The sequence below is a fragment of the Bicyclus anynana genome, chromosome 7 (assembly GCF_947172395.1).
Source record: "Bicyclus anynana chromosome 7, ilBicAnyn1.1, whole genome shotgun sequence".
Lineage (NCBI taxonomy): Eukaryota > Metazoa > Arthropoda > Insecta > Lepidoptera > Nymphalidae > Bicyclus > Bicyclus anynana.
In genome coordinates this window covers 8,854,848-8,926,936 of record NC_069089.1, presented here as the reverse complement: position 1 = coordinate 8,926,936, position 72,089 = coordinate 8,854,848, and the positions used below count along the sequence as shown (strand labels likewise).

The following is a 72,089-nucleotide window of genomic DNA, read 5'->3' as shown; positions in this document are numbered from 1 at the left end:
ATCCTGTAGCTCCCAGCAAACCGCTTGATGTCTACGGTCCATCCGGCAGTGGCGTGCACAAGGATTTTTACTAGAGTAGGCACTATGCGTAATAGTTGTACTAAATTGAAAATTTCTCCTCTAATATTAGTTAGTAACGTCGTAAGGGTAAGCGTAAGCGTAAGGTGCATACCACTGTCACCTGTTGAGGGGTCGACCAACACAGCGCTTTCCGGTGCAGGATTGCCATTCCACTTTATAAAAAAAACATAGACTCGAATTGAGAACCTCCTCCTTTTTTTAAAGTCGGTTAAAAACAGCTTAAACTCACACTATATTTTGCTTTAAATGTTAAGTAAGTACCTACATTTACTTCTATACAAGATAAGGGTTCATTTACACGAGCTGCAACTGCTACCGACGACTGCCGTCGACTGCAGTCAACTGCAGTCGTCGGTAGCAGTAGCCAGCTGCCGTTGTCAACGTGCTACTCGTGTAAATGAACCCTAAGAACCATCACCGAATTTTGGATAAACAACGACTCCTAAATACACAATTGCTAAAATCTCTGTAATTTGGGAGCTAGATAAGTTGACCTTAGCATGTTAAAAGAAATTCTCTAAGCAAACATTACATAATGTTTATACATTTATCTAACATAGTCTAACATAGTGAGTCGTAATAGGAGATGCTTAAATAAAGGTTGCGACATGAGTCATCCGACTGGTTGACTTTTATGCTGGCGTCATACACAACAGTGTTTTTTTGATAGTCTTAATTGACAAAATAAGCTAGTGGCCCAGTTGTTGGGTAATTTGAATATCTCGGTGTCGAACTACGATCCAAAACCTGTGCCATTACATAGGGTGGTGTTCATTTTTTTCGTTATTGCGATCATCTAATTTACTTATTTCAATTAAATTAAGTTATCGTAACGATGCTGTAACATCATTTCTTTAAAATGACTGTTTTTTTAAAACGATGTTTAAATTAGGGTTGCTACACAGGTTGCTTGTTGTTGGTCTCATACACGACAGTGTTTTTTGGTTGCCCTAATTGACAAAACAAGCCGATGGCCCAGTTGCAGGGTAATTTGAACTCGGTGTACATACTACGATTCAAAACATGTGCCACTACATAGAGCTGCAGTAATTTTTTTTCGTTATTGCGTTGATCTAATTTTTTTATTTCAATTAAATTAAGTTATCGTAACGGTGCTGTAACGTCATTTCTTTAAAATAATTATTTTTTAAACAATGTTGCGACATGAGTCATCCGACTAGTTGACTATTATGCTGGCGTCATACACAACAGTGTTTTTTGATAGTCCTGATTGACAAAACAAGCTGGATGCCTAGTTGTTGGGTAATTTGTATAACTCGGTGTACGATTCAAAACATGTGCCACAACGTCAAGTGTCAGTGATTTTTTTTTTGTTTTTGAGGTCATGAAATATTGTTATTTAAACAATATGACGTTACGATAAAAATTCTTTATTTCAATAACCGTCGCGATTTACCCTGTTGGTGTTATTATTGGAAAATCCGAATTAGAAACGACCTTCACCCATCTGTTTAATGGATGAAAAGTGTTTTATATCAAATTAAGTACGTTAAAAAAAATGCGAGTGGGTTGCGTAAAAACTCCTGGCCAAACTATTATTAACCATTATTAACTATCATTAATAATAGTTTGTACTCGCTGTACTTACATATTTTTAACGTTCTTAATTTGTTAGATATTAAACACTTTTATCCATTAAATTTTTTAATTTTGTCTAAGATCTGCATTAGAAACGACCTTCACCAATGGGTGAAGGTTGTTTAAAATGTATAATAAAGCAACATTTCGCAGGGCATACGTTGTGCTGACCTAAGCCCATTAACCAAAAGCATAGTTGTTAAGCCTCATGTGTCTCTAATTACATCCGCTACTTTTCACGAATTTATCTAAGATCCAATTTTCTTTTATCCGCTTCACAGCCACTTCTACAAGTGGGCACGGAAATAGTGCAATGGGCAGGAATTTAACCCTACTCTTTGGTTTAAATCCGGCCAAATAACCAGTGCGTGTTCTATTTTATCCGATTCTGCGAAAATAGGACAACGGTTCTCGATCGGGTTTGCGAGCCGAAACCGTTGTAGGTTAAATTCTGTATAGGTAGCGTTAAGCTCTGTACGGCGAGCGTGTGAAGGCAGCATTATATTCTTGCTTCTTGTTATATGAGTGAGATCCGACAATAGAATAGGTTTGGCCTCGTCCGCTCCCAGATACAGTAGGTAGTAGGTACCCTATCATTAATTCTGACGCAACGGTTCGTTGGCCTTGACGCATCATTTTTTATTAGGATTTGAACATTCTTAGAGCAATTAGCTACATCATAAAATTATCACGTCTAATATGAGTTGTGTGTGTATATCGTAAATTTTTACGTATAGTCATAATACATGACGTGTAATGACAATTACAAAATTGTAATGTACTACTATGGTAATGAAATGAAATGAAAATAAAGAAAGATGTATGTTAGCCTGTAATATAAATAAACAAAACGCTTTTACTTATAATATAAATGGTTGATATAAATCAACCAACCATTCAATTCAAAATTATTGTTCAGCCACTGACGTTCAAGTAAGCTCACATGCCTGCAGCACTAACGGCTTGACGTCCGATAAAACTGATCGTGTGTTGGTCGCAATAGACATGACGTCAAGCACATCGCCACCAACACACAATCAGTTTTATCAGCTGTCAACACACAATCAGTTTTATCGGCTGACATTATTTGGCAGCGGTTGACACAGAAAATACAATAGACTGATATTGATGATGATTTATATAGAAAACTAGCGGACGCCTGCGATTTCGTCGGCCCTTAGGAATCCTTAATCCGGCTTTATCGCAAATCCGTTCTAACCGGAAACTACCTCCCTACCAAATTTCAACTTTGTAAGTCAAGCAGTTTTCGAGATTTCGTGATGAGTGATCTTTCGCGTTTATACATACATTAAGATTAAATACTTACTTTGTCAGGTTGTGGCCAATTAAGGGTAGTAAAAATTAACCTTCATCTTTACAGAGAGAAAACAAGAAGGGCCAGCTCGAGGTGACATTACTGTATACGGCAAGCGAAGACGGGCTCAACGATGTGGTGCAGCTGACGGTCAGCCGACTGAGGTGTTCCGTACAAACTATGCAAGAACAGGAACAGTTTAAAGGTACACTTGAAAAATTTCTCACTTCTCTTACTCTTAAGATATGTCTTTTTTTAATGCAATATAGGCTAGCGCTTGACTACAATTAAGCCTGATGTTTTTTTTTTTATTCTTTACAACTTATCCCTTGATTACAATCTCACCTGATGGTAAGTGACGATGCAATCTAAGAGGGAAGCGGGCTAACTTGTTAGGAGTAAGATGAAATCCATACTCCTATCGCTTTCTACACGCTAAATCGCTTGGCGGTACGTCTTTGTCGGTAGCCAGACCAGCCAGACCGGTTACCCCGCTTCCATCTTAACCTGCATCATCACTTACCACCAGGTGAGTGAGTAGTCAAGGGCTAACTTGTAAAGAAAAAAAAAACAAAACATGATCCGCGGGGTCGGGTGGCTGGTAGCGATGACAGCAACACCCACGAATGATGCACCTCACTTCCAGCATCTGCCCCTCGCGCACGACTTCATACCCGCGCAGTCCTTCCCCCCGTCGCCCGCATGGTCTGAGTGTCATCAACGAACTTGCCAAGCTATAATGAATACACACATATCAATTAAACAGTTTTGAATACATTGAAGTACTTTGAAGTAGTTTGAGTACTTTGATAATATTGTGTAGATATCAATAGATTATGTCGTTGCGGTCAGATAGTAAATTAATACTCGTAACTTGAAACCAGATACGCTAGCCAAGTAGCACGTCGATTCTCTTTCTACGTTCGCTATCCTTCGAAAACTAGAAAAATGTATGGGAATGACAAATCTTAATCACGTGACCTGTAGCTCAATTGCGAAATTTTGACATGCGATATTCCAATCATATCGTCCAAACGGACCGTGAAATATGTCATGGACATTTTTCGTTTCGCGAAAACCAGTTGCAATGGACGTGAAATATATTATATTTTATTTTCGAGCAATTTGCTATAAATATTGATATTTTAGATGAAAATAGTTGGAAATTAACATTTTTCACATATAATTTGATAGGATGACTACGTTTTGTTGCTTAATTTCATTGTTGTAAAATAACCTAATGATCGATGGAGACCTCACTACACTATCGATAAATATTGAAGTATGATTGATACTAAAAATTGGTTTCGCGAAAGCATTTTGTAACTATGGGCCGCAACAAAATAAACTTCAAACTGACCTACGATTGTTACAACTAGAAAGGTGTTCTTTACGCTGTCGATATCAAATGTCATTCCCATAATCTTTGGCGTTGGCGATCGTAGAAAGTCAACGTGCCACTTGGCTAAGGGAGCAGATACGCTATGCTGTATGCATCTATACAATGCTATTTGAAGCACTATCGATGCAATCATCCATGAGCAAGACCTAATTAACTGCGTATTGTTTCATGAATTCCGATAATATTTTGATTTGCAACCCGTCGGTCAGTCAATCAATAACATAGATAATTTAGCATACATTTCCCTTTCAAATACATAGTGGCATAGTGGTTTACAAAAGGAGGGTCCCGGCTGGGTTTAGGTGTCCTAATCGGTCCAGGTCTAGCTGGTCGTGGCTAGTTATCACCCTACCGGCAAAGACGCACCGCCAAACTATTAGCGTTTCGGTACGATGTCGTGTAGAAACCGAAAGAGTGTGGTTTTCGCTCTCCTCCAAATATGTCTTCCATCTTAGATTGCATCATCACTTACCGTCAGGTGAGATTGTAGCCAAGGGCTAACTTGTAAAGAATAAAAAAAGGTGACTGGTTTAAGAACTGTCATCAGTGTCATCATTCTCAACTAATGGACGTCCACTGCTGGACATTAAGGACTTTAAACACCACAGTCTTGCATCCAGGTGATTCTAGCAATCCGTTTGATGTCATCGGTTCACTTAGTGGGGGGTCGATTAACACTGCTTTTTCCAGTACGAAGTCGCTATTCCAAAGGAATTTGGATGTTTTTCAATCTAGTAGAACGATAATGAGATTACAATATATAGATAAGATACAATATAGATGAACAATTTAAGACCCTTTAAAAAACAGTGTCAATTAGCTTATCATAATGGGACCATCGAAGAAGAATGTAGTAGAACTAGAATGTATTCAAGTCAGGAATGACATTATCTGAATTTAGTTTACTTTGAATATCAATACTATAAAATAATGAAGCTGAAGAGTTTGTTTGTTTAGTTGAACGCGCTAATCTCAGGAACTTTGAACTTTGGTCCGATTTGAAAAATTATTTCAGTGTTAGATAGACCATTTATCGAAAAAGGCTATAGGCTATATATTATCCCCGTATTACTACGGGAACGGAAACCACGCGGGTGAAACCGCGCGGCGTCAGCTAGTTTGAAATAAAACATTATGGTGCATGCATAATGCACTTGCATAATGTAGAATTCAGAGTCAGAATCAGAATCGTTTATTTGCAAGAAACATTAAATTTAGTTATACAAAGGAAGGTACTTATTTATTTTAGTATGATTCTCAAGTGGTCCGTGGTCGAAAAGATCATTAATACGTTGGAAACACTCTATGAATATTACTGACGTCATAGAAAGAAGAAGATACATTAAGTAAAGTTTATCACTAAAAGTAAAAAAGATGCTACATAAAGTAAAACTTATACTTTGGCGCTTACGTAATAATAATTTACGATTTATTTTACGAGGCTATTTAATGCGAAAAACGTTATTTAAGGATACAGAAAATATAAGGTCTGGACTGTTTTAACCACAGCACAGAATAAAAGGGTTTAAGCTAGCGCACAGAAAATAGATACAGAGCAATAAGCTAGCGTATTTTAAGCAATTTTCCATAAGAAACTTGCTTGTTAAGACCTCTTGCTCAGCTCTTTCAGTTCAGTTAATTTCTGCATTACAAAATACTCGAAGTAGTCTAATACAGGAAAATTACTTTTCTTGTTACTTTAAAAGGTGTTACAATATACCCAGAGAGCTACATCATAAACGCAATATATCGGTCCGGAGGGAACGTGCCTTATAATCATTACTATTCTATGAGATAGCTTCGCCCAGCTCTGGGACGTTACATTGTACATGTACTTAATTCGTACTATATAACTATTGCATGTTTATCATAATAATGTAAGGTATTAAATAACTTTAAATAGTTAAAGAAAACTAGAAAACACGCTTTTAGCACTTACTTAAAATTACAAATATTGGATTTAAGTCGCGTAACTATTTTTTTCGTATTCAAACTTTTTAATTTGATATCCATAACATCGGGGTGGATTTCAAACAGCCAGTCCGCCATGTTGGGGAGGCCGCCATATTGGATTTGTAATGACGTTTCTTAGCTAGTCATGCTAGTCAGGCTGAGTTCTGATGACAATGAACTCAGAGCGTGTGCAAAATTTCATCCTAATTGAAGACCGGGAAAGTGGGTCAAGTTAAGATTCCAAGATTTGATTTTCTTACAAGTGAAGCTAATATAAGCGTGTTAAAAACAGCGGCCATAGTTAAGTCCAGTGGTTAGTTTACGTCGCTTCAGAGTACGGAGTTATGGGTTCGAATCCTTGGCCAGGATGTAAAAAACTGAGCTCTTTTTTTCCAAAAAAAATTTAGTAAAAATTTTTGATGGTGACGTTAAGTCGGTCCCGGCCATTATCATTCATAATAGATAGTGGTTCTTAGTCAGCCTATATTTCTTAATTGTGGCCTAAGCCTATGCCAACCCGCATTGGAATAGCGTGGTGGGTAGTGGGTCTAAGTTCCATATCTTTATATATATGTAGATGTAGTAGTTCGTTCATAAAGGCTTATAATAATCATGTAATAAATTAATTGTGGTTCAAACTGATATTTTGTAAGCTGATATACGCAACGTCTCTTTTATATTCAGAGTCGGTGCGAACATTGCCATATTAGTCGTGTTATCGTGAATAATAATGTATTAGTACTCAGGAAAACGTGTGGGCTACATTAAAATGAATTTTTGTAGGTATACCTTTTTTTGTGCATGAGCAACTCAGTAGGATACCTTGCGGAGTAATTTTATAGGTTCCAGTGGCGTGCCTTGGAAGGACCCTGTATCAAATTTTTTGTTGGAGGCGTAGCGTACCGACTTTTAACATAGTTTTCGATAAATCTCTCTCGTGAACAAGGTCCGAGTATTTTTATACTATTTCCTTTTTAGATTATCGTCATATTTCCAGATTATCGTCATTTGCAACAGTAATAACAACAATTATTATTGCACGGCGCACTGACCGATCGACCGAATGATCGACTATATCGGGTCTATTGGCAACAATATACCTGTTACACAAATTAGTTTTTTTTCTCTCATTTATTTATTAGTTCTTTTTTTTATTTTTAACAATGTCAATATACATATAAAATACAAAACACTATTAAAAATTTATAAAAATAAAATGAACCCTCTCGCTGCGGGACATTTGAGTGCCCAAGCAACCGGTGGTCAGGGCTCCAGAGTGAGGAACCTCCTCATAATACGCGCCGTCTCAAGAATCACTGCCTTTTGTATCCGACTCTTGATCCAACAGTTAAGCGAAAGCTTCTTAAGGTGTTGGTCGAAGCTTTTCGCTATAAGACCATTGACTGAAACATCTATCGGAACAATAATAGTTGACTCATCATTCCACATGGCGGTAATCAGACAAATTATTATTAGGGGAACGGGAATCGGTAGTACTTGAAAACTGTGACAAATCTTTAAAAAATGTAGATATAATAAATAAACTTTATGGAGGCATCAGAATACATAATGTAAAGGTACAAATACCTATGAAGGACTCAAAAGCTAAGATTAAATGTATCCCTTTGCATATTTAAAGGCATATTCCGTATGAAATGCCTGCTATTCTTTTCCATAGTATTCCTACTGCCGCAATGGCCTTTCCTACTGTCATAAATTTTCACAAAGCTACATTATAAACAGCATTACCTATGCTAGCTATCATTTATCTCCATTTTTCTTTTGTATTGGCACAAAATGCATAACAGTACAAGTAACACAAAACTATTCGTGCATTAGGATTAAGAGATTTCCATGAAAAGCTATATTGTTTTTGAAAAATGACTCAGGAATATAATGAGAGAACGTTAATTGCTAATTGCGAAAGAATTGCTACGTTTATTTGAGTAGGTAGGCAAACATAATAAAGTAAAAGATACATAAGACCAAGTTTGGTGACTGAACACTGCCCGGATGTAATTTGAAGCTTCAGCGGACAACGACAAACACTAATGGCCGATTCGAACTGGATGTCTAAAAGTCTACTAACGTCTTCTAATATAATCCACCCATTTTTAGGGTACCGTACCTTAAAAGGAAAAAATAATCTGAACACTTATACATCACTTTGTTGTTCGTCTGTCTTTCCCCTTCATCTCGGGAACTCGTGGAGGTATTGGGTTAAAATAAAACCATATAACTTAGGTCTCTCTTAAAGCTGTACAAAAATAAAACTAGGTACTAATGACGTGAAAAATATACGGCCGTTTACGCTGCAATAAGTAGATAATTACGTATTATATTATATATAGGTAGGTATATTAGGAAACTCGTAGAGTACTTTTCTAGACTGTGAAATTTGGCAATTGAAAATCGGAAAACTGTTGTAATAATATATAGGAGTTATTGTATAGGAGAACTTTATTTAAATTACGTAATCAACCATCCAACAAATATCAATCTTTGGTACTGAACCCTCGGTGAGCGAGTCCGAGTCGCACTTGTCCGGTATTTTTATCTTAAATTATTTTTGATAGATAGACAAAGATAAACATATTTGTACATATATAGCTACATAATGTGGCTAGCTTTATTAACTACATTTCCAAAACATATATGTATGGCTTTATGATTTTTATAGCGACGTAGGTACGAGTATATCTCAATTTATTTGTCAATGGCTTATGAATGGATTTCATTTTGTCGGAGGGGCCAATGGGCTGTGTACTCAATGTCGTTTGTCTGTCAAAGAGAGAGCAGTTAAGACATGGGTTGCGCGTTGAATCATAAACAGTGACTAATGAGGTCATTGGTGTCGTATTACATTGATGCACCTAGGTATATGTGTAACTAGCTGACTGCGCGCGGTTCTCGTTCCCGTAGGAATACAGAGATTAATATATAGCCTATAGCCTTCCTCGATAAATGGGGTATCTAACACTGAAACAATTTTTCAAATCGGACCAGTAGTTCCAGAGATTAACGCGTTCAATCAAACAAACTCTTCAGCTTTATAATATTAGTATAGATAATGCATGCCCCTTTCATGATTTATTTATTGATTACTAGCGGACGTCCCCGCGATTACACCCTCGTGGTTCCCGTTCCCGTGGTAATTCGGGGATCCAATACAGCCTATAATACTCGCTGATAATATAGCTTTCCGTTTGTGGCAGAATTTTGAAAATCGATCTTTGATGTTTCGGAGCATACAAACAAACAAAACAAAAATAAAATCTTGCCTCTTTATTATTATTTTGCATTTAGAATTTTAGATATTCAATATTATTTATGGACAGAAAGTAAAACTAAATATTTAGATTTTATATAACTTTAGATATAAGGTTGCCGTTACAACATACCTGTTGCTTATTTTTCAATTTAATTTGTTTTTTGGTGTAATAAAGTGTTTTATTATTATTATAATTATTTAATAGCCTGACCCTGATTCGAACCCAGGTTTTTATTATCTGTTCTGAAGTAACATACGTGTAGTACAGGTCTAATTAACATGAATAAAAATATTGAATCAGTTATTCTGTATTCACCTTTCTACGAGTATCAATAGTTATACAAATGTTTTACTAATTTAGTGTTTTTAACTTTCCAGCGCCCCTGTACTTGAAGGCGACAATATTGGAAGCTAATAAAGCCGAATGCTATTGGAAAAGCGATAGATTCGTCCCGACCATTTCCGCCAGATGGGATCCAAAGTCTGCAACGGTCAAGTTAACCGTCTTCAAAGCGAGCTTGAATAAAGTTAGCATTTATATTAGTCTCGGGTGTAAAACTAAAATGGCCAAGAAGGAAATATTAGGCAAGGCGAGCATTGACGAGAAATCTCCTTATGCTGACAGCTGGAATGAATGTTTGAGACAACCGGGCATTCCGAAAACGTTTTGGGTCAACTTCGTGTAATTGAACCGTCCATGGTGTGTAATTGTTAGGATACAGTCTTACATGTGATGATATCTTGTGTAATTTTACGTGTAATAAATTCCGCCATATATTTTTTTATAACATTTATACCTTTTCCAAGTTAGCCTGCTTCCATCTTAGGGCTCATTTACACGAGCAGCAATCAATGGCAGCTGGCAACTGCTATCGACGACTGCAGTCGCCTGCAGTCGCCGACGTCTCAGTAGCAGTTGCTGCTCGTGTAAATGAACCCTTAGACTACATCGTCACTTATTATCAAGTTCAGATCGCAGACAAGGGCTAACTTCTTTTTTAATAAAATCATCTTTTTAAAATTTTTATGTTTCCGATGCCTATCACCAGACCAGTAATTGAGTTTCACAGCTCTACCAATTGCGGCAGATATTCTGCCGATTGATCGATCTATTTGAACATTCAGAACCATTCCATTCTATGGGTTGTTATTGATTTTGATGATGATTTACTTCATACGATCATAAAATATTGTCTTTATGATTTTTTGTGTAAACAAAAATATGTCAAAAATTTAGTGAATAATTATAAATTGCACAATTTGACTGTATGTACGAGACAATATGTTAATTAACACTTACAATTACAACTTTACTTTTCCATTTATATTTTAGCTTTTTTGTTTATATGGGACAGTCAAATTGAAAATATAAATAAGTATTGACATTTCGACTACTTAGCGCGTTGACAAATTCACTTAAACTTGTGCAAGTATCGCTACAAAGTTCACGTCGCTTGCTCAAGTGATTTCAAAACTCGAGAAAGCCAAAGTAAAATAGACCTAATGATCATGTAGTCGAAGGTCGCTTTCGTCTCTGGGTCTGGATCTAGACAGTATCTATCTTTCCTCTAAAACTGGCCCCACAAACTATCCAAAAATTACTACGAGCTATTCGTAGCTACTCGTATATCTACTGAGCCATTTATTATGTCTTCGTTAGCGCTATTCTGGTTGGTTCATAGTCACAGGCATAGTAGAACAACGTCGCCATAGTGTTGCTAGGTAGATAAAGACGCTCATCTTATTTTTAATTAATTTTCGACGATGGTAACACTCGCTCACGAAGCTGACGCGGGTATTAGTGTTTTAAGCGCTTTTGCTGCTTGTAAAATAATTAAGTCATATTTCATTAAACTTTCATTAGGTTTGTTCATAATATATCTACGAATATGTTAGTGTTTTTTCATAAATCGTAGACAGAAGTAGAAATAGACGAATACATTAAATAAATGTTTGGACTATGTGTGACATAACGGATAGCAGCGACAGTGATTGCACTATTATATTGTGGTAGAGGATAGATCGAGCATGTCCCAGGCCTTGTGATCTTGAAAGTAGGCTTAAGGGATTTCTTTAGAATGCGTCAACAATCACCTTCCCTGCCCGATATGTTGATGTATGATAAACAATAATTAAAACACAAAACATTATTGCACAAAATCACTAACGCGACTGGCAGCGTGACGGTGTCTACGCTGCCTAACAAACAACTGAGTTCAAGTCATCAAATACCCCTTTATATATACCAACACCGATACTTCCTCTCTACAATAACATAAATAATGAATGTACCACTTGTAATCGAGAAACTTGTAACATATGTAAAAAAGACGTCACAATCGGATTTCTTTTGACTAAAACGCCGACTAATCTCTGTCTACGACATACAAATTGAATTCTCTAGAAATAATATAGTATACACCATAATATATGTCATTGGTTGTGTACAAAAGGCTTTACGATATATCAATTAAGTATTCTGGATTAAAATTAAGAATGTTTAAAACGATCAAAGTATTATGGCAATATTATAACCTCATTTAATGTTTTGTTTTGTTATATTACCTAATTTAATAAATGACTTTGTTGTTAATAATTATTATTAGAAATAAGTAATTATATTAATGATATAAAAAAATGTTATTCAGACTTACGAACATGTAACCATATGGGAACAAGCATATATGACAAACAGAAATAAAGTTCAAACATATTTTTGTATTACTTGTTTTTTTACGTACCTACTAATATTATTTTCATTATCTTTAAGTATTTTCGTCTTACAAATACCTACTGGGTGTAAGTAGGTAATCCTTGATACTTTTAGAACCCATGTAGTATGTACCTACATAAAATTGAGATTAATAAATAATTAACCTATTAAAATAGAATCAGTTACTAAAATACAAAACATTTCATCTTTGTTTTTAACCAATTCAGCGAAAAACCTATAAGTAAGGTATTTCGTACATACATATTATGAAATAGGCTTCGAACCCAGGACATCATGATTCGAAACTATCTATAATTCTATCCACTGCACAACGCCGCAAATTAAAAAATATCTATTAATGTAGTAAAATATATATGTTTTTTAATTGTAGATGTCTATATCTAAACAGTTGCGTGCATTCCACAGATGTATAAATGCACTGCCTACACTAAAGACTCATTACGAACCTGTATTGGATAATATCGGTTTGTATGTATAATGCCTTCCCCAGTAAAAACCTTATTTACGCCACTGTACAATAAACTAATAATAAAACAGGTGAAGTTTGTGGTGTTGTAGAGGGTAATCTTTGGATCTACTGTACTATCTACGAGTATCAACCCATGTTCGGCTTACTGCTGAGCTCGAGTCTCCTCTCAGAATGAGAGGGGTTAGGCCCATAGTCCACCACGCTGGCCCAATGAGGATTGGCAGACTTCTCACACGCAGAGAATTATGAAAATTCTCAAGTATGCAGGTTTCTTCACGATGTTTTCCTTCACCGTTCGAGACAAGTGATATTTAATTTCTTAAAATGCACACGACTGAAAAGTTGGAGGTGCATGCCCCGGACCGGATTCGAACCCACACCCTCCGGAATCGGAGGCAGAGGTCATATCCACTGGGCTATCACGAATCTTTCTGTATTATAATATATGTTGAAAATTCGTTACGTTGTTTGTGAGTGCCATAGGCTAAATATTAACCCTTTATTCTCACGGGGACGGAAAATACGCGTGTAAAACCAAGGCATCGCTAGTAGTCATAAAAAAACAAATGAAACAGTAATTGGCCGCAAAAATATCACAAGATATTTCACAGAGCAAAATCCGTTTGTTACATTTCCAGCGGTAACAGAACCGCAGGCGCTTTTTGTTCATTTATTGGCAGCGAAAATATCAAAGCGAATAACATCGGTTGACATTAATATCAATTTACCGATATCTTCATCAACATAATACCCCCGATGGGCCTACGCGACCCGTGTCAAACCGATAAGGGTGTTAACACTCGATTTTCTGCTATAATTTTCATATTTTTATTAGCGTGATAGCGTGGCTTACGTTGCCTTAAGTGGGTACTATACCCACGTTTTTACGACTTCTATTAATTTTTGCTAATAACTCTTGCAAAGAGTAATTTGTCTTAAATCTTAACTTTATCAAAAAATTACTCATTTCAAAAAGTTGGATAGGTGTAGTACGCGGCATATAATTTGACTTATTTAAACACTTTTTTGTACGTTAGCTACTTACGGACGAATAACCATAACGCAATTTAACGCAACACCTGTAGGACAATATGATCTCGTACCAAATTTTCAATTATTTGACACAATAAAGGTGCTTTTCCACCACATATGTGCTATGCAGCTATGCTGTAAATGCGAAATGTACGCTATGATAATATGTGACCGTTTTCATCAATAGATACTCAGCTATGTAACTATGCGAGAAAGATGTGCTATGAAGATATGATGCGCAAAGTAGTTGCACGAGAAAGATGATGTAAGTAGGTACTCTGCTCTGCAAATAGCTACTCGGCCCATAGCAGGCATCAATAGCAGGCATTTATAGCAGACATCCATAGCACGCATCCATAGCAGACATCCATAGCACGCATCCATAGCAGACACGCAACCTTCTTATAAAAACATATCTTTGTTGAATCCGTTTCCACCAGTGCTAAGCTATGTGCACCAATGAATGTGATTGGTGGATATCAAACGCATCCATATTAATGTATTTAGCGTAACACATCTCTGGTGGAAAAGCACCCTTAATAAAGGTAGGTACTAGGCAACCATAGAGCAGGGTTTGGAATGTGGATTTTCATCCTAGTCCTAACAAGTTAGCCTGCTTTCTTCTTAGATTGCATCATCACTTACCATCAGGTGAGATTGAAGTCCAGGGATAACTTGTAGAAAATAAAAAAAAAATGTTCCGAGCTGGCAATCGAACTCTGGACGCACTACCAACTGCACCAGAGACGTCGTCTAACTGTGAATTCAGGAAGTGTAAGTGACTACTATTTCACTTGCGAATACGAGAAACGCAAATATCTATGGAATAGTAGATATTAGGTAAATGTATAGTGTAACATGCAACTAACCCTCACCAGAACAAATTATCAAAGAGATTACCAAAATGGGGACATAGTGCCAACATTTAAAGCTACTTAACCAAAGGTATTTACGAGACAGGATTGTACATTGATAAGGCGTTTCGCAACAAAATAAACCTCCAAGCGCAGGAAGTTTGTTAAGTACTAACTATAGTGTTAACTCTCCGCCACCCACGCTACAGAAATACGGTAAATCCACACTCACACTCGTCTTGTGTTAAGGGTTGCCATCTTTAAATACTATTTCATTTATTTTTCACCTAACTTGCTGGAAAAAGTTCATTTTAACCGTTTGTTATCTCATAGCTTCGTCATTTAATTTTGAAAATATCAATTTTGAAAATTCTTTTTTTGTCTGAAAGAGTATACTTCCAGATTAGTCCCATTTAATTTTCATGAAAATTGGTATAGTAGTTTTGTGTTTAAATGAAAATAACTGAAATAAGTCAGTTAAATTTTTATGTTAAATAACTAAAAAACCGAATAAAAAATATTTAAGTAGGCTACAATACAACAAATGTGATTTTTCCTTCGTACGATAGCCCGATTCGCACTTGGGTGCTTATTTCAAGCATGTCAGTCTGTTCTTTCGCTACGCAAGCACTATAATATTTAGTCGGTGCCTTTAACGGAATATTTTGTATAATCCTAAAATAGGCATAACACCTGTATCCATCACTTTGGGGACCACGATTAGGTACTTAAAGGATCTCCAGGAAGATACAATGGATAATTTTCCCCTCTTGTGTTTTTCTCTGACGGCACTATTTGGGATGGACGCTTTTAAGATATTTCGCCGCTGATTCCCGATCTCGCTTTCCGTCCAAATGACGCAATATGTTTTGTCGAAAGAACTTCGATTTGTAGAAAACAAGTTCGATATCGGTTAATTGGCAATGGCCTACGAGCTCTCGTTATCAACGAAATTACATGTCTTCGTGTAGGTATCTACTCGTATAAGGACAAAGAAACTTCAGAAAGAGACTTTGAGATGTATTTGAGATATAAGCTGAGATGTATTTTGTACCCAGATATCTTAAAATGTCTCTTTTGTGTCGGCCAATGAACCCTGTGGTGACCACTGACCATGATTATTGTTTTACCAGAATCATGTTTTCATCAATACCTACCCTGAATAAAATTGAAGTCTGCATGCTTTCTAAGTACTTATTTAACTAAAACACAAACAAACTTTTTAAAATTTTCAGTCTATAGATATTTCCGGGCGAAATCTCTAAAACGGCTGAGCCGATTTTATTGGGACTTTCGGTAAAAGATAGAGGAGGTTATTGAACGTAATTTCTCTAAGATGGGGATTTATTACAAAATATCGCGTTAAGACGCGGTTTTTCATCACTATTTTAGCATTTTAGAAATTAGGTGATAATTGGCAGAACAACGCTTCTAAAGTCTAGCTAGTTGAAAATATTAGGACACAATAATTATACCTTGTTGTAGAACAGTATGGCAGATACTAATTAGGTAGCTTAATGAATGAAAATGATTTACAAACATTGTTTTTTGGGTTTTGGGTTTCTCGAACGTTGAACGATGAATTATGCGAAGAGTAGGTAAATAGAGGTAGGTTTAAAGACACTTCTCTCAAAACACTTGACGAGAAACAAGGCCTGGTAATCAATTCTTTTATTAGAAAATAATTTAGGACTCAGTATACAATTACACTGCCCAGGAAAAGAAGACGAAGGTAAAATTAGACACTTTGTGCAAGTAATCAGATCTACGCGTAACTAATACTTATCTACTTAATTTTACTACTAATTTTACTACTAATTTTACTACTAGTGCACGACCGCGACTCCGTTCGCATGAAATTCTTTTCAAATCCCGTGGGTACGGTGGATTTTTCCGGGAATAAAAGTAGTATGTTCTACTCTTTACGTAGGTAATTTACCTCTACACCACATCGGAATGCGTTCTGTGGCTTAGCTGTGGAAATGTAGCCATACGTACTTATATTCGCATTTTTAACATAACGAAACATATACGAAATAATAGTAGTGAGCTCTTTGCTTATTAAGAGAGAGCTCTATTTGTTTTATTATATTTATTTATTTATACTTTATTGCACAAAAAATTACAAAGAAAATATTAGATACCATTGTAAAGAATGATGTGTGTTTATTCCTTTCAACAATTTATGCCAGAAACCTTTGGATAACGGTAGCAATGTATTAAAATGCTCTTATCTACTAACTAATCCGTCTCTATCCTAGTCACGTGTTAGTTAAATTCTCCATAATTTTGGCATGCAATTTTGGCGAACCGCGCCGGCCAAAGTTAACGTTAGAGTTCAAGGCCCAATTAGATACCGTTAAAAATTCGCCGTAGACAGGTAGATAGGTAGTTACCACCGGAGTTGGTTGCAATTGTACTTACTGTAGATTATCTATCTATCTACTAACATTTTTACATCAAAAATAATTTTACATCAAGGTAAACCTATCGGTTCTAACAACCTTATTTGACAGTTGAGGATCTGGATCCTTAAAAACTGCCACCTTCGAAAGCCATCACGATCATAACTCTCTAATAATTGGATACTAGGGTGTGATTCCGCTATTTTTACTCGTCGATGTAATATTCGCGTATAACAAGTTTTATTAGAACTTGAACTTTATTAGCCTAGGATCCGTGGAGCATTTTTATAATTTTTATCACTATCAAGTTTAGGTACTACTCACTTAAAAGAAAATTAACTTGATAGTACTTAGTCAATTGTAAAAATGATCCGTGGATCCTGGCTATATTTGTGTGGGATGCCAAAAATAAAATGTCACTAACAACGAAGTAGCAATGGAAATGAGCGATGTTACATCGCTGTAAGTTTACAGAATGCCGGGGCTGTACTATCCTACGGTAGGAGCATGGATTTACATTTCAGCCTTCTTAAAATATATTCATAAAAAAATGTTCCATTAATACGATAGTTAGTTTAGTAGGTATGGCAAATGATTAATGATGTACAGGCACGTCACCTTAACTGCGAGATAAAAATCGCAATCTATACTAATATTATAAAGCTGAAGAGTTTGTTTGTTTGATTGAAGGCGCTAATCTCAGGAACTACTGGTCTGATTTGAAAAATTCTTTCAGTGTTAGGTAGCCCATTTATCGAGGAAGGCTATAGGCTATATATTATCTCCGTATTCCTACGGGAACGGGAACCACGCGGGTGCAACCGCGCGGCGTCAGCTAGAGTAATATAATAATGACTCGGTCATTAACCTCTTCATGTCAGTTCCTCTATTTGGTAGATACCTATTATAATTCCTATGTCTAGGTTATACGTACATGTCATACATGAATATGATTAAACATAGATGTAGATGCAGTCGTTCAAGTTTTGTGAATAGATGTTTACTTACGAATCGAATTTATAATACAAATCAATGACCGATGCTTTACAACGCGACGATTTTGTTTTTATGGCTGTGATTTATAATCTGTGAAACTATGACTTGATGACCTTGTTCAGTAAAGCTGAACTAAGCGTTTATTGTTTATGTTGTAAATAGTGAGGGCTTACTGTTTGAAGATAAATAAATAAAAAAGTAATAAACTGCTTTGTAGAGTCGTCATCAATCCATATTCGGCTCACTGCTGAGCTCGAGACTCCTCTCAGAATGAGAGGAGTTGGCCAACTGTCCACCTAACACACGCAGAGAATTAAGTTAATTCTCTGGTATGACGGTTTCCTCACGATGTTTTTCCTTCACCATTTGAGACACGTGATATTTAATTTCTTAAAATGCACATAATTGAAAAGTCGGAGGTGCATGCCCCGGACCGGATTCGAATCCACACCCTCCGGAATCGAAGGCAGAGGTCATATCCACTGGGCTATCACGTCTCATAAAAGATACATAAGCTTTATCAGAGAGTTTGCTTATGACCGTGTGTTCTAGGCAAAAAGCATTTCTTGTCCATTATACAATAAAACTTATTAAAATAGGTCAATTTCCAGATAGAGATTGTATAAAAAAACTGTTGCGAAACTCTTAAAATGATAACAATATCTACAAGCGTAGAGTACACTATTACCCTACATTTTTTCATTAGATTTTACTGCTATTTTTATAGATTTATGTCTGTGATTTCATTACCAGAAAATATTTATTAGGAACTACAGGACGCCCGCGATTGCGTTTGCGTGATATTTCGCGATATTTACGAATCTATGAACTATGACTATTTTTCGGGATAAAAAATACTCTTAAGTGCTATTCCAGGGTAGATATATATAATCTATCTCTATTCCAAATTTTAAAGAAGTCAGGTTAGTTGTTGCAGCGTAAAAAAGCGACAAACATAGACATTTACTTACAAACTTTCGCCTTTAGATGCGTAATATTCTTCGTTCGAGAATATTTTTTGATTTTCCGTGTTGTCTGTTCCCATTTATTGTCTTTGGCCCCTGGCATACCTACTTATCTATGGTAGTAAAAGGTTTAATTTTTTCATATAATTAAACTATGGGTATCTTCAATACATATCTAAATAAAAAATTATGATAAATTTTTCTATCAGTACTTTTTAATACTCGTATCATATTATACTCGTAAGATTTAAATGACAATAGCCCAGCGGGCGGGGATCGAACTCTTGACCTCTTGGTGTAAGTCCAGTACATTTACCGTTGAGCTATTAGGGTATATCCGTTGAGCTATCCGGTTAGATAACAGTACCTATATTTCTGGAAGAATATAGTATGATTTGCTATAGGTACAATTTTCAAGGGACTTTGATTTAAAGCTTGTATTTAAATATTACTTATTGTTTTTAAAGTGGGTAATGGCAATATGTTCCAAGTTCAATGATTGACATATTCATTAATTTTTCATCACACAATTTTAAATAATACAAAATAACTAAGTGCTTCTAGTTATTTAATTTCAGGAAACTAAAACACAAACCGACTTTTTATAATGATTGTGTAATATCTGTTGGTCCAGGCAAAATTTTGAAATTGAGTTTTAGATCTGGAAAATAGTTAAGACTATTGAACAACTTGTTAGGCTACATTTTAACCCAAAACAAAAATCCATGGTACTAATGGGGTTGTGAAACACCGAATTTAACGTAGTCGAAGTCGCGATATCGCTAGATTATACTAATCGTAGGTACTAGGCGTTGAATACAAACCTGCTATTGAAACATCAACATAAAACAATGAAGTACGAGTATTTCAATAAGGATTTAAGTTGTATATGTATAGGAAGATGGATGAATTAATAGTGGTAAGGAAGATAGGCTGCCTGCGCGCGCGCAGTACTGTGTTGCTCTCGACATGAACAAGTTGCCTCTACGAACTATGTGATCGAGTATTTACAGTTAACCGGTAGATTTACCAACTCCTGTCTGTTGCTAAGTGAACTGATCAAATAAACATCGCTTCATTTTAGGTGAGCTACATTTTGATACTCATTTTTATAGTTTTAACGTAATAATTTGTAAGTAAAATTGTTGTTTAACCAATATGTAAAGTGGTTTTACGAAATCGAAACAAACTATGTATTTGTTACGTATTTTTAAGTACTTATGTACCTGAAATTAAATATTACCTCAATATTGGCAGACTCAATTCTTGCTTTTGTTTCAAATGCTAATTTTGCCAAATTTAGTTAAATATTTGATTTTAATTAGTTCGTTAAAGTATTCTGATAATCTATACTAATATAAAAAGCTGAAGAGTTTGATTGAACGCGCTCAATCTAATATATCTAATAATCTCAGGAACTACTGGTTCGATTTGAAAAATTCTTTCAGTGTTAGATAGCCTATTTATAGAGAAAAGCTATAGGCTATATATTATCCTCGTTTTCTTACGGGAACGGGAACCACGCGGGTACAGAAAATCGTTATTAACTCTAGAGAAGTTAGAACTATGATGATGAGTTATTTTTTCAAGTCTTTCCCGATAAAGTGATAATGTGCAACAGAAAAACGATGATTCTTCTAAGTTAATAGGTACCTAACAATAAAGTCTAAATAATATTTTTTTTCAAAAGTAATTGAAAATTGAAATGCATTGTTTTTATTTCCGCGTATCTTTATTGTTACGCAGAAAGGTGTATAGAATAATTACTTAAATTAATTGATGCCTCATTCCTTCTTAGATAAGAATTACGAGTAGGTGTAGCTGAACTTTGAAGTTTGAAGTTCATTAATTTTATATCAAAGACGGCTTCAACACTTTAAGAGTTTTAAAATGGTATCCATTAAACGTTCTGGTTTATCTGGATTTCACAAACGTTTCATTGATTGAAGTATAAATCGTGTTCTATTGAAATAAACTGTAAAAGCGTTTGTTTAGTAAGGAGATACCTAACATCTTTGAAAGCTTATTTTAGTTCAATATTTACATCTAAAATTAATATACATTTTTGAGACTTTCTTGGCTTACTTGTTTTAAGTTAAAAATTCAAGAGTTTTTTATTTATTTTATTCTTTACAAGTTAGCAATTGACTACTATCTCACCTGGTGGTAAGTGATGATGTAATCTAAGATGGTCCACACCTGTTTTAGTTTCTACACTACATCGTACTAGAACGCTAAATTGCTCGGTGGTACGTCTTTGCCGGTAGGATTAAGTTGCAATTCAAATAAAAGATTAAAAATCAGGATCTAAAACTTACTCTACTATTTTTTTTTTGGTAAATCAGCATAAACACTTAAATGAAGCATATTGGAATATATTAAAAAAGCGTGCCGAGGAATGCAAAACAAATTTTTTGTATTAAAATTAGTTTTTTATTTATCCAGCTTACTTTATGGTCATACATACACATAGTAGATATACCAGATATTTAGGAATTTTACGAGGAAAATCCAATTAGTAGGTATTCCATAAGTTGGGCTACTGAAACTTCTTCCAAGTGCTGATAAAACCACTTTAAATCGTCTGAAACTTTTAGAAGAAGCAATATTTTTAGGTTTTCGAACAGACGTACGTACAAAAACGGAATCCTTATTTCCTATAATATTAGTTTGTGGGACAAGTAGATGGCATGATATTCAGTACCTAGATACCGTTAGACTAATATTATAAAGACAAAGAGGTAAAAGTCTGTGATGTTGTAGGGGTAATCTTTGAATCTACAAAACCAATATTTAATTTCTTTTACTAATAGAAAGCCACGTTTTTTGAAAGTTTCATAGGCCATTTTTTTATCACCATATTTCCACTGTAACAAGAATTACACGAGGTGACGGCTAGTTGTTTATAAAAAATTAACATTGTAGGACATACTAGGAACACTAAGCTAATGGGAGGCTTTGGCCGTGGCCACCACGCGATTTAGCGTTCCGGTACGATGCCGGCCGGCCGAAAAAAACATGTCCTAGTCCTACGATGCCCTTCTATGTCTTAACCTGAGGCCTGTACCATGTACTGTAATTAAAACTTTTAAAAAATATGTTCGCTGAATGTACTTTACTAAACTTAGTAAAGTGAAATTCAAACTTTTACATATCAATGCTGTAGCAACCAGGAATATGTAAGGAACATTTCCAATTAAGTGGTTTTGTATTTAATATCTTGAACATTCGTATTGTGTTATCTCTTATATTTTTATTGAAAAAGCTTACATTTTTTACAAATATACATTGAATTACTAGAATAGTATGTAGGAATATTTTCATGAACGTCTTCACGAAAGAAGAATTCTATACGCTAAATGGCAATAAAGTCTTTATTTTTCTCTTTGGGAAAGTCAAAATTATTAATTTCCAGTATAATTAGTTTACAAGAACTGTTGTAAAGTCAGGTTATTCTTAAAATATCTTATCAACTATTTGAGTTGTAGTTATGAAATTTGGTATTCTAGATAAGCTTTAAACCAAATTTATGTCTTCACGTTAAATAGATTTTCAGTTATTAGGTAGACAAAAGTGGTCTCAAATAGTTCGTGTAAAGATACCCTGTCGCTTTGTTGTCAGCCATTCTTTCTAATTTGGCTGACGCTCTTTCACGTGTCGAATTATGGTGATAAGATAAGATAAAAACTTTAAATTAAAGTTACAAGGCTACTTTGCGTTGTACTGCTATATTATATTCTTCAATTAGATATTGTGGCATAGTAAAATCTAATAGGTAATATAGGTACCACGCATAAAGTTCTTGTTTTTAGCACCTATATGTCAAAGCTTCTCCAGTCAGCATTTTCTCAAGAGACACTCTTCTTGTAGCTGAGAATAGATAATTTATGTCAAGCATTTTTAAAGATAACTGCTTCGAAATAGACAGACGCTTAGGTTAGTATTGCATGAATTTTAGTCTTCTATATTTAAGCTTTACTTGGGTGGGATTTTTCCAACTTTTACGTATTTTGGTTTACTTACTTATGTAAAGTTTTCAGTAATGTACTTTCATGCAGGTATTTTTTGCAATACATTTACTGCAAATGCAATATTTAATTTCCTGAAATATACCATATAGTATGTTATTTTCGCCAAAAAAGGCTTTCTTGTAGATATAATTCGAAGAATAACAACTATCTTACATAATTTGAGGTGGCATATATTTCGTTTTACTTCTAAGTTAGAGATTAGGGTATACGATCATGTTACTTGTTAATCAGTCAGTTATAAGTCTTTTATAAAATAGAGAGGTAAACAAAATTTTCAAAATCGGTTTAGTAGATCCAGAGATTACCCTTTACATTACCATAAACTTTTCCCTTATAATATTAGTATTAGACTAACGACCTACAGTTTCACCCACGTTGTTTATGTTCCCGTATGAATACGGGGATATAAAGTCCATGCGATAGTCACAAATAACATGGCTTTCTAGTAGTAAAAAAAAAAAAAAAGAAACATACATACAGCCAAACGTAGAACCTCCTCCTTTTTGGAAGTCGGTTAAAAATACAATTTTGTTTTATAAAAATATTACAATTACGAGATTATTTTCACAAATAAAAATGTTATTAGAGTATCTAGGCATCTAAACTACCTATATGCAAAAAAACTTCTTAGTTTTGTACAGCAGGCGAGTAGCCTATTACGATGGCGTTCTGGCCCTTAAACTAGGTAAGCCCGTGTCTTAAGGGCCAGTGACTTCCCTTAGGTACGTAACATAAAATGATAAAATCGTTAAAATTACCCCCTACAATACCACAAACTTTACCTCTTTATAATATCAGTATAGAAGTATAGATAGGGGCTTTGCCCCCACGTAACAGCTGTTGTGGTGTCCTTGCCCATGACTCACACTGCGTTAATTCGTAAACATTAATCGTTCGTCTAATACCTAGTTTGTGTAAATATATTATGTAGGTATACAAGTGATTTCACTTGTATCATAGTAACCATTGATTTAATAGTTGGCCAATAATAATTGAATATAAATGATCAAATAATCACATAATTATGTATGCTTTCTTTTTTATTTAAATACCCAAAGCTTTTAACACCGCCTAGTGAAATAAAATAAACAGGTATGTGGAGTCACTGGAGATATATTTTGATGATGTTTTTATTATATATTCGTATATAAACAGATTTAAAACGCGAGCGTTGGCGCAAAAATCTGTATCACAAATTATTTCATTCATTCTTCTCTGTGAAGGTATTATGCGCATTAATTTGATACCCATATTGTAGATGTTGGTGTGAAAATTTTAAATTGTTAAGTGACTCATATTGGATTAAAAAATTCGTCATTTGAGGTATGCAAATACAGATACCTCAAATGAAGAATTTTTTACTCACAGCACATCTCATCACACATCACAGCTGAACGAAAATTGTGTGCTAAGTTTCTGTCTAGTGTGAGCTGAAAGAAGCTAAAAGATAACTTGAGTGGTTGTGCGTTAAATATTAATTGCAAGTTTCCAGGACAAACACGTAAAGCATTTAAAAAGATTAGATCGGGCGGTGTCACATCCATGTCATGTCCGGGACTCGCTTGCGTCATCTATGGTCGTATCTAAGTCAAGTCCCGTTTAGATCTGACTCACGTCTAGATTCTCTAGTTACAATGTGCCCGCATACATTTTTTCATCTAAGTTTTCGGTCAGCTTATCTTTCTTTCTGAATAAATCCGATCACTAATTTTGAATCTAAGAGTCTATATACACGGTGTATTCGATTCGCGCCGACGACATTCAGTTAACTTCATATCGTTAAATAAAAGATTTGTTTCTACGATAAGAAACATTACTGTACAGTCTTCATTAGAAACTATAATATTATCACTCATCTGTGGTTCAAATAACGTTTCAAAATAAATATAATGTCACATAGAAATCATTTAAATGTCGTATTAAAAGTTTAATGAGGAACAATATCCATAGTGATCAAAATTAAAATCACATTAAAGGCTATTATATTATGGGATATTGACGGTCACGGTATAGCTTATTAACTTAACATACTATATATATATGAACTGTAAGCCAGTCGCTATTGATCATAATTATGAAGTTATTTCGTTATTTTCAGATACACATATCACATTCTACGTATTAGACGCGTGTCAGCGCGGTAAAAATACACGGTGTGCATAGACCCTAAGAATTATTACATTCGTCAGCACTTTTTGGACGGCCGACTACGTATCCACTTTTTTACATTAAAAATCAATCAGCTTATAATTTTTTGCAATGACTTGTAGGTTTCTTAGACGGTAAATCAAATATTAAATCTATTTTTCTTAGTCATTGAAAATATATCATTTAGAATTTATATCGTATTTGTATAAAGCGCCTACAAATCGTACCGCGTAATCTGTTATTCGTATTTATTAGATTTTAGTACTATAGGGCATTAGCGCACCAAAACTGAGGTGGAGAAATGTGTATAATTGTCTTAATTTCACCCTAAAGTGTTTTTAAACAGCATGGGTAAGGTGACAGTCGCCTGGATGACGTTCATAATACGTACTATTATCGTAAGTCGCGGCAAACTCTCAAGAGTGAAACGAACTGTCACCCGCACCAGCCTACATAAAATAACTGTAGTTGCTATATTAACAACGAAAGTTATATAAACACAATATCTAAATATTGTCTACAATGTAGAGTTGTGTGTATAGGAAGTGTTAAAGTTATATACATATAAATACAATGATGTTAATAAATATATAATGTAAGTAAACACAACATTGGGAATGCGTGACACTGTCTGCCTCCGTGGCGCAGTGATATGCGCGGTGGATTTACAAGACGGAGGTCCTGGGTTCGATCCCCGGCTGGGCTAATTGAGGTTTTCTTATTTGGTCCAGGTCTTCCTGGTGGCTTCAGCCGTGGCTAGTTACCACCCTACCGACAAAGACGTACCGCCAAGCGATTTAGCGTTCCGGTACAATGTCGTGTAGAAACCGAAAGGAGTGTGGATTTCATCCTACTCATAACAAGTTAGCCCGCTTCCATCTTAGATTGCATCATCACTTACCATCGGGTGGGATTGTAGTCAAGGGCTAACTGGAGACGTTAAATTCGGATCACTTTTTGCGGTGATTTTGTAGGCACGTAACCTATTCTACAGTATAAAATAATCATTGCTTGTAGCTACTAATGTGATGACGTCACGATCCCCTGCTAATTTCAATCAATTCCCTAAAGAATTTCACTGATGATGTAACCAAATAGCCGGTAGCGACATAAATGACAGGTTTCAGTAACTAGGCTCATAAATTAATTTTGCGCATTGTGCCGTTTTTATATTCAATGTCTATCAATTAATCAAATTAATTTATGCAAGAGATGAGAATTGACGAGCGTGGAGCATTATGAACAAGGAACTAGTCAGCTGGAGGTGGGGCGGAGATGCGTAGATTTATGACCGTGTCCACTCGGCCGAGACCGCGGTTGCGTTACTCTCGTATGGGACTACAGTACGCGCATTCCTGCTAACGCCTGATTAGCTTCTATAAATACGTGTTAGAACTCTTGGAGGTATTTCCGATATGCCGAATGTTAATTAATTTAATAGTAGACGCCTCAGCCAGTTTATTAGGCTGTAGTCATTTCTGTGGACCATTTTCTCGCTCACTTTGTAGCCAGTGTGATTTTTCAGTTGATTCAGGTTTTAGTACCTATTAAAATTTCTTATTTTTATTTTTTGGTATTTACTTACACCCACGTATAGGTGATAATGTACGATTTGTGTTTAGTAATCAACACATATAAATAAAATTAAATAAAAAAACACATTTTTGTTTCCAAAAATTTGTTCATTTATTTAACTGTACGGGCTAATTTCTGGAACGGCTAAATCGATTAAAATAAGACTTTCACTGGAAGATCAAAGAGGTTATTGGACAACATATGAGCAGTAGCGTGCAAACCATAGATGCCCTGAAATGCCCTGCCTTTCCTGAAAACTCATTACGAACCTGTATTGTAATTTTCCATTTTGCACCTATAGTGCATACCCTTGTTAAAAACCCTGTGCACGCCATTGCATTTGAGCAAATTATTGTCCACTTGAATTTGTGAAACACTGAATTTCTGGCAGATGAATTACATGCGTCCGGTTTAAATGAAATAGGTATCATATAAGTTATGGTAGCTCCGCAGTATCGTGAGACGTAGACTAAATAGAGTATGGCGTATTACCGAACCGCTAAGTTTAATAATTGCTTTCCTAGGTAAATGACCTGCTAACTCGATTGATACAATCAATACCTTTCTATTTAGGTACCTACGAGATATTCAATGCGGGTAATATTCTGACTTGTCTAAACTATACTTAACATATACTTGACTACTTTTAATTATAGTAGGTTTAGCTGGAGTCATTTTCGGGTCTGGTAATATACATCGCAGAGTATTGTCCTGGATGACCTGGTGTACTGGAGATATTGTGATGTGAGGCACAATTTCGAAATAAACGAAATTTTCTTTCTTTCTTTCTTTTACGGTTTTTCCGATCAAACAAAACCAATCCTGTATTTAATCTTTCAATGTAACGTGTATCAAACTGTGTTTAGTATTTTCGAGACAAAAAAGATCAGATACCTGTATACTTTTTTTCTTCTTTTTTAACGAGGGTTTGTTCAATACTTGATAGACAGATTGATTTTCATCCAAATTAGTTCACTCATCATGACGCAATATTTTAAGCAACAAACAGACATAAACTGTTCTTTTATTATACCTATTGTCATAGAATACATATACTATTGTGTAGAATGCATGTATTTATATTTATACTTGTCCCGCGGTTTTACCTGCTTAGTTCCCGTCGTCATGGGCATATAGGAGTAAAATATATCTTAATATTTTTCACTAATATCCGATACGCTGACTATAATCAAAAATAATGTGGCTAGAAAGTCGCGTTATTTATGAGTTATATTTAAAATTAATTTATAATTGAAATCGTTGAATAATTTTTAATATTGGTTTAGTAGATCCCGAAATCTTCCCTTTACAACCATCAATCATAGATCGTTAGATGGGCCTCAAAGCGTCGCGCCATTGTCATTGGTTTCGCACATTGGGTACGTCATCACTCGTAGCACATTTCTCTTTATCCATGTTGTGGCTTGTGTTTTTATACTTCCAAAATGAACAAGAATGCATAATTGAGGGGTTAAAATAAAAACATTTTTTAAGTCCACGTCCACTCACAGCATGCGCTTGTTACGTACTAAGATAAGATGTGCATGCACGTCTTTGGGTAATGACATAAAATTGTGCGTTTTTTAGTATGGAGGTTTATAACCATCTAACGATTTATATCGATGTTGACAACCTTATAAACTCACAAATTTTATAACTTTATTAGTATAGGCTGGATATCTCTTCTGGATGCTTAACTTAAATTTAGATGAAGCATAATAAGTACTTGTAATGTCAAGATGGAGCCCAAATTGGCCCATTTCTCTCTCAAGTCCCACGCGTAATTGGAAGTTGTTTGTTGATTCTCAGTGCCGTGTCGTGAATAGTAATGTGCAAACCTCTCATAAAGACGAGAACAATTTATGGTACGGAGCCGTTTAATTGAAGGGTTAACAATAAAAAGGCACTCAACACATACAACTACTTTCTCTCTTACTACGTACATCTATACCTATAAAGCTGAAGAGTTTGTTTGCTTGGACGCGCTTATCTCAGGAACCGATATGACAAAATTCCTTCAGTATTAGATAGCCCATTTATCGAGGAAGGCTATAGGCTGTATATTATCCCCGTGTTCCTACGGGAACGGGAACCACGCTAGTAAAACCGCAGCGTCAGCTAGCTTAAAATAAAACCAAGAAAGCGCACGTAGGACTCGCGCAAAGGGTTCCGTACCCCATATCCATCCCTATCACAACCCATATTTCTCCCTCTTCACTGTTGAACACGAGTCTCCTCTCAGAATGAAAGGCTAATAGTCCACTACGCTGGCTGCTGATTAACATACTTTACACACGTAGAGTAAGAAAATTCCCAGGTGTGCAGGTTTCCTCGCGATGTTTATCCTTCAAAATTTGAGACACGTCATGCTTAGTTTTTAAAATGCACGTAACCGAAAACCTGGGCCGGATTCAAACCTACGCCATCCAGATCGAAAGCAAAGGTCATATTCACTGGACCATTATTTATATAAATGGCAAAAGAATCACTTTTGTTCTATGGGAGACCCTAAATAAAATATTTATTTTATTCTCCTTTTTTATTGCTTGTTATAGCAACAACATAAATACTGTGAAAATTTGTGAGATACTGGTGACAGATGGGCGGACGGACGGAATCTTAATAAAATTTTACCCTTTGGGTACAGAACCCTAAAAACCTTTTTGAAACAATAACGGAAACATGAAACACATGAAATAGTAATTGTCCTTATGTCCTCTTGATTAAAGTATTATTTCTGAAAATCTAAAGATAAAAATTATTACACGATGCTGTGTAATAATTACGATTATAGGTACATTAATTAACAAAATTAATAGAGTATTCTAGTTTTCATCGCTGCAACTCTTCTATTTAAGTAAGTAGGTACAATCCACAAAATAGTAAAGATCATACTGAATGAGTCTTTACAAATAGAGTGGTAAAGAACAAACGTCACGCTTCTCCCTGACATCGCCAATTATACAATTTTTTTTCATAAATTGTATTTCAAACTTTAATACTATAATAAGCATTAATTACCAATAAAAAATACTCCATCTTATTTCTTTAGTTTTAGTGAACAGTTTTTAAAATATTTAAAAACATAAGACGAAATTTTTCTCGAATAATATTAATAGTTGCTGATGCGACGCTTCGTGTCGAGAATGTATTCGTTTTTGAATTTTGTATTTGGAGCAGCTACGACACAATCGTGTTCCGTACGCTCTATCTGCCCATTATTAATTAATCTGTGGTACAATCTAATAATAAATTTTTGTGCGTTCCACCGTAAACGTAAAACTAAATTTAGTCTTATTACATCATTTACATAATTAAACTTGAACTCGCCAGGTGTGTTTTATGATCAAGACGGTCTGTGTACGTATTTCTTACTGTTTCTGTCTTATTTAAATATACAATTTGGTGCAAGTCTATCCCGTGATTCATAGTAGATTCCTAGGAAAACATCTGTTAACTTACCAACAGTTTGTTGCTGGAGCAATTCTTACATATAAAACTAGTAACGAATCACCATCGTTCCGTCTAAAAGAAATTGGTTCAAATGAATCACCATACGGAAATATAAACACAGTGTTATAAATGTTTATTTAAGCTTTTTTTATTGAGAAAGAATACAATAAGGAACTTAAGCTAACTTATCCTAATAGCTATACAAATCATGCCCACGTGGAATGGCGGCAAAAATACTGCCAACTGAATAATTTCCCAGCGAACCAGCGTCTATCCATCAGGTCTCTTGCCATCATCCCGATGGCCAATGGCATGATGCCATCATGCCATCATGCCATTGGCGTATCAAGTCTAAATATTAAGATTAGTATCTTTTTAAGGTATTGTAGGGTAATCTCTTAATATGCTAAACTGATTTTTAAAATTTCGTCTTTTACCTCTAAAAAGCTACGTTATTTGTGAGTGTCATCAGTGGCACTACCCTGTAGAGTCCTTACAAAACTGTATCAGAGAAGGGAATTTCCTTTAATGCTCACACTAGTTAAAAATCTTGTGCACGCTACTGAGTGCCATAGGTATGTTTTCTCACGAGAACGGGAACTACGCGGATAAAACTGCGGGGTGTCGGTTATTTTTTTGTATAAAATCCTCAGCCCGTCACCCCTTGGGATGTTAGAGTCACTGGTGCCACGGAGAGCAGGCATTGGCGTTACAGAATCATTGTCGGCCTCCGTGGCGTAGTGCGGTGGATTTACAAGACGGAGGTCCTGGGTTCTATCCCCGGCTGAGCCGATTGATTTTCTTAATTGGTCCAGGTCTGGGTGAAGAGAAGCTTCGGCCGTGGCTAAATTGTAGTCAAGGGCTAATTTGTACAGAATTAAAAAAAAATATATATATAAGTGTCCCGCACTGTCCCGCATTGAAGTAGCGTTGTAGGTCATTCAATATTCCTTCTCGATCGGGCTTTGGGAATAAATTGATAAAAACCAATTTTACACAAATGTAATTTGCAAGCTATGGGTGCTGAAGGCTGAACCCGATTTACGTACTTACACATAAAAGAAATTCACTAAATCTGAAAAAGGGCTCGACAGAATCGTCCTTTAATCCTGATTTCACAAATGATATTATGTACACTAAATCGTTTTACGGGTTCCGTATATTAAAAGTAAAAAACGAAACCCTTACATTTTAAGTTTGCTGTCCGTCTGTCTGTCAAGATATATTATTTCGAGAATGTGTGGATGTATCAAGTTAAAACTTAAACCGTATGCTGAGGTTTTGTTTTTTTAATATTCTCTACAAGTTAGCCCTTGACTGTAATCTCACCAGATGGTAAGTGATGACGCAATCTTAGATGGAAGCGGGCTAACTTGTTAGCTGGAGTAGTAGGACACTCCTTTCGGTTTCTACACGACATCGTACCGGAACGCTAAATCGCTTTGCGGTACGTCTTTGTCGGTAGGGTGGTAACTGGCCACGGACGAAGCCTCCCACCAGCCAAAGTGGTCTTTTAAAGTCTACGGTCCTATGAATATAAAACTTCCGAGTTTACGTAAAAAAAGATACTTACGCTACGTAGCTTTCTAATACCCTGTCAAACTTCCAATCGTCATGCTATGGGTAATTAAATTAGCACCTGTGTCAGTAAGAATAAGTGTAATATTCTGGCTTTGGCAGGTTTAAATACGTAGCAATCGCGGGCCATTCCAGTCTCACGCCTTTTAAAATAGGAAATATGTGGTTTAGACCCACCATGCTGGTCCAATGTGTATATGTAATTTTCAAAAATGTGGCAATGCTCTCATTTTTGAAAATAAAGAAAAGTTTAATAATAAACAGCCCGACCCAGGATTCGAATCTAGGATCTTGTGATCCAAAGTCTCGTAGGCTAACCACTGAACCACTGGTCAAAAAGTATAATAGGTATTACGAGAATCTGGAGACTATTTGGTAATTCTCACGGAAAAGAAATAACCAAATAATTTTTATAGGTAGGTATGTTTAAAAGGAGTTCCCTTTATTTTGTTACAATCACAGTCTTGTTCAATTCCAAACCCAATACAAATACGCGAGTCAAATACAGATCTTAACGTTGTAAGAATACGCTCTGTTCAATTTCTTTTTTACGAAAAAAATATCGTATAGGTACCTTACATACGAGTAATCTTTATATAGACGAAGTCGAGGACGTCCAATAGTCATTTACCTAAGTCCTAATAAGTTCCTCATAAAGACCACGAGAATAACGAAGCTACTGGAAGCAAATTTTTTATTCCGAAAAGCTCTTGAAAACACTTTGAAACAAACACTGCAGCCATTTTGAATCCATGAAATTGCGAATGCTGTCATCAAAGCCCGTCTCTAATATTACCCTCTTCAGTTTTATAGGCCTTTGTGGAACAGGATGTTAGGGGCAGTTATCTTGATCTCCTCTATCTAAGATTTATAAGAACAAAAATTTATTTTCTTTGCTCTATCGTTTCGAATATTTTATTTATTGACTAGTGGAACCCCCGCGACTTCGTCCGCCCTCCTTAATCCTAGTTAGACCTCCTTAATCCGGCCCTCTTGCAAAATGTGTTCTTAGTGAACGTATATACGAATATACACGTATATCCGTTAAAAAATCGATAGACAAGCTACATTGCGACGGTGTTGTCAAGTAACACAACCAAGTATTTCTATATATTCGTATCTGTTGAGAAATTCTCGGAATGAAAGGAACAGCTTGAAAGAAAATTAAAGAAACTCAGGACCGACACGACCTCGTAAAGGTTAACCACTGTACCAACGAGAGTGATGGATAGTCACTTCAACCCGTACTCGGCTCGCTGCTGAGCTCGAGTCTCCTCTCAGAATGAGAGAGGTCAGTCCACCACGCCGGCCCAATGCGGATTGGCAGACTTCACACACGTAGAATATTAAGAAAATTCTCTGGTATACAGGTTTCCTCACGATGTTTTCTTTCACCGTTTGAGACCCGTGATATTTAATTTCTCAAAATGCACAGAACTGAAAAGTTGGAGGTGCATGCTCCGGACTGGATTTGAACCCACACCCTCTGGAATCGGAGGCAGATGTCATATCCACTGGGCTATCATGGCTCGAAGATGGATAGTAATATTAATTAAATTTAGTTCGATGTATTTACTCTTGCTGGGATGAGAGACATGAATATACTGAGTCATTCAATAAAATCACACTTAACAACACATCATACGAAACGGAAAAACGTGTATCTAAATGAAATTTAATGAATGAATGGTAATTTAAATGGAAGATAACTTGTTCCTTACCGATTCTTTTTGATACTGAACATAAGTATCAACTACAAACTCGCCGAGTTTACATAGACGTGCACTTCATAGATGCAAATATGTATAGCCTACTCTGAAGTTTTGGAGCTTTGGAGCAGGAATTTCGCTTTTTGTACAACTTTTACGTACAGTTCTTACCCTAGTTAAAAACCTTATACACGCCATCGCATAGGAGAGTCCATTGAAAATAAAAATAATATTACACGTAAAATTAACGAAAGCATCTTATCCCTACCATTGGATTCCCATACAAACTTAGAAATTCAGAATCATGCTGAAGACACTAGTATACAACAAACTTCAACCTCGTTAGAATTATCTCAAACCAACATAATTCCCGGAAAATCAACATTAAATTATTTTTAAAGTTGTATAAAAAGTTTTGAATTTTACTACTTAGTTTAAATTCCGCGCATTATTTGAGAAAAGTACTATACAAGCCTTAGCCGCAACTAGGCATTGATGGGCTTACGTATGTGTGCCTCGGCTTTGCCTCGGCCCTCATTCACGCTTTCGTCCATCAATGTCTCTCTTGCTGGCCGCTGCAGTAATGTACTCTGCATACATATATATGCTTTTAGATTTTTTATAGATATACACTTCATACCTTGAACCATTCGAAATTCTAAAATTACAAACGCTTACCTATTATAATTTCACGCAATAATAATTAGGCTTTGATATCGTAGAAACATCTTTTATACGATTTTCCACATAAACCTTCCACATAACACATAGGTGGATCATTTGCATTTTCCGTCAACTATTAATTATTATAACCATGACATTCAAAAATAACGCGACTTTCTAGTATATGATTTTTTAGAATCGGTTCAGTAGATTCAGAGATTACCCCTACAATATCACAAACTGTACCTTTTTATAATATGAGTATAGATGAGCTTCTTTTGAGATGAAACAAGTGAACTGGAAACGTCATATCAATGTAGACTTTTATAGGACACTTATGGCACGTATGATACCATTTTAGATAGAACAGTTTTCTGCTTGACCCACATCTCTGTTTTAGGTTAAAATAATACGTCTCTCTTAAGCTATTATGAAAAGAGTTACGACATTATTCCCGCCACATATGGCTTGTGTCTAAACGGTATTCTCAGATACAAGGTGTCAAATATGTATGTGGCACTTACTAATTGCATTGTTCTTGATCCATTGTTTGTATTCCAACGAGACATTTTATTCGAGGTTACCGTTTTCTTTCGATATATATCGTACGTATTATATAATTTTTCAGAACCGTCAAAGAAATCGTACCTGTAATAACTATCATAATTATTTAATGTAACCGATGCCTAACTTTAATTGTTAAAACACAATAGTCAATTAGTCAATAAAAGAAATGTAGTCAATCATTGCGTAACGATCATTAGCTATAGTTACTTATGCATACAAAACTTTTGTACATTAGTATAACAGTACAGAGTATACAAATACTTGTATATACACAGTGTCCTGTAATTAATGGATAAAATTCATGTGATAGATATTTTCAAATATCTAAAACTTATTTGGATATTTGAAAAATCCAAAAGTATATAACTCGGTCACACAACGGATTTTTAAAAATAAACCAAATTAGTTTTAGATAATTGTGTGGTTCCCATTTAGGTTTTGTCCATTAATGACGTGACAGTCTGTTTAATAGAAATTCATATATTCATAATTTTTTATGAGCATTTTAAATTTAAATTTATAACTTGGCACATTAAATGCATATTATGTGGTATATCCGAAATATAAAATGAACAACGAGGTGAACCATTATCATCGAACATTTTCATGATTTAACACCATATATCCAATACCATATATTCATAATATATTCCGTATATATTTAGGATATACATATTATATATTTCATAGCCTCGATCCCTACGCCAATTACACTTGTCGTTCTTATATACAACACGTCTTTTTCGTTGAGTTTGAGAGGAAAGAAGAATCTTTTTATACTTAGAAAAAAAAATACGGACATTACACACATCACTATCTATGCCCAAAGTAAGCGTAGCTTGTTTTATGGGTGTTAAGATAGCTGTTTCATCATATACTAGTATATTATACTACATACTATAATGTACTAGCAAACGCCGCGCGGTTTCACCCGCGTGGTTACAATTTCCGTAGGAATACGGAAATAAATTGATATAGCCTATTAGCACTCGGGGATAATGTAGCTTCCCAACAGTGAAATAATTTTTCAAATCGGTTCAGAAGTTTCGGAACCTATTCAATGCAAACAAATAAACAATCAAATCTTTCCTCTTTATAATACTAGTACCTATAGATAATACTTATATATTTTTAATACAACTTGAATATTCATCCAATGGTATTTTTTAAAAACATTATCTCTTAAATCAAAACAAAGATCTTCTGTCAATGTAACTGAGCTTGGTGCTGTAATATATGTATGTTTAAGTATTGTTAAATTGTCTGATCAATTTAAGTTTCAAGGAATAATATACTTATTTAAATCTATTGAAAATGCTCGTAATTTGCAGTAGTTAATTATGATATATTAAATTCCACCCAAACTTGATAAAACCACGCACGCTTCCCCCTACAACTGGAGAAAATTTTCACGAGATAATGCTACATGTTCACTTGCATTGATCGGTTCATCAATTCGTCGATTTTTCGTGGAAAATAGCAAAGTACCCACAAAGCACACAATTATTGTTTGGTATTTACTTATATTTTTAATTTCTGTTAACAGATGTCGAATTCTGATGATTACCAATTTATCGATTGGAAGAGGAATGATGTGGCTTCATCAGTTTTTGGTATTCTCCCTCATCGTTGTCATGGAACTTTCTCAAGGACATCACGTGAGTCTTTTGTCATATAATAGTTTTAGCAGAAGGCTTCAAAAGTGGATTAAAAAAAATAAAAAAAAAACAATATTGCACAACATTCACAATATTTGTTAGGACAACTTAATTAACAAATTAAACTGTAACCAAACTAAGACCCTACAATGGCAGAGAATGAGGGCCTTGAGGGAGTCAGGCACTTGTGAACGTGGAGTGAAGGGTTGAAGGCGCCTTTTCCACTCAAGTCACTCTCCCCGCCTATCCCAAGTAACCCATAAAGAACGCCACGAGCATACTGAAGACCGACCGTACGACGAGCACCTTATATCGCAAGTCGTTCCCGCCAACCAACCGCTACTCCTCTCTAAATCCCTACTCTTTACGGAAACAAGTTGCACCACCTAGCGTCGGCACGAGCCAACACGAGATCGAGCGACGTCATATCCGTCTCAGACTACTACTTCCTACAATATGTTATTATCCTATTGTTGACAAATCAAAGTTCTATTGAAAGCTTTATGAATATCAAAATGGCTATTGATTGCATTGCAACTATTGTGTCGCGTGCATTTCCTCCAAAAATGGATGTCGGGTATCCAAATTAAAATATGCGACCATTGTATGTACCTACAACAGGTTTGAAAACCGTTGACCCAGTTATCCAAACGACAAATTGTTAAACGTGTGCTATCATGAATCGATACAATTATATCTATTATTTGCACAAGAATATATTGTTATGGTTGCAGATTGAAATCGAACAATCGCCGGAGGACATCAATTTAGAACGTTTTAAAAACAGTAAAGAGAATGCGTTTAAAAAAAGTAAGTTTACTTACCTACCTACTCGATCTTGAGTGTCTTACTTTTTGTTTTCTTTTATGAAAAATACACTACGAAAGCTATACCCATTAAATATTAATAATTATATTGATGTGCCTATTGAAAACCATACAGCATTGTCTTGAAGATCGCATTTGTGTACCTTACCTTTCTATGGTCAGAACATCGATACATACCTAGTTCCTTCAATCTACTAAAAGAGGTGTAGTTGTATCATCGTGCTAGCCAGTGTGTAAGCACTGACATTTTAGCTCATAGCATTGTGTACTGTCACCGCGTACACAAAAAAATTTGAAATAATATCTTATTTTTCTTAAAAATATTATTTTATACGATTTACAAATACAATAATACAGTGGTAATAGTGCATATTTTATTATTGTGGTTCGATCAATTGAGTTTCTTAATGTAAACCACGTGCACGAAAAATGGCGCACGGAGCATGGAGACAACGGAAGCCAATCCTTCTGTTGGTTCGTACTCAATGGCGCCTGAGAGGAACTCCATACACGAAGATACTTCGAGTTTCAACAGCGGTTTTAACAGTGAGCAGGAACGAGAGAAACCTCAACAGGAAAAACGAAAACTGACCTCACAGGTAACGGTCGATCCTCGGATCGACGCGTTATGCGAACAGGTGAGTTTGCTTACTAATTTTATTATGCATCAATCCTGTGTGTCTAATATGACTTTGAATCAGAATGATAGACCTACTGGTTGAAAAACCAAATGAAAACAATAACGATTTCTTAACAAACCCGTCGATAGCATGAAAATCCTTATATTTAGGTTTTTTGTAAGACTGACCTGGACGATAAAAATATTCTACAGCCAGGTAAAACGCTTACGTCGTTTAATCGAATTGCAACATTTTTATTCACCTACATGGCAACATATAGGATATACGAAAACGTTAACAGATATGTTAGCTACACCACTACTAATGCTCTGCTATATCAAAGAGAGCTATTGCAATCGGGTTTACAAGAAATCATCGGTTGGGCTAACATAAATCCAACCTACCTAAATATACCCTAAATATAACCCTCTTTAATAAATTTTCTAAAACTTATGGAAAATCGTCTTTGTCTTACAAGTTATCCGAACAAAGTTTACATATAATTGTTTGCGATAAAAGAGCCGAATGTATAGAATCAAGGTGCAATAGTTATGATAATAAATTTTGGATAAAATTATCCAAGCGGCCCTTTGCAATATACCCCTAGTGGAGTGTTCTCATTTGATAAAACCAAATTGGTATGCGCTTATTCTCTTGGTGGCCCACATTTCTGGCTATCACCTCCGCAATCTTCTAACAATAGAAAACAGCTGAAGAGAAAATACAAAGAACATACATTTATGGATACAGTCACAAAGTAAAAATAACTTACACGACACCTATAAGCAACAAAAGACAAAGCAAATATACAAGGGTAAAAGAGAGTGCTAACAAGCAAAACATAATACAACTAAGGAAGCAAAAAAAATAATAATAATATCCGATAAACTTCAGAGTTACTTTCAAAAACCGGTGGCAAGTTCTGGGCGCGAACAGTTTTTAACTTCAATAATAACGGGCTTTCGAATACCCTTATACAAGAAACCTCTTCTTTTAATGCCCACAGAAACAATAATGCGTCAATATGCAACCAAGGCGTCACCGGCCATAACGAAAGTGATACAAAAATTATTAGACCAACATATACTGGAAGTAGTTCACAGGAAGATACTCAGCTCTTTCTCAAAGCTTTTTCTCCGGAACAAAAAAGGTGGCGTCCGAGAACTAAACAAATTTGTAAAAACGAAACATTTCCGTCTGATCTCTCATGCTTCAGTTCCCAGCTTTATACAACCTGGAGACTGGATGATAAAGCAGGACATTTCTCAGGTCTATTTCTACATACCGGCTGCATAATCACATCGACCATTCCTGAGAATCAGCTACAAAAGGCAATTGTACCAGTTGACATGTCTACCTTTCGGTCTGGCGCCAGCACCTCATCTTTTCTCATCTGTACCATGTTGGGTTGCGGAAACCCTACGTGCGAAGGGCTGTCGGGTTCTGGCATACCTAGACGACTCCCTTCTGGTCAATTATGACCAATCCAAGTTATGTCTTCAGGCTGCGGAAGCCGTGAGGCACTTGGAACATCTGGGCTGGCTCTTCAATTACCAAAAATAAATCTTAATACCTACCCAAGATCTGGATTACCTTGGTATTCATTGACAGACCTCCAAAAAATTCAATATCGTTGCCCACAGTATAAACATTCTCAACAAAGCCCTGAGAAATTCGACGTTGAAAGGTCGCATCACCCTTCGCGAATTACAACGGTTGGTGGGCCAATTAAACTTTGCCGATTTTGTGATTCTCAGACGCAGACTAGACGGTCGCAATATTCAAAGATTCTTCAGAAGTTTCGAAAGGAAATGCCCCCGTCTATAACAACTGATTTCACAAGTAGTGGAACAGGAGATAAAATAGTGGCTCGGAGCCACATGACTCAAGTGGCCAGTACATCTACAACCTGCATCCCACTTCCTGGCAACGGATGCCTCAGATTCAGGTTGGGGTGCTCAATCAAAACTACTGTCAGGAATTTGGTCAGCTCAGCTAAAAACGATGTTGATGAGCTCCACAAAAAGGAGCTGTATGCAGTTATAACGGCGATCAGAAGGAACACAAAGGTTCTACAAAATCCCCATGTTCAATCAGACAATCGAACATTTGAAGCGTACGTTCGGAAGGAGGGTGGATCAAAGTCACTGGACTGTTGAATCTAAAGTTCGATCTCTTACACATGACAAACAAGTTTCAGATCACGTTATCAGCTCATTACCTTCCATTCCGCTACAACATTATCGCAGACAGACTGTCTCGCGAAAAACCGCCCGCCGAGTGCCATCTACTTCCTCAAGCAACAAAGGAAATCTTCATAAAATGGGGACAACCCGAGATAGAATTGTTTGCTACACAACATTGCTGTGGTATCGAATTACGTCTCGATAGACTGCAGAGATCAGTGTCCACCTCAGGTGCACACATTGACCCCGAAAGTCTGGACAATTAGGGGTGGGGTGCCCAAATAAAAGAATGGTCTACTCAGAAAAGAAAAAAGTTAAAGACAATCAACCTTGTCAACCTACTTACCAACCATCAGAAAATGGTTAAACTGGTGCGAAACCTCCCAAGTAAATCCTAAATCTCCCCAACCTGCAGAGTTAACAAAATGTTTGATATATTAATTTTTTAAATGAGAAACTATCTTATAGCAGAATCTTAGTAAATAAATCCGCTGTCTTAATTTTCATAATAAAACATGCCCTTAAGGCTATTAGTAAAGCTAAACCTAAAGTCGCTAAGTCAATTTCCATATGGGATCCCGAGGTTGGGCTCAGATGACTTTCATCACAAATCCACCTAAAGATACCCTTTTTGAAATGTCTAGGAGAACGGCTACATCAGCGTGGTGTCTTGCAACACAGGTTTTGTACCCGGTGCGAGCACCGGTCCCCACATTATCACATAATGAAATTGTAACCTAACACAGTTATATTGTTGTACATATTATGGTGTGGAGAGGATAAATAAAATTTCAATTTCAATTTCAGCTACGGTTTTGGTTGCTAGCATCGGGTCGTAGAGTTCACGACTTTACTTTGCTAAAAATTGCAAAAGATAGTTTTTGTGATACTGGGGAATATATATACTTAATACCGGAATTTGGTTCAAAAAATGATTCTCACTCATATAGACAATCGGTATGGAAACTTTCAAACATAACGACATATACATATGCCCAGTAACGTTAGTCAGGTCTTTGATTGTTAAAAGTAAGTCTAAAATAGGCAAAGTTGAGAACTTAAATAATCTCTTTATTACATATTACATACAAGGTATTACACCTAAAGCTGCTTCTCGTTCTGTAATAGGGAACTGGGGTCAAACAGTTCCTATCCAAAGCGGCATTGACGCCTCCCCAGGCAGTTGTAGATAAGTAGTAGCATCTTTATGATGGTCAGATAACCAGCCGATTGAAAACTGGAAATCATTAGTCACATTTTTTAATCATTATTGACGTGAAATTGATTTTCCTAAAAATAAACATGATAAATATTTTTAAAACGTTCAGCGCGGTGTGATTTTTGCCAAATAAGTGTTACGCTTTTGATCTTAGTTTATTTTCATACAATTAAGATTGCTTAATATTTTAGTTCTTTTTATTATCGTACGATTTTTCTTCAAAAATTTAATTCAACTGTAATAATACAAACGCTGGTACAATTTTTATTTTACATTTGTAATCCAAGTACATAAAAATTGATTTCTTTTATTTAAAAACATATTTGCTTATATATAAAGTAGCAAAACCATGATAAAAATTATAAGCAAAAGTCAAATACCTAGTTAAATTAACAATTAATTTGATGTCAGATCTTACTATCGACATCATCATCATCATCATAGCATTGTGTCTATAATATGTTTCACCAGCAGATAACAAACACGTCTTCAAGACAATGCTGTATGGTTTTCAATAGGCACATCAATATAACGGTTTTACATAACAATAAAACCGATATTATGTGCCGAGAGGAAAACCATACAGCATTGCAGGAAGATCTTCCTGGTGAAGACTATGAGCTAAAATGTCAGTGCTTACACACTGGCTAGCACGATGAAACAACTACACCTCTTTTAGTAGATTGAAGGAACTAGGTATGTATCGATGTTCTGACCATAGAAAGGTAAGGTACACAAATGCGATCTTAAAGACAATGCTGTATGGTTTTCCTCTCGGCACATAATATCGGTTTTATTGTTATGTAAAACCGTTATATTAATATACGTACTTAAATATTTAAAAAAAAAACATTCAGATGATACTAATTTGGACACTACATTGTTTGACAACAATTTTAATAGAAGTATAACTTTAAAGAATTTTTTTTTGTCAGAGATAAATATCGTCATATCTATACTAATATTATAAAGCTGAAGAGTTTGTTTGTTTGAACGCGCTAATCTCAGGAACTACTGATTCGATTTGAAAATTCTTTTAGTGTTAGATAGCCCATTTATCGAGGAAGGCTATATATTATTCCCGTATTCTTACGGGAACGGGAACCACCTGGGTGTAACCGCGAGGCGTCAGCTAGTCATAGTATAAAACAAAGACGTTTCCCTCTGTCCCTCTGTATGTATGTACCCTTAGATCTTTTGAAATACGCAACTGATTTGAATGCAGTTTTCATCATTAAATACAGTGATTCAAGAGAAAGATTTATGCTTACAGTTTATAAATAACTATCCACGCGGGTGGGTAGTTTCATATTCACATAATCCAGTTTGCCGGCTTCCAATTTTTCAGTTGCAATAAGCAATATTGTAATAAGTAATCAAAATTTTATTTATTTCAAGATGCAAAGAAACCTCTCACATATTCGGAATGGGTTAGATGGAGTGCTTGTATAGGTGGTCGTAAAACTAGGCGCCGCCATTGCTTGCGAAGGAAAATATGTGGCGATTCCATGCGAATTGAAGTTGCAAGGTATGTTTATTATATTATTATATTTTTATTTCACTTTTTCATCCATATTATTCTTCTTATGTACCTATATTGTTGACATTATTACTTAGCTATAAAAACGCCTAAAATCTGTATTTAATAATATTTAAAATCATTTGAGTGATAGAGATCGGGCGCTCTAAAGTATAGCTTTAGTTATGTGTGTGCTAAACCGGTCTCGTGTTAATTTAAGCGTTTCTGAAAGAACACTGTCTGAAAACCTATATCTTTATGATATTCTTACATCGCTTGAATTTGAAACTTGAAACACATCATTGTGTTACCACCGCCTTCAAACTGATCAGTAGGTAGAACATAATATTTGTTTTTTTATTCTTTACAAGTTAGCCCTTGACTACAATCTCACCTGACGGTAAGTGATGATGCAATCTAAGATGGAAGCGGGCTAACTTGTTAGGAGGAGTATGAGAATCCACACCCCTTTCGGTTTCTACACGATATCGTACCGAAACGCTAAATCGCTTGGCGGTACGTCTTTGTCGGTAGGGTTTGTAACTAGCCACGGCCGAAACCTCCCACCAGCCAGACCCGGACCTATTAAGAAGACCTAAATCGACCCAGCCGGGTATCGAACCTAGGACCTCCGTCTTGTAAATCCACCCCGCATACCACTGCGCCACGGAGGCCGTCAAATGAAATCAGTTGAGTTTTTTTTTTTATTAAAATTTTGTAGCTACCTTATTTTTGAATTTGATACCTACTCGTATGTCCTGCAGTATTAAAATAGAGAGTTGAAATCGATAGCTAGTCTATATAACAAACATCAATGCGGACGTTGAGTAGCTGCAAGGAAAACAAACAAAACGTATGTGGTTATTTGGTATGCGTACAGTTTAACGGAAATATCTAAATGTGGCTCAGTTTGTTATTTTATTTTACCCGTATCGACGAGTCTTTCAATCTTCTTTTGTTCATTGATTCAATGCTGGATAGCGGGCTCAGGGAGATCACTATTACATTATAACAATCACTATTAGATATTAGTGATAATCTATACTCTCTACTAATATATAAAGCTGAAGAGTTTGTTTGTTTGTTTGAACGCGCTAATCTCAGGAACAATCTTTATTCTGTTTCTAGTTATCAAGACTTTTTGTTTTAAAGAAGAATTTTGAGCAATCTTTTTAACTTAAAAATGGAACCGACTTCAAAGACGTATTTCAGTTATTTTGATTTTAACACAAAATTACTAAACCTATTTTCATGAAAATGAAATGGAACCAATATGGAAGTATACTCTTTGAAACAAAAAAAAGAATTTTCAAAATTGGATGATAATGACGAAGTTATGATGTAACAAATATTTAAAAAAAGCATACCTACTTACTACTACTACTACTACTACTACTGCTGGACATAGGCCTCTAAAAAAAAAATGCCTCTTGCATGGACTTCCAAACAAAACGTTCTCGAGCTCCAGCATCCAGTGGCTCCCTGCAACCCGCTTGATGTCTTCGGTCCACATAGTGGGGGGTCGACCAACACTGCGCTTTCCGGTGCGGGGTCGCCATTCCAGCACCATGGGACCTTTGAATCTACTGAACCGTTTTTAAAACTCTTTTACGAACAGAAAGCCAGGTTAATTGCGAGTGTCATAAGCTACATTTTATCCTAGTGAGCGAGAATCAAATCCAAGAACTCTGTTTGGTCATAAGTAGAGCTATCTAGACTTTAATGTAATCGAATGTGATTCATAAGTCCTAACTGTACCGAAGACCGAGTCTAGTATTGTTTGCAAATAATTTAGAAATTACGTAAATGCATGATGTTTTGTTTACAGTTGCGACAAATCTCGTCACGGCAATCTTCGGATGTACAGTCGCGAACATGAGCGTAACAGACCAGAGAGAGAACAAGAACAACACATAGTGATGCAAAATGTAGGTACCTATAGCTGAGTTTTTATCTGGCACTCACATATACAAAATCTACAATACACACAAACATGGTGATTATGACGACCATCATGTTATATGACTTCCAAAAACGAAGAGGTTCTTGTTCGGATGTAAAATGTCTTATTTTCGGTTTAGTTACGGGTAGAGTTTTAAAAAATCATTGATAATATCTAATTGTAGTAATATTGTAATTTCTACCAACTAAGATATTTTTGTTGTTGTTATTATCAATAATAATTAAATAATATAATGTAATCAGTTAGTTATTATATGTTTTATAAGTGGATGCGTCACAAAACAAGCTTTTTTTTCAAGGGCAAATAGATATTTTGTTTTTTATGAAGACTGCTGCTAGATTAGGAATTTTTACATTTATATATCATTTAAAACTTTATATGTAAAAAAGAAATTGCATTATATCTTAGGTATGAATACCTATAGGTATTTTAGGTACTAGTTACCCTAGTTTACAGGTGCTTTTTTCGTTTAGCTACTAGTTGACTAGCCTATACGTTGTATTCTCTTTTATATTTGCTTTTTCTTTATGTACTTAGGCGTTTTGATCTTTTAATATTCTATTTTTAATACTTATTTTAATAACTTGACACCATCCGCGTCGGTTAAAACTATTTAATAATGCCCTTTAAAGATTTCCAGTTAAACTTTAACTTTGCAATGAATATTGATAAAGGTTGAAAACTTAGAAACTTTATAACTTGTTAGTTAAAATTATGGAGGAACTCTATTAATTACTTAGTTTTATCACCAAACTTTGTAACTAAGATAGCATCTGTGGTTAGGGAAGAACAGATATATCGACATATATTTTGGAATCTAATAAGTAGGGCGGCTGTTCTGATGTTGACCGATAGATTATAATATAAAGAAAAATAACACGTTAAATTGTAATCAGTATGTTCAGTTCATAATATTTCGGCAGATTACAATATCGCGGTTGAGATTATAAACTTACGTATTTTACAATTTAACGATGAAATATACATTTGGAAATGCATTTTCCGCACTCTTGAAAAAGGGGTGTTTTGAATATAGTTATTTTAGGTACGTACTATATTGATATATGTTTCTTCGCGGGAGTGTGATATTTATGTAATTAAAAGGGCATCTATAAGTTTTGTTTATACTAAAATATCTCCATCCAGGTGGCTATTGTCTAAATGAGAATGACCAAAGTTTTATCGGAAAAATGTAAAAAAATATTTAGTTTGTATATACATTTGGAAAAGAAAAATAACCGAGAAAGCTGAATTTGGGATATGACGTGGGGGAGACTAGAAAAGGTTAACTTCAAATTCTCGGCCAATATTGCCCATGTGCATTTTCCACCATCTTGAAAAAAGGGTTGAATTCAGTTGTTTTAGGTATTCAAGGCAAAACATTAATTAATGAAAACAACAAAGAAAACGTAATTTTTCATTATCATTATCACTTAAGGTATCATTTATATAAAATAAAAAATGTTTCTGACTATGTCTGTATTGACTTTCCAAGAAAGAAAAAAAATGAATTTCACGCGACTGGTAGCGGCTGTTCGCTAGTTATATAATTATTTCCAGACTCTTAAATTACAATTAAAGCGGAAGAAAACGTTGTTTTTTATGGTCCCAAGTTAAAAAGTAGGTTAATTACACAGAACAATTAAAATAAGGTTAATTAATTATTACCTAACCTACAAGTTAATTGGATGCTAGTAATTCAAATTGGTAGATATTATTAGATAGAAACTTACATGTTGTTAAATAAACTCAGATACCCACTACCCAACTTTTTTCCATAGATCTTTTCAAATTGAAATTAAATAATAATAATTTTAATATGTAATTTCATCGATTGTTAGATTGGCCTCAAATCACAGTAAAAATATATAATTTTTTCTGTTCTCAAAGCGTCGCGGAATTGTCATTGGTTAAGTACGTCATCACTCGTAACACATTTATCTTTATTCATGTTGTGGCTTGTGTTTTTACATTTCCAAAATGAACACGAAGGCATAATAAAGGGATTAAAATAATAAAAAAAAAACAGTAAATATTTTTTCAAGTCCACGTCCACTCCCAGCATGCGTTTCTTACGTAGGTCTTTGGGTAATGACATTAAATTGTGCTTACTTAAGTGTGGAGGTTCCCATCTAACGATTTATATCGATAGGTAATTTGTATATTTTTGTGTTTTCTAGCCTAATTTGCGACAGTTGGATGAAAATGATATACAGAAAAAATTCCGAGGGTTTTCTCCTTGGACTGCGTGGACTCCTTGCTCTCGACAGTGTACCACTATTAGACGAAGGTAAGTATCGTTATTCGTTATAATTAAAATCATCATTAACAACCAATATTCGGCTCACTGTTGAGAGCTAGTCTCTTTCCAGAATAGCAGAATAGCTAGACCAATACGTTGGTAGACTTTACACAGAAGAGCGTAGAGAATTAAAAAGATATTTCCCAGTTATGCAGGTTTACTCATGATGTTTTTCCTCCACCGTTTGATAGGCATGATATTTAATTATAATTTCAAAGTTAGTGGTGAAAGAAAGAAAGAAAGAAAATAAGTTTATTCACTGGTGCATGCCCCACAATGCAAAGGTCATTATTGAAAAACTTTATTAATCATGTTATGGGAAATGCCTACTACAAGGCATCTCTCACCTATTAGGAGTGGTGGTCTATGCTTTGGGGTTTGCGAGCTTATGGTGATACTATTAAGTTATTTAATGACCCCTGTCATATATCAATGATAATAACCTTGACCGGACGGGTTAATATGCTCTCTGAGGCAGGAGGATATACGAACTCAAGGCTGAGAATGTATGCTGAAAATTCCATAGATGAAAGAAAAGCTCAGTATTTCATGGACCGACTCTGGAGATGAACCCAGTATCTACTTCGAGATTCGACTTATACAAAGGATATCTAACCACTACACCAACGAGGCTGTTAATTGTACATTTTTTTATTCCCTTCAAATTAGCCCTTGACTACAATCTCACCTAATGGTATGTGATGATGCAATCTAAGATGGAAGCGGGCTAACTTATTAGGAGTAGGATGAAAATACCTTTCGGTTTCTACACGACATAATATCGGAACGCTAAATCGCCTGGCGCTAATCTTTGCCGAAGCCAGAACTGGAACAATTAAGAAAACCAGGACCTTCGTCTTGTAAATTCACTGAGCCTACCACTGCGCCACAGAGGCCGTCAATTTAATAGTATTTGTATGCTGTTGTATGTTGTTATTTTAATGTACATTACATATTCTGCAGATATTGTCAGAAGACCTCTGTATGTGGAAGGAAGGTAGTAAAGCAGTCCGCCTATTGCTACCTTGAAGGTAGTTACTGTTACCTCTGGATACGCAGCAAGATGCAGCGGCGAAAGGACCCAGGTGAAATTGCACATAGGTACTTAGCTAACAAATTTTACCTATTAACAAATAAATAGCAGTCACTATATGTAGTTCATTATGGACAATTTTCAATTAACTTTGTTATTTTCCGCATAAAGCCGAATGGTGAAATTAAACTCAATTAAAGTCGTTAACTCCTGAGAATGTTTTACATGTTTAGATTAATTTATATCTTTTTATTATTGCTTATAAAGACTACGTACCTTAACTCGTTCGCTGCGGCACGAGGTCAATTGACCTTGTACGTCTAGCGTGTTCAAGAGTCACGAGGTCGATGGACCTCGTACCGAAATCCATTAAGTTTTAGTATGACTTCGAAAAACCTCGTACCGCACCAGAGGAAAGTGTTAAGGAAGTCACTGACTCTCAATACACTTTGGCTTACCTAGTTTAAGGGCTAGGATGCCATTGCAAATTCTATAATGAGTATTTTCCAATGAACATTTCCTATTACCTATTTCTTATAATGCTCAGGTTTCGTAATTTTACGTTGATTATTTTATAGTTAGCGTCATCCCTTGGATTCTTCAGGTTTATGCGGTGAACAGCAAAGTAAATCTTTTTTAACTGATATGTATCTAACTACACGAATTAATTAGGTCTTAACTTCACCTAAAATTATTATCTTACTACTCAATATTAATACGAGTAATAATCCATCCCTAATTATATTTCGTAAAATTATGTACCTCATGATTATCAGACTATTTCAACGGCCTACTATAGGCGGCCTACCTCTTTATGGAGCTTACAACCTCCACGCTGCCACAGTAAGGGTTGGCGGCTAAATAATAAATAAATAAATAAATAAATATACTTAAACAATACACATCACTATCTAGCCCCAAAGTAAGCATACAGAGTAGCTTGTGTTATGGGTGCTAAGATAGTTGATATTATAATATTAATATACAATTATATACTACATATAAATACTTATATAATGTATAAATACACACAGACACTGGAAAACACCCATGCTCATCACACAAATATTTTCCAGTTGTGGGAATCGAACCCACGGCCGTGGATGCAGAAAGCAGGGTCACTACCCACTGCGCCACGCGGCCGTCGAATAGAGCTAAATTGTGATTGTGATTCTATTACTTACAACTAAACGTTTACATTGTCTCGTTTAGTTGTGACGTATTATACGCAAGCTTTTATAACTTGCCTTGTTAGTATGGTATGTATAAACAGTTTTTCCCGACCAATTGAGCTGAAATTTTGCATGTTCGGATGATTGGTATCGTTAGCGGAGTTACGTAACTTTTTCTAAATGCAATATGACGTATTCCCAATGTTAACGGACCAATTATTTTTATACAATTCAATATGACGGAGAGAATAGTATGGTATCCAGGCTCCAGTTATTATATATGTAATTGCGTACTGGGAAGGATAGGGAAATAATATTTTTTATAAACAATTTCATAATTTGAATGAATCTGTCTTTGCCACCCGGTAATAACATACCAAAATACCAACTTTTATACCCGAAAATTATTGCACTTTAAAACGAAATGACTTAGGCACCTGCTGGTCTACTCTCTATTTTGGGCTTTATAATTAAGCTATTATGGGCTTTATAATTAAACTATCAAATCAATTGACAATATGTCATTTACTTACTGTGTGATATCCACCAGTAAGCACCGAATGACATTTTAACAACTAGCATACGTCAAAGATAGTGAATAAGCCTGCTGCTTCTAATATACCTACATACAACTACGTCTGACTATATTATATAATTATAATGTTTATAAGCTTTTATTTAAGTTGCCCCGTACCTATATTATTGACAGATAAAATGGGCAACGTACCAACAAGAACTTTAATAAGTAACTTACGTTGCAGTCTTTTGTGATATAAACGATCGAGGAAGTAACTCCGCCATGCTTCATAAATATGACAGATATGGAATACGGAAATTTATGGAGCAATTGTTGCTTGAAATCACGTATGGATACACATTATATGAAATCAAAATCAAATCAATATTCATTTATTTCAATTAGGCTTAGTTTACAAGCACTTTCGAAACGTCAGGTAATATTATAATATAATGGTGATAATAATTAGTTGAAAACTTGAAAATTACGAAGCTTCCAAACGCGCTGCGTAGGAATTTCTATTCAATACGGCAATTATTTCATACATTCCGTGTAGTTGTCCGTGTAATGTCGTCGACACATACTCGTATTGAAAAATATCCGTATAGTAGGGATATTTTTTGTATCTCAAATATATTGAAAACTTTATTAAACAAAAATTCAAACCACCACCATACCACGAAGTTGGTCTCATAATGAATTTGAAAGATGGTTAAAGCCCAAATAAACAAGAACAAATTCATCTAGCTTAAGTTCATAATTAAATATGTCTTGGCTAATACACATTGTGACTAATTAAAGTATTTAAAAAAAAGTCTTTTTTTTGAATTACGGGTATTTATATATAATCTCTCTTTCTATCTTTCTCTATCTTTCTATATCTTTAGAAATCAACGTATATACGTTGATTTGTACACAATAATTTATTAGCAACCTATATTATTGTTTATTACTATACTTCTCATCTCTCGGTTTTCGGTTCTTACTACTCTATATAATTATCTAGTTAACGTTAACTTACGTATTCAACATAAAATTTTATCGACTGTCATAAAGTATTAGTAGATAGTAGGTAGTCGGGCCGAAATAACGTTTTCTCCGATGCAAGGAGGGAAAGTAATGGCCTAATTTAGTCCCACCGCAACCTGTTAAACCATTTCGTTACCAACTTTCTTCGATATTGCTTGCCGAAAGTAAACGGCTGAACGTTCGTAAGTTTGGCAGGGCATTGATACCTACATAGTTGAAAACCGTATTAAGAACTTTGATTTTAATTATAATGAGTAAATCTTCAAAAGATTTTCGTAATAGGCTAGTCATCATCATTATCAGCTGACCAGGCCGTCTAATAAGCTATTATTTGTTTGTGATTATTTATTTTATTTGTGAGTTTAGTTTCTCACAAATCCCTCGGGAACCATGGATTTTTCTGGCGTAAAAAGTAGCCTATGCGTTAATCCAGCCTATGATTTATCTTAATACCAAATTTCAGCTAATTCGGTTCAGTATTCGAGGCGTGAAAGAGTATCAAACATTCATATCATCAAACTCATCAACTCGCAAATCTCGAGAAACCATGGATTTTTTCGGGATAAAAAGTAGCATATGTGTTAATCCAGAGTAAATTCTATTTCCCTTACAAATTTCAGCCACATCGCTTCAGTAGTAGCGGCGTTAAAGAGTAACAAAAATCCAAACAAACAGACATCCAAACATCCATTCACACTTTCGCGTTTATAAGATTAGTAGGATTTGTGAACGAGCTTCCAATATAGTGTTGAAACGCCGGATTAACAAGGCCCTTAAAACCGATGGGTGTTTTGATGTTCATTGGAGGCGGTAAACACTAAACTCCTTGTTATTTATAAACATGGATTATAACTTAAAGCTGAATTTTCTTCCAAATAAAGTGGAGGTAATCACTACTATTTAAAGTTCACTTTACTTTGAATTAAACTGAGGTTCTAATCCATCGATGTTTATAAATGTGACGACTGGTTTCACAGTCCCGCGATCGTAATGCACGCCATTGACGATCAATTATTCTCACGTTTCTTCAGCACCCACGACTATAATTGATCGTGCATGACATTTCGACTTATGAAACGTCTCCGCTGCCGTTTGCGCTGCAGTAACGTGAGAATAATTGACCGTCAGGGTCTGTCATAACTTAACGTACCTATATTAATGAAATTAATATATTCAACAATTCTGTGAGAACACAATTCTGTGCAAAAATTTTTACTGTAAGGTAAATTTCACGAATATTTACCAGTTTTCACGAATGAAAGTGGAAATGCAATGAAATGGGATAATATTTTTTTTTAAATACCGATATTTTAAAATTAAATTTTCAACTGCCATATAAATAAGATACGGAATGAAATTTTATCACCATTCAATATAAAATAAGCCCTGCATCGCACTGGATATAATGTGCTCTCATTTCGCTGAGAGGAAATTTCAACGAGAGAATTGTGTAATTTGGCAACTGAAACCTTTGGTTATTGGTCTAACGAAATTAAGCTGTTAACGTATATTTAGACAAAGGATATGTTATTGAAATATCACATAAACCATAGATTTTCAACGTCAACGAACGTCGGGTCTTAACCTGAATGTGGTGGAAACTTTCAGGACTCAGAGAAAATGGGGCATTAGAAGTGAGTTGGTAATAGTTCTCAGAAGAAGTGGTGATTATTGATTAATAATTGTTTATCTTAATTTTATTCCTAGACAAATATAACCAGGTAGAATATTTGTTTAATCAAGACAACGGTGGTACTCCATTAATACTCGTATTTAGCAAATGTGCGAACTTTTAAATATGGATACTACCTAATGGATTTCATTGCTTTCAGATTTCGTTAAGTGACTTACATGAAATAATAGAATTTTTGATTTGAATTATATTTCATTAAAAAACATTTTTGAACTTCGAAAATACTATCCTCGACTTAGGCGACGGATTTTAAAAGGTTAGAAATCTATGCCATAAACCATTTGATCGCCGGCGTAAATGATTTCTATTAAATGACGTAAATAATAATGAAGTCTTTTGTTTTTAATCGTAGTACCTACATTATTTTCACCTTTTATAGCTTTTTTGTAACTTTCGTACTCGTATAGAAATAAAGAGTAAAAACTACATAAGCCCATAAACATTTTAAATCTATCTATAATATCTAATCATAAATTGGCAATTCATTTAACATTTCCTCATTTCATTTGTAACACGTTTGAATTTATATGTTAATCTGATTTAACTTGTGCACGTACTGGTATTTAACAACGTTCAACTTAATATTCTATCCGAGATTTGGCAGTCTACCAGTTTTTACACCAGTTAAACATTAATAACATAATTGATAATCTGGTCCGTAATCCTGAAAGGGTATACAGTATTCGCGCGGAATTTTGAAGTACTTAACCCAGAGAGGTTTGAAGTAATCTTCGCTGTTTGAGATAATGGTTGCAAATGATTTAGGTACTTATCTGAAAATGTAATAATTTTTGTTCTGGTAAGTTAAAGAGATTATGGATCACGATGTCTATTTTTTGGATTCAATAAAATATTGAACATTTCTTTCTTCCAAGAAATTTTAACTAAAAATGCTCAGCTTAGAGTTGGAAATTTGTTAGTGTGAAACCTCTGTGCTTCGGAGAACACAGAAAGCTTTCAGTCCTAGAAAATATCTTTGACATCTGATAGTGATCGTAAAAGAGTTTTGCGATATCATCCTAAGCTCGCTAACCCGCATTGGAGAAGCGTGGTGGGACTCGGCTCTATATCCACTTTCCTAAGAGAATATAGAGTAACAACTGGCCGGTAAAGTAGGCTGATAATAATAAATGATTATAATTATTTATTGCTCATCTATACTTATAGATAAGAAAGGTCAATTCAGTACATGAAATATATGTCCAAAATAACTATTAGAGGGTGATTAGTGATCGATACTGATGCCAAAAATGCAATCAGTAAAATTTTCGTCTGTCAGTCTGTATATTCGTTATAGAAACAAAAACTACTCGACGGATTTTAACGAAACTTGGTACAATTAGTCTTCATACGCTTGGGCAGGTTATAGTATACTTTTCATCACGCTACGATCAATAAGAGCAGAACAGTGAAGGTAAATGTTGGGAAAACGGGAGAAGTTACTCCATTTTTACAAGGTAGTAAGGGCTGGATTAAAGAGGGCGAACGAGGTCACACGGACGTCCGCTAGTATTCAAATAAAGAACTGTACGTTTAATTTTTATTGAAATGAGTATATGCATTACAGGACACAATGTTGTGGAATCAATGCCGAAGCCAGTACCAGTATTTCATCCAGAGGACTCCCGAGCATTTTCCGCCAGGACGCCCTCGTGCGGTAGAATAGGGCGATATCGTGGGTCACCGAACACTCGGCTCAGAGCCAAAATGCGAGATATGGTCCGCATTATAGGAGGCAGGCCGGCACCACCTGGCAAATGGGTCTGGCAAGTCGCAGTCTTGAATCGATATAAGGTTAGCTTATAACGTCTAATTGATAGTTTTAAAAGTTTACCTGCGCTCCAAGGAAGCTGGGTGTATATGTAACAAGCTTGCAAATATAATAAACCTCAATAGCTCAACGGAGTACGTCTCAATAGACATCACCGTCCGAGAGGTTCGAACCCTTCCTGGTGGACTATTTTTGTCCCACTCTTACCACAGTACTTTTGGGAAAATTGACCATAATCAAAAGTACTTAAAAAAAAGTTATATCATAATTTAATGACACTTTATTACGTGAATCGAATTGCCCTAAGTAGGGCAATACATCCTTTTTTTTGTTAAATTGAACATAATTATTGTATACCTGTGTTTTTACTTACCTTAACAACAACAAAACAGAAAACGCTATAGCTAATGCTTGCAGTGGTATGCGCGGAGATTTACAAAATGGAGGTCCTGGGTTTGATCCCCGGCTGGGCAGATTGAAATTTTCTTAATTGATCCAGGTCTGGCTGGTGGGAGGCTTCGGCCGTGGTTAGTTACCACCCTAACGGCAAAGACGTACCGCCAAGCGATTTAGCGTTCCGGAACAATGTCGTGTAGAAACCGAAAGAGGTGTGGATTTTCATCCTCCTCCTAACAAGTTAGCCTGCTTTCATATTAGACTGCATTAGCACTTACCATCAGGTGAGATTGTAATCAAGGGCTAACTTGTAAAAGAATAAAAAAAAAATAACAACACTAAGACAACCGTGTTAAATAAATATGTCGGATATTAGGATAGGTATATAGCAAAATACGAGTATCACCCGAAAACCATATTAGTGAATTTTCGCAGTACGATCCCTTCTCTTGGGATCCGGCATTTAAATCAAGCCATATTTAATATCAAATCAGTGGAACCAAAATACCTTAATAATTAAAATTAATTAAAACAACGCTTGTGCTTAACACCGTGATAATAAACAATGACAATTTAATGGGCTACATTTTCGCGGTCACTGCTTATTCAGCAAACAATTTTATTAACCATTCCGTTCAGCTCATTAATAAAGAAAGATTAATGTCAGTGTTTCCAGGCATATAATAATATTATTTGGCAGCAAATTTTCTTTTATTTCTACAGGGGTAGTTTTCCCGACCGTTCCAAAACAATTTACGGTCTGCTGCATTAAACAATTCTAGCCATTCGCTAAACAAGACGAAAATGTTTCATTACTTTAAGCGTTTACTGTTTTAGTGCTAGTGAAAACGATACTTCACTTTTTATGATCATTCAAACAATGTTATGCAAATTTTACTCGTTTCTCAAAAAAATAAACATAAAGTTGCTGATCTAAACAAAGTATGATAATTTACATGAAGCTTAAGGGCTTTAGATTTAATAGCTTCATATCTGAAAATACTTTTTACGTAATACGTAAGTTATAAAATTATTGAAGAATTTTCATCAAGTTACCTAACTTACCACAAAAAGCAGCTTAATCTAGCATTTACCTCTAAGTCAAAAATTTAAATAAAAGTGTTTTTTAAACAATACAGTTTTTTATTCATTGAATTGTCGTTGTTGTAGGGAATTCGCGTATAAGTATAAAAGCTGCCTACACCTAATAACTGGACCTGGACCTGGATTAAATTAGCAAAATTTCCCATTACCGAAAAAAAACTTCTCAGATAAAACGACCCACGGCTAAATCCGATCAGCCGTTTTTTTTCGAATAAGAAAATCACGTATGAGCAAAAATACGTTAATTTTTTATAATTTATTAGTAACTAACAATCACCTGAAATATATTATTTTAATTATACACTATTTAGGAAGCATTCTGTGGTGGTACGCTGGTGTCTCTCCGCTGGGTGGTGACGGCGGCGCACTGCGTGAGGAAACGTCTGTACGTGCGACTGGGGGAGCACGACTTGCTCGTGCGCAGCCGCGGTGAGGTGGAGATGAGGGTCACTGAGGCTGTCACACATCCGCATTATGACCCAGACACTGTCATCAATGACGTTGCGCTGTTACGGTGAGTGTCTTGTACTATATCAACCACTGTTTAGGAAGCATTCTGTGGTGGTACGCTGGTGTCTCTCCGCTGCGTGGTGACGGCGGCGCACTGTGTGAGAAAGCGTCTGTACGTGCGACTGGGGGAGCACGACTTGCTCGTGCGCAGCCGCGGTGAGGTGGAGATGAGGGTAACCGAGGCTGTCACACATCCGCATTATGATCCAGACACTGTCATCAATGACGTTGCGCTGTTACGGTGAGTGTCTTGTACTATATCAATCGCTGTTTAGGATGCATTCTGTGGTGGTACGCTGGTGTCTCTCCGCTGCGTGATGACGGCGGCGCACTGTGTGAGGAAACGTCTGTACGTGCGACTGGGGGAGCACGACTTGCTCGTGCGCAGCCGCGGTGAGGTGGAGATGAGGGTCACTGAGGCTGTCACACATCCGCATTATGACCCAGACACTGTCATCAATGACGTTGCGCTGTTACGGTGAGTGTCTTGTACTATATCAACCACTGTTTAGGAAGCATTCTGTGGTGGTACGCTGGTGTCTCTCCGCTGCGTGGTGACGGCGGCGCACTGTGTGAGAAAGCGTCTGTACGTGCGACTGGGGGAGCACGACTTGCTCGTGCGCAGCCGCGGTGAGGTGGAGATGAGGGTAACCGAGGCTGTCACACATCCGCATTATGATCCAGACACTGTCATCAATGACGTTGCGCTGTTACGGTGAGTGTCTTGTACTATATCAATCGCTGTTTAGGATGCATTCTGTGGTGGTACGCTGGTGTCTCTCCGCTGCGTGGTGACGGCGGCGCACTGTGTGAGGAAACGTCTGTACGTGCGACTGGGGGAGCACGACTTGCTCGTGCGCAGCCGCGGTGAGGTGGAGATGAGGGTCACTGAGGCTGTCACATATCCGCATTATGACCCAGACACTGTCATCAATGACGTTGCGCTGTTACGGTGAGTGTCTTGTACTATATCAACCACTGTTTAGGAAGCATTCTGTGGTGGTACGCTGGTGTCTCTCCGCTGCGTGGTGACGGCGGCGCACTGTGTGAGAAAGCGTCTGTACGTGCGACTGGGGGAGCACGACTTGCTCGTGCGCAGCCGCGGTGAGGTGGAGATGAGGGTAACCGAGGCTGTCACACATCCGCATTATGATCCAGACACTGTCATCAATGACGTTGCGCTGTTACGGTGAGTGTCTTGTACTATATCAATCGCTGTTTAGGATGCATTCTGTGGTGGTACGCTGGTGTCTCTCCGCTGGGTGGTGACGGCGGCGCACTGTGTGAGGAAGCGTCTGTACGTGCGACTGGGGAAGCACGACTTGCTCGTGCGCAGCCGCGGTGAGGTGGAGATGAGGGTCACCGAGGCTGTCACACATCCGCACTACGACCCAGACCCTGTCATCAATGACCTTGCGCTGTTACGGTGAGTGTCTTTTACTTTATCAATCGCTGTTTAAGAAACAATCTGTAGCGGTACGCTGGTTTCTCTCCGCTGGATACCGACGTGTGGAGTCGAGGTGCAGATGTGGATCACCGATGCTGTCACACTATGACCCAGACACTCTCATTAATGATGTTGTGCTCTTACGGTAAGTGTTATATGTATAAACCACTGTTTGGGGAGCATTCTCTGGTGGTACTGGTGGCACTGTGTGAGAAAGCGTCTGTACGTGCGACTGGGGGAGCACGACTTGCTCGTGCTCCCCCAGTCCCCCAGGCTGTCACATATCCGCATTATGACCCAGACACTGTCATCAATGAAGATGCACTGTTACGGTGAGTTTCTTGTACTATAACAACCACTGTTTAGGAAGCAATCTGTGAAGGTACGCTGGTGTCTCTCCGCTGAGTGGTGCCGGCGGTGCATTGTGTAAGGAAGCGCCTGTACGTGCGGCTGGGGAGTACGAAATTATCATATATGCAGCGGCGTGCACAAGGGTTTTAGCTAGGGTAGGCATACCTACAAATAGTCATTGTCAACAGGGAGAGCTTTGAGACACGGGCGTGTAACAACTTCGCAACTCTGTGCTCAAAATTTTTACTGACAATTTCTTGGAAAAAAAAACTTAAAAAGTAGAAAAATACTACAAAGTCAAAACCTTCGTTTACACATAGCCAACTTGGTCTTGACTCGAACTACTCAAATCAACAATGATTGCTTTTGTCTTGTGTGGATCAACGAAACACACAAGACAAAAGCAACAAGATTTAAAAACTAATTTTGTTTTACTCGACCTATTCACCTTATAAAATTTCCTCAACAGTAAATCACAGTTTATAAACTATAAATAAAATAACACTCTGTATTTTTGTCACTCTTGCGCGATAAATATCTCATTTTACGCAAGCGTAAACCGACACATGAAGTAGAATAATTTACGATGCTAGGAAAGTGCTGATCAAGTATAGAGCGTTTATCTCTCTCGATCAAGTCTTAGATGGGCTTAGGAGGGTTTAAGACGTTTTCTGCTGCGTCAACCTTGTAAGTCAAAGACTCTATCTACCTTGTTAATGTTAATTGAAAAGCTTTTTGTTCCATTAAACAATAAAATATTTATAGAAAAAGGAAAGGAGCCTTTTAAGAGCTTTTATCGTTAAAAAGAGGAACTGGTATGTAAGAGTAACATAGATATCATCACATATGCAGTGGCGTGTTCTATAAAGATGCATAAATTCACTGCCCACCCTGAATAATCACTACGAGCTTTTGTTAAATAAATCATTCCCCATTTTGTCCCATCCGATAGTCATTATTAAAGTCAAAGATTAAAGTCAAACTAATTGTTGATATTTTTGTCAAACGCTCCGTTGTAAGCGATTTGTTATAGTGGACATCATGAAACAGTTGAAATATACTCGTAGACCATCATGGCCGATAGGCGTTTTGGTTTGTATCGTCAAAAACATATTTAAAAACAAAAAAATTCATGTAATCACGTCTCAAATCCAGTAGAATGATAATGAACCTTTAAAAAAACTAGCCCATTGCATTGGAGCAGTGCGGTGGCTTAAATAGCTAGATGATGTTAATTTGATGCTCTAGTACAGGGTTTCTCAAAGTGGGGTACGCAAACCCCTAGGGGTTTGCCATTCGACGGCAGGGGTTTCGCGACAAGATTTACGAACTGATACCAAGTCAGAATTAAGGTAAAAATTGTCCAAAAATACTCCTAACATTGAATCCATTTCGACAAGAAACAAGCACACCCATCACATCTGAGGGCACGGTAGTGCCCCGCAAGTCGAGCAAAAAAAAAAAGGGGCACGGCCGTACTATACTTTTCTTGAAGCATTTCAAGTCATTTTCGACCCCCTGTAACTTCGTTGTGGGTGAAAACAGAAGTGTGAATTTTGAGTACCCGAGCAGGCATTGTATAGACACGGTATATTTCAAATTTCATCAGATTTGAACAAGTAGCTTAAAAATTATAACTAGTCAAAATTTCCTAATTTTGCTAATTTTGTCACTCACTGACTGACCGATCATCAAAACTCTATTTTATATTTTACTCTATAAAAATATTTTAATTGATGAGTATGGATGTTTTCAGTGTCTGGGTGTGTTTACACATTATGAAAGTATTTTATGTAGACAATATATAAATACAGGATACGCTCGTTTTGGGGCTAGATAGTGATGTGTATCCATATATATTTATTATTTTTATTATTAGGCAAAGATACATTTGCACAATCACAATTTTACAGCAGAGGCGAAAATATGGCAAAGTATGTCATATGGCAAGCGTCCACAGATGCGCATCGCACTGTCGGACGCATCGCATCAAACGGATTTTTCATTTTACGATAAATAAAATCTGTTCGATGCGACCCGTAGGATGCGGGTCAGTGGATGCACTTGTATGACTTTGTATACAAAGAATAATGAAATCCGTTTGATGCGATGCATCCGATAAGTACGATGCGGATCTGTGGACGCCTGCCAGTATACAGCGTCACGCGAGCGCCACGTCGCTTGTGTCACAGTATGCTTATTTGTTTATAATTTACGACCCGTGAATCTTGTACATTTTGTATGAGCAAGCTTAATAACGCCATCGCGCCTTGTATTACGTGTAAGGCCTTACAGTTTTTAGAAGCCTTACCTGATTTGTCACTCAGCCTCAAAAAAGACGTCCATCAAAATGATTTCAAGGGAACACAATATCTCAACCAGGAAATCAAGTATTTACGTTATGTTTTAAGAATAACATTATTTCACTTTTGTGTATTCCCTGTAGACCGTAACTAATACAATATTGCCAGGCCATAAAATTTTTATTGAGATACATCTTGTCAGGATAAATTTCTCTATTGTTTGTTTTATGTTTTCCGAACTGTACATGGCTACGCAGAGTCGTAAATATGTCGCACCCTGAGGATTGATCATCCATGTTTTATCTCAAAATGTTATCTATATCTACTTATATTATAAAGAGTTAAAATTCGGTAATCTCTTCTAGATCTACTGCCCCCCTAGTCAAGTGGCACGTCGAGTCTCTTTCTACGATCGCTAATACTTCTAAAACTAGAACAATGTGTGGGAATGACAGATCTTGATCACGTGACCTATCGATGGCAAATGTCATTCCTATACATATTTCTAGTTTTCGAAGCGTTAGCGATCGTAGAAAGAGAATCGACGTGCAACTTGACTATGGAGCTGATTTGACTTTGAAGAATTTTACCGATAGATAGCCACATTATTTGTGAATGTAATGGGCTGTATGTTACCCCCGTACTACTACGTACGAATCGCGAACTACGCGGGTGAAACCGCGGGGCATCTGCTGGTATAATATAATATGCTGTTCATCCATCTAGTAATGTATCACATAAGCGTAGCAATGTCACTCTTGAGATGCTTTAATTAATTAGGTTTAATGGGGAAATCAATACGATGACATTGAGAAGCAATGTCCACTAAAGTTGCTTTGATTTGATTAATTTGCAAGATTTACGTAATCAGCCATTGACGGTCAATTGTTCTCACGTTTCTGCAGCGCAAACGACCGCGAAGACGTTTCATAAATCGAGCCGTCATGCACCAATACACGATCAGTTATAGTCGTGGGTGCTGCAGAAACGTGAGAATAATTGACCTACAATGGCGTGAGTAAACTACAAAACACCGCGTTCGATGCGTTCCAAATTAAAAAGAAAATCTAACAAGTGCGAGTCGGACTCGCGCTGGAAGGGTTCCGTACAATCTATAAAAACATTTGTTGTGTGGGAGCTGTTAAAACATTTATTGTATTCTGTTTCTTGGTATTTATTTTGTGATAGGCGAACGGACGGACTTACCTATAAAAATTTACAGTATTTATACTATAAAAATACACATACAAACAAGCTCTTCGGGCTTTATAGTGTTGACAAAATAGTTTGACAATAATGCCAAAAGCCAAAAATGTCCTTGACCTATTTATTGTTGTTTTGTTGATATTGTATTAAATTTTGTAAAAGGTTGGCTTTATTATGAAAATTTTCTTTACGGCTTTATGCTACTTTATTCAGTTTATATATAACCTTATCTGTTTTCTTCATGACTGGGCCCACTCTCTGCATGCAGTATCTCTGAGAAAATGCGGTATTTAAACTTCCTTATTTATGAGATCGGCTCTTCTAACATATCCCATGTGATTTAAGTAAGTAGATGTATCGCAACTCTAGCTGAAATGAATCTTTTAAAGGAATATCTATGTATAAACATGATAAAACAACTAGTAGACGCCGCGCGGTTTCACCCGCGTGGTTCCCGTTCTCGTAGGAATACGGGGATAAGATATAGCCTATAGCCTTCCTCGATAAATGGGCTATCTAACACTGAAAGAATTTTTCAAATCGGACTAGTAGTTCCTGAGATTAGCGCGTTCAATCAAACAAACAAACTCTTCAGCTTTATAAAGTGATTTTACGGCTATTATCTAACGATGTTTTGTATAACTCGCAAGTGCGAGTTTCGAATTTACTGCTATCTTTCTCATTCTATAGTATCGTGTTAAATAGAGAGAGATGTAAATTCGAAACTTAGCAAAAATATCGTTACAGTATAGCCTAACTGAACAAGAATACTTGCTTAGTAAGTTAGTAGAAGTAATTATACTAAAGTCATACTGGATTGTTTTTTTTATACTCTACAAGTTAGCCCTTGACTACAATTTCACCTTAAGTTAAATGAGGATGCAATCCAAGATGGAAGCGGGCTAACTTGTTAGGAGTAGGATGAAATCTTTCGGTTTCTGCATCGTACCGGAATCGCTAAATCGCTTGGCAGCACGTTCTTGTCGATAGTCACCAGCCAGACCTGGACCAATCAAGAAAACCTCAATCGACCCAACGGGGAATCGAACCCAGGACCTCCGTCTTGTAAATCCACCGCGCATACCACTGCGCCAATATGGAAGGGATTTTATTTTCCTAGTCAGGCAATATACACAATAAATAATTTCTTGGTCAGCTGGAACTAAGGGCCGGAGCCTTTTTGACAGGAATACAGACTTTTTGTATTTTTCTTTAAAAAAATGCTTTTTTGGTTTTGTTTACCATACTAACGAACCAATTAGCGGCTGGTGTGACTAATATTGTTTTATTTTAGTTATTCAGTCTAGTTACATTTATATTTTCATTTCAGGTTGCCTGGACCAGCAAGACCAGATATGGGCCACGGAATAGCCTGTCTACCAAAGCCCCATCAGATTTTACCTCCACATTCCAGCTGTGTAATTCTCGGATGGGGGAAAAAACGCTCCACGGATGTCCATGGTACAAGAATCTTACACGAAGCTCAGGTTTGTAATAATTTTGATTGAGTAGGTATAAGTAGTAAAATTAACTTGGTCGCTAACTATGGGCCTCACAAGAACGCTCAGAGTCACACAGCGGGCGATTGAACGAGCTATGTTGGGAGTCTCTCTGTGTGATCGAATCAGAAATGAGGAGATCCGCAGAAGAACCAAAGTCACCGACATAGCTTAATGAGTTGCGAAGCTGAAGTGGCAATGGGCGGGGCATATATTTCGAAGAGCCGATGGACGTTGGGGTCCCAAAGTGCTGGAATGGCGACCCCACACTAGTAAGCGCAGTGTTGGTCGACCCCCCACCGGTGGACTGACGACTTCAAGCGAGTCGCAGGGATTCGCTGGATGCCGGAGGCTCAGTATCGTGATTATTGGAAGTCTCTAGAAGAGGCCTATGTCCTGCAGTGGACGTCCATCGGCTGATATGATGATGATGATGATGATGATGATGATGATGAATGAAATTGCCTCCTTGATCTAGTGGTTAACATATATGTATCAGCTCATGCGTTCGCATTCTTGACCGGACTATAAATTATTGAGCTTTTCAATTAATAAATGCCAAAACCATAGATTTATGACACATAGATAGTGCGCAGTCGCAGGATTCGTAAGCCGTTTTATGTGCTCCGAAATCGGAGCCCTTGACGCTACGCTACGATAAGTACGCTTGTGTGCGTGTCGCCGAGGATAATTAGGTTAGCTCTTACGCTCACATAGTCATTGCATACACACAGCACACAGAAATGGATTACGTTTGGTCTAAAATTGTTAGGTGTTGCGGGTCTATAGGTAGGTTGTAAGTCTAAGGCCACAACTTCAGAAAATTTATCAAATTACAGTAGATGCTTCATAATAGGATAAATGTTATTCGAATTTCTGAAAATATTCCCCGTAATGTAAGTAAATAATTTTAAGGAAAGTTATTAAGAAAATGATTATAAATATACTTAACAATTTTATTTAGAAGTTATTCAACTTTTGGTCATCAATCAAAATCTTTGTTACTTTTGTCTCCTCAGTAGCGACCATTACGCTCCTCGTCTCGAGTGATTTACTCAAAAGCATCACTTGAGTAGGTGATTAATCTCCGGTAGGTAATCACTTGTACATTTCTTTTTGCGCTTGCACGAAATTAAACATTGTTAAATGAAGATTGAGAGGCGTGATAACCCAGTGGATATGACCTCTGCGGTCTACCTTTCAAATCAGAGGGCGTAGGTTCGAAGCTGGTTCTTAGCATGCACCTCTAACTTTTCAAAATAAATATCACGTGTCTCAAACTGTGAAGGAAAAATATCGTGAAGAAACCAGCAACCCGAGACTGTACTTAATTCTCTACGTGTAAGAATGATATCATATAAGCCGTGATAGCCCAGTGGATATGACCTCTGCCTCCGATTCCGGAGGGTGTGGGTTCGAATCCGATCCGGGGCATGCACCTCCAACTTTTCAGTAGTGTGCATTTTAAGAAATTAAATATCACGTATCTCAATCGGTGAAGGAAAAATTCGTGAGGAAACCTGCATACCAAAGAATTATCTTAATTCTCTGCGTGTGTGAAGTCTGCCAATCCGCATTGGGCCAGCGTGGTGGACTATTGGCCTAACCCCTCTCATTCTGAGAGGAGACTCGAGCTCAGCAGTGAGCCGAATATGGGTTGATGACGAAGAATGATATCAGGTGTGATTGCAGCTAAGCGCTTGCTTATTAAAAAAAGAGTGATAAGTAATAATGAAAGAAAAAAATATGTGTCGCCCACCAGGTATCAACAATACAGCAAGGCGTGTGCCGGCGCTCGTACTGGCAGTACGCCATCACAGACGACATGGTGTGCGCGGGCCGGGGGCACAGGGACTCCTGCGCGGGGGACTCGGGCGGACCTCTTCTGTGCAGAGATCGGAACATGCGCTATGTTTTACAGGTAACCACTGTTATTTTCTTCCGTATAGAAAAACAGAACTTAAATCACCTCGTTGTAAGACAGTATGTTTGTCTCACGAACTCTTGAAGGTAATAAGTAAATACTAAATAAACCTGCAATCATGTTTGCAATTTTTGACAAATTGGTGGTAAGCGCGGTGGATTTACAAGACGGAGGTCCTGGGTTTGATCCCCGGCTGGGTCGATTGAGGTTTTCTTAATTGGTCCAGGTCTGGCTGGTGGGAGGTTTCGGCCGTGGCTAGTTACCGCCCTATCGACAAAGACGTACCGCCAAGCGGTTTAGCGTTCCGGTACGATGTCGTGTAGAAACCGAAAGGGGTATGAATTTTCATACTTCTCCTAACAAGTAAGCCCGCTTCCATCTTAGATTGCATCATCACTTACACTTTTGGACGGCACTGTAAAAGGTTCGGGCTCCTGCTTCCTTTAGAAGATCGGACCATCGGGTTGGAGATCTACCTCGTGGCCTTCCACATTTCCCACCACAATAATTTTTTCCAAGTTTTCGTTCCCACGGCGTGTGATATGTCCAAAATAACTGAGGATGCGTTATAGACAGATGGTTGAGAGACGTGTTTTAATTTGAAGCTGTGAAAGAATTGATACATTTGTGCGTTTGGCAGTCCACGGTATACGTAGCATTCGCCTCCAACACCACATTTCGAACGCATCAATTCTTTGTCTTTCTCTGTGACAACAGAGAAAGACAAAGAATTGATGCGTTTCATGTTTCTGTGTTGTCAATTTCCACACCAGCTTATAATAATTTCCAAAACACTATGTAAACAACCCTTGTTTGTATTATACCTATTTGTTGTTCAACAATCAAGAAAGTTCGCAGAGCGGCGGGCTAATGTAATTTCATAATAATATTTTCAGGGGATAACAAGTTTCGGAGACGGCTGCGGTAAGCGCGGTAAATATGGGATCTACACCAGGACTGCGGGCTACGTGAACTGGATTCGTGACGTCATAGACAACAAATACTTCGACGATTGATGCGAGACGATCTAATTACTAAGAAAACGTTTATTCCCCGTGGTCCCTGCGCCGTAGTCCCTGCGAGACATATAATACTGCCGAATTAAAAATATGTTGTGATCGTTTTTTTTTAATAAGACGGGAATACTTTTAACGTAATCGGGAATACTTTTGTCGTATTTTTATTGATTAAATATCTTATTAACCGAGTTCAAGAAAAGGAGGTTCTAAATTGTACGCGTATGATATTTTTTTCCCATTTTTTTTATTTAAAAAAAAAAAAAAAAAAATTAAGTAAGTAGTAAAATATTTAAGTATCTTGTCCCTGCAGGGACTACGGCGCAGGGACCACGGGGAATAAACCTAAGAAAACGGATTTTCGAAATCAAATTCGACATTTGTAACTATTTTGATATTTTATGCATCTAAAATTTCAATATTATATTAGGCGACTGATGATTTTTTGTTTTTTTTCTTGTAACGATATGTCGTAAAGTTTCGAGGTACCTTATACTTAAGTTAATAGTTACGTAGTATAGTATTAGTACCTCTAAGATTTATTAGACTTCGTTAGTAAGGCGTGAGTATGTGTAATGTTTTTTTTTTGTAAAACACCATGTTTTCTATTTATCGTAAATTAGTGAGGCAAGTAATAACTTATTTTTTTAAATTGTTACTATATGACTGCAAAAAAGATAGTCGTAATAATTATAATAATATACGAGTAAATTATAAATATTATAAGTTTAATAATTAAAGTTAAGTAATAAATGTTAACCTTTACTTATTTATGTTTGTGGGGCACAGCCAGTCACTCCAATATTAAAATTATAAAGTGCGGAATATTAGATTCTGGTATCTAGAGATACCAGAACCTAGTATTCCGCACAATACTAAACGCCCCCTGGTTCACTAAAACAGCAGACATGCATGAGTCTCTTGAATTGCCGACTGTCAAGGAAGAAATAACAAAGAACGCCATAAAACACAAAAGCAGACTAGAAGAACACACAAATAGTCTTGCAAATTGCTTATCACGTAAGACCAAAAGGCTAAAGCGATTATGTGGTGGACAGTAATACCCGAAAAAAGGATCACAACACGAAGAGTCGCTTAATGGAGTGACCTTTAACTAGAAACATTATCAGCTACGAAAAATTCAGTTTATAGTCAAGCGATTGATCACTGATAGATGTAACTGAACACAAAAAAAAACTTATTTATGTTTTTCGTATAATTTTCAATTTGAAAGATTGGCTTCCGAGTAAACACGTCCCAAAATAACCGTAGTAAATCAGAATTGTGTCGGCGGAATCCCATAATTTCGTTTCGGAATATTAACGGAGAGAAACAAAAGTGTTGCTTTGGTACGTGAAAACTTTTTAATGAATAGAATATCATGTTTCTCCTGGTCCTATTTCGCTTAGTGAGAGATGAAAATTAAGATTATGTAAATTAAGATCATTGTTTGGCGACGACGGCGAACTTTAAACTAATTTTATTTGAATAGTTAGGTACTAACGACGTGGAAGGTTAGCTTTGATAAATTAATGAATATTTCAGTACATTTTCGACCAACAAATGGATAAACATTTCTCTGTAATGACATTGACAACGTTGAGTAGTATTTGCCTAATACCCGGTAAATATTTCTAATGAAAACGGTGATGTGTGACAAATTAATAGATCTGCTTGGCTTATTCCCTATTTTGGTCTTTATTATCAGTTTATTAAAATTAACAAAAAAACATTGATAGAATGTCATACGTTATTATATTATGATATCCACCTGTAAGCACCGGATGACATTTGTATTTTGTATCATAGTATGTAGATGTCATTTTGTCTCTTGATTTGTTATTTATTTTAAAAATATAATCTATACGAATATTATAAAGCTGAACAGTTTGTTTGTTTGTTTGATTGAACGCGCTATTCTCAGGAACTATTGGTCCAATTTGAAAAATTCTTTTAGTATTAGATAGCCCATTTATCAAGGAAGGCTATTTTGTCACTGTATTCCTACGGAATCGGGAAGCACGCGGGTGTAACCGCGCGGCATCTACTAGTATTAAAATATACTATTCTACTTTGATGTAGAATTACATATAGCTCTTAGTCTATTAGTTAACAGTACGCATGACGTTAAACAAATCGTATATTTACGTTAAAAAAAACACCTTTTTTGAGGCTAACGAACAAATTTAACGACCTCGAAATTTTATATTATCTAAATTGGTTTGCTGGTCGAATCGATGCTAAGCGATTTAACGTTCCGGTGTGATGCCACGTAGGAACTGGTTATCCCTCATTCACACGAGAGTTTTTTTAACGGACGTCAAGAAAGCGTTCAAATATAGTATGAAGGTAAAAAAAGTTCAAAAATTGAAAATGCAACACTGCTCAAAAAAAGGGTCGTGTTTAAAAAACGCTGTCGTGTGAACATATACTTCCGAATGCATTTGTTGTATTTGAATCCTTTTTTAACGGTTAAAAAAATCTCGTGCGAAAGGGGGCTTACAGTTCAAGTCATGGGCAGTATAATCTTATACCTCTTCTAAGTAAACCCACTTCCATCTAAAGTTGTACCGTCAATAACAGAGGAGATCCATATCATTATAAAAAAAAAACATTCAACTGTCTAATATTCACAATTTCATTCACAGTAAAGCGGAACTAACTGCGACTTATTAGTAGAGCGAAAATAAAAAATATATAATGTGGGTCGATTAATAAACGAAATCCCAGCCACGCGGCGACACAGCTTACAGAAACATTGTGCTCATGTAAGCATGTAATGAGTTCGCGTACTTAGGTATTAACTCATATTACAGCGTAGCTGGAGAGCCAGCGACCGCCAGACCTTCGTAATTTCATAAACTGAAAGTTTGGCAGTTCATACTATATACTACATAATAGGTTAGTACGGTATTCAGCTATGTTTGGAGTTTGGATTGTGGTTACTTTGCTTGCAGCTTTTAATGGTCCAGACCCTCAATCATCTAAATATAAAGTGTATTTTTTTATATTTTCATCGGTATTATATGAGAAATGATACCCCTAATCGCAAGATACTTGGCTTCATGGCAACCCTTCGCTTTTAAAGTTTTATCTTAAATTTTGTTTTTTAAGGGGTTGCCGCAAATCTAAGTGACTAGCAAATGGGAATATAGAGTCTAATATTATGCAGAGGAAAATATAAAAAAAATCACTTTACACTTAGACGGTTGTGCGTCATATATCCTTGAAAACTGCTACTTCCCAAAGTAACCACAGCCCAAACTCCATATTTGGCTACTGTACTTACCTAAGGTAAAAGCATGAGCTGACAAACTCTCAGCTTTTATAAAATCACGAAGGTCTGGCGGTTGCTGGCTCTTTGTCTATAATGCTCGTACTTACCTTTGTATTAGACCTAGATGGGTGAAGTTCGCTTCAATTTACTCTGATGTTGATGAAACCTATAATAATAAGAGTAGAAATTGAGTTTGAATAAAATTACCAAAGACGAACATAGAACCTTTTTGAGCATCTTTTTGTTACGAAAAAATTTAGGGTTGAGGGATACAAAAGAGGACAAGACCACAAAAAATATTCCTTGTTTTTTTTAACCGACTGCAAAAAAAGGAAGAGGCTCTCAAAGCTCTTCAGCGCGTATGATTTTTTTTATGTTAGTATGTTCGGACTAATTTAGGGTTAGGTATATACGTATCTACTGAATTGATTTTCATAAGGCTTTTACATGTATAGACAGAGATATCAGTTGTATGGAAAAATCAGCAATTCACGAGAATGGATTCGCAGACTACGAGTAATCTATAATATAAAAATGAATCGCAAAATGCGTTGGTAAGCGCATAACTCAACAACGCCTGGACCAATTTGGCCAATTCTTTTTTTTAAATATTCGATGAAGTTTTAGGATGGTTCTTACGGCGAGAAAAATTCGAATATTTGCCGGAAAATCCATAAAAATAGCCCTTTTCTTTTTCCCATACAAATGTTTTTCTGGCTAAAACGTTGTCAATTTGAGCTTTATTGTTATTGTATAAAGTTCATATTAATAAACATTAGAAAACGGAGTAAGGGTGGGGTAGGGTAGAGTAGGGTAGGGGTAGGGTATGGTAGGGTAGGGGTAAGGTAGGGTAGGGGTAGGGCAGGGTAGGGGTGAAAGTTTACATCGAGTTTCACGCGGACGAAGTCGCGGGCGTCCGCTAGTTTAAAATAATTATCTAAGTACTTTTTATGACAATTGGTTTTAAAAAGTTCGTTTCCAAATGCATAGTGAAATCGAATGACATTCGGTGATGGCCAAAGTCTAACTTTACGTAGCTTCAGTCTGAATAGATTGTAAACTGTAATGCAAATCAGTTCGAAACACTTCATGTTAGTTTAGCTCAGGTTAGAAGACGTGTAGTAGGTACTGACTGAAATCGAGTTACGACATCCTTCTCCGTACTTTAATGATTTTACTGACGTCATTAATTTGTTACATTACTTACTATCTTACATAATATACATACCAACTTTTCCTAATAAACAATCTGAAAACAATGTGTGTTTTATTTTGTGCTATTTATACTTGAATACAAAGTACAGGTTCTTTCCGTAACTTAATAAACGCAAAGCAAAGGAAAGATTTTGTTTATTCTACTCTAAATATAATTTTCAAGTTTGGTCGTAATAATGTTTATCCTAATTTAAATTTGACGCAAAACAATTGAATTATAAACGGGAGACCAACGACTCTTATTAAATTTCACGTGCTATTCGCAGATCAAAACAACTAAATTCATCAAAATAATGTATTTACGAGAATAAAAACTGAAAGCTGATAAAATCTGCCAAGTGCGTATCCGAACCCAACACAACAAAGGTATTCGTAGTTCTGCATCCTATAATGTCGACTTAGAATAGTAATTTTTGACTAGTCTACTACAACTCTTTTAATTTAAATCCCCCAATTTGCTGTGATTATTTTTAATTTTAATTTCATTATTATAGTTAGGTACCTACTACTTCTATGACTTTTTTCATTTACCTACTTATCTATAAACAACCACTTAGCATGATGTGAGCATAACACGTTGAGTGCGAAACCAGATCGAAAAGACCTGGTTCGTATCTCGCTTGCAGTGCGGCTATGAAAAGTATAGACTTCTCTATCTTGCGAAAGACATAACTTTAATTTGGTTCGGTGGACGAAAGAGACGGGTGTATATCTAAGATGTGTTATTATATTAGAGTCCAATGGTGTACCTACCTTAATACCAGGTTTTTTTGACCTGGTAGCGCACTGAAGATATAGAGTTTTAATCACAGTGCGGGACCAGGTCTAATCTATCTTGTACTCCACGCACCTTGTACCGCACCCTGCGCTAGCTCCGCGCGGCCAGTGTTGTGAACGCATTCGATAAAACGCACGCGTCGTTGACAACATGGCGTCGAGGGCGAAGCGATGTCACAATAAAATTAATTTGAAGTACGACAGTGATGATGGATTAATTAATCAGAGACAGGTAAGTCTTTAACACAATTTAACTAATTAGTTTTTTTGTAGTTTGTACCTATATTGAAATTGTTAATTCGTAAAATCGTAAAGTTGTCCCGTTAAACAAATCTGTTTACCATATGTAAATATAAGTTGTTATATTTTAGGTACCTACCTATTTTTCTGTTAATTTCAATATTATTGTGTTGTTTCTAACAATCTAAAAAGGAGTGAAGTGGTGGAGGAAAGTAATACTGGAGTAGTTATTTGGGACAGCTATTGTTAATGCCTGGAGAGTACAACGGCCAATCCTAGTGGCCAAGTGCGAAAAGGGCCCGGGAATAAGAAGAAGAAGAAGAAATGATCCATTTATAATTCAATTAATGATGGGAATAAAATACCAAAGCTCCAATTAGTGGAAAAAGTTATCGCAGCTCTATCAGAAAAGGACGTTGACAATAATACAGGTAAATATTCAATGTAACTGACGACAAAAACACTCACACAACAAACATTAATACAAATATTCAAAATTCATACAAACATACATA

At 36.3% G+C, this 72,089-nt stretch overlaps 2 protein-coding genes across 2 annotated transcripts in view; both read left to right on the top strand.

Annotated features, from left to right (window-relative positions):
* Window positions 1-12,342, top strand: part of LOC112047293 (uncharacterized) — a 17,777-nt gene extending 5,435 nt beyond the window's left edge. The window contains exons 3-4 of the mRNA XM_024084406.2: window positions 3,062-3,200; window positions 10,000-12,342. Of these exons, the coding sequence (XP_023940174.1) occupies window positions 3,062-3,200; window positions 10,000-10,307 (447 nt within the window). The 3' untranslated portion in view covers window positions 10,308-12,342. The remainder of the gene's footprint in view (window positions 1-3,061; window positions 3,201-9,999) is intronic.
* Window positions 12,343-20,039: 7,697 nt separating this feature from the next.
* On the top strand, window positions 20,040-66,082 carry LOC112047217 (transmembrane protease serine 9). Its single transcript, XM_024084285.2, has 12 exons — window positions 20,040-20,160; window positions 36,347-36,458; window positions 37,193-37,268; window positions 42,709-42,838; window positions 44,658-44,757; window positions 46,973-47,082; window positions 48,058-48,179; window positions 54,106-54,332; window positions 56,121-56,323; window positions 62,957-63,113; window positions 64,888-65,046; window positions 65,946-66,082. The coding sequence occupies exons 2-12, from the start codon at window positions 36,360-36,362 to the stop codon at window positions 66,063-66,065; spliced, it is 1,503 nt and encodes a 500-aa protein (XP_023940053.1). The 5' UTR covers window positions 20,040-20,160; window positions 36,347-36,359; the 3' UTR covers window positions 66,066-66,082.
* Window positions 66,083-72,089: the final 6,007 nt, after the last annotated feature.

Bases quoted from the DNA above. Each gene is read 5' to 3' on its own strand.
- LOC112047217 (XM_024084285.2), top strand. From the start codon at position 36,360: ATGATTACCAATTTATCGATTGGAAGAGGAATGATGTGGCTTCATCAG. The intron at 37,269-42,708 runs GTAAGTTTACTT...ATTTATTTCAAG, and splicing joins AGAGAATGCGTTTAAAAAAA to ATGCAAAGAAACCTCTCACA. The intron at 56,324-62,956 runs GTGAGTGTCTTG...TTTTCATTTCAG, and splicing joins AATGACGTTGCGCTGTTACG to GTTGCCTGGACCAGCAAGAC.